Source organism: Miscanthus floridulus, chromosome 5 (genome assembly GCF_019320115.1).
Source record: "Miscanthus floridulus cultivar M001 chromosome 5, ASM1932011v1, whole genome shotgun sequence".
In the NCBI taxonomy this organism is placed as follows: domain Eukaryota; kingdom Viridiplantae; phylum Streptophyta; class Magnoliopsida; order Poales; family Poaceae; genus Miscanthus; species Miscanthus floridulus.
The window spans coordinates 37760420-37821367 of record NC_089584.1 but is presented as its reverse complement, the minus strand read 5'-3'; the positions used below and the strand labels follow the sequence as shown (position 1 = coordinate 37821367).

The 60948-nt window shown below is 45.7% G+C and overlaps 2 protein-coding genes across 2 annotated transcripts; both read left to right on the top strand.

The window, feature by feature from the left end:
* The first annotated feature begins 18015 nt into the window (after positions 1-18015).
* On the top strand, positions 18016-18878 carry LOC136451987 (protein DMP2-like). The gene has a single exon (XM_066452664.1). It carries the CDS (start codon positions 18016-18018, stop codon positions 18694-18696), a length of 681 nt encoding a protein of 226 aa, XP_066308761.1. The 3' UTR covers positions 18697-18878.
* Positions 18879-21641: 2763 nt separating this feature from the next.
* On the top strand, positions 21642-22816 carry LOC136451986 (calmodulin-binding protein 25-like). Its single transcript, XM_066452662.1, has one exon. The coding sequence runs from the start codon at positions 21725-21727 to the stop codon at positions 22475-22477; it is 753 nt and encodes a 250-aa protein (XP_066308759.1). The 5' UTR covers positions 21642-21724; the 3' UTR covers positions 22478-22816.
* The last annotated feature ends 38132 nt before the right edge of the window (positions 22817-60948 follow it).

The window sequence follows — 60948 nt, the reverse complement described above, 5'->3', positions numbered from 1 at the left end:
TAAGGTTCCAGAGAGGGAAGAATCCTGATCGGACACGTCTGGTTAGTGCTGACCAGACGCTGGCAGGTTCTGGTTACTGACCAGACACTGAACAGCAAAGTGACCGAACTCTGGGGTCCCAACGTCCGGTCACATCAAGTAAGGGTCTAGAGAGCAGTTTTTCATGATCGAACGTGTCCGGTCAGTGCTGACCGGATGCAGGTCAGAGTTCGGTCACAACTTAACGACTCTATGGTGGGGAGAACTGACCGAAGCGTCCGTCACCTTGACCGGAGCGTTCGGTCACCCCACAGAACGCTGACGCAACCTCCTAACGGTTCGTTTTGAATGAGGGGGTATAAATACTTCCTCTATTCATCCAAGGGAGGTCTCTTGCCCATTTGATTAGCTGAGAAACACCCTTGAGAGTGCTTTGGAGAGCAAGAGCCTAGTGAGGTGATTGAGATTTGAGAATCTAAGATTAAGGCCTCATTAGTGCAAGGAGAGTAGCAAGTGTGCATCCACCTTTCTCATTAGGATTGTTGTGGTCAAGTGAGAGTTTGTGCTTGTTACTCTTGGTGATTGCCATCACCTAGACAGCTTGGTGGTGATTGAGAGTTTGGTGATCATCCGGCGAAGCTTGTGGATGACCCAACTCGAGTTGTGAGCGGTCGTGGGTGATTCACGGCGATGGAGTGTCGAAGAATCAACCCATAGAGAGCACTTGATCCTTGCACGGATCAAGGGTGAGCTACACCCTTGCGTGGGTGCTCCAACGAGGACTAGTGGGGAGTGGCGACTCTCCGATACCTCAGCAAAACATCATCGCGTTCCTTCTCCTCTCTTTACTTTGAGCATTTACTTTTGAGCAATTCAATTCTTGTCTTTATATTCTTAGAATTGTCATGCTAGAGTAGGATTGGAACTTAGGGTGCTAAACTTTTGTGCAGGTAGATCATTAGAATCACATTCTAGGCACAAGGGGTGAAGTGGGCTAAGTGTAGGATTAATTATTGCAAAAAATTTTAGAATTAGCCCAATTCACCCCCCCCTCTTGGGCATCTTGATCCTTTCAATTGGTATCGGAGCCTCGTGCTCATGTATTTAGGCTTAACCGCCTAGAGAAAGATAGTCCCACGGGGATGGACCTCCTCCTATCTTTGAGGGAGATGCTTTTCCTTATTGGAAAATCTGCATAGAGGCGTATTTAGAAGCTCTAGATGTTGGAATTCTTAGAGCCGCCTCTCAAGGTTTCCCAAAACCTAGGGATCCCACAGCACCTTCAAGGCGATGAAGTGAATTACGAAAAATGGAATGCAAAGGCTAGAAACACCATCTTAGAGGCCTTTGCAAAGATGTGTTTAATCGTGTGCGGAACCACAAGGACGCCCATGCACTATGGTTGGACATTTGTGCGCTCCATGAGGGAACAAAGAGTGAGCGTGAGGAACGCTATCATCTCGTCATGAAAAAGCTTAATTCTTTTGAGATGCTTCCTAAAGAAAGTGCTAATGAGATGTACTCATGCTTAAATGTTCTTGTAGAGGAAGTCAATGGGCTTGGACTTACACAAATGCAACCATCCAATGTTGTAAGAAAGATCTTGAGTGTCCTCCCCATTGACAAATATGGACACTATTGTGACCGTGCTTCATCAAGGTGATCTTTCCACCGCTACACCAACTCAAATCTTGGGAAAGATCAACGCTCATGAGATAGTATATGCACATCACACCACAAGATAGCTCTTCCTCTACCAAGAAGAAAGACAAAGACTTGGCATTCAAGGCTAGCCAAGAGAAGGGCAAAGCAAGAGTTGAGTATGAGAGCTCAAGTGATGATGAAATTGATGATGCAAGTCTTGCTCTCATGGTGAGAAGAACCACCGAAGATGCTAAAGAAGCTCAACAAGAATGGTGTCAAGTTTGATGGCAAGAAAAAGAAGTTCTTCACTAGCAATAGAAGGAAGCCAATCTCGGAGATGGATTGCTACAATTGTAGGAGAACTTGGTCATCTAGCTCATCAATGCCCCAAGCCCAAGAAAGACAAGTACAAGAAGAAGTACAAGGGCAAGAAAGATGATTCAAGTGATGAAGATAATGATGAGAAGAAGAAAAACAAGCCATACAAGAAGAAAGATGGCAAGAAGAAGGATTCCCACAAGAAGAAGAAAATGGCAAGGCATACATCATCGGTGATTGGCTCACGGATATTGATTCATCAAGTTGCTCATCCGATGATGATAGTGAGAATGAGAAGGTGGCCGCTATTGTGATTGACTCTTCATCATCTTCACCGACACCACCGCCATCATCCTCTACACACCTATGCCTTATGGCCAAGGGTGAACGAAAGGTATCAAATGATGATGAAAGTAGTGGTGATGAACATGCTTGCAATGATGATAGTGATAGTGATGATGATGAATTTGAATCACCTTCATATGATGATCTTGTTAAATTGCTAAATCAATACACTAAGATCATTAGAAAGTCAAGAGCTAAGAATGAAAAGCTAGAACTTAAGAATGATTCTCTTTTAGCTAAATGTGACATAGCAGAAAAGGCTAGTGTTGAGCTTAGAGAAGCAAATGATGCTATGTCATCCAAACTCAAGGAGCTCAAATCTTCTAAGAAAGAGCTTAAAGATAAACATGATAAACTTGAGGGGATACATAATGAGCTCATCACTAGCTACAAAATGCTAAAAGAAGAATATACAAATCTCAAGATCAATCATGATAATCTTGTTATCTCTCATGAGTTTTTATCCAATGAGCCACATGATGCTACTAACCATGTTGTTAAGATTGATATAGCTACATCATGTGATGATTTGATTATTGAGAGCATTGAGCAAGGTTCTAGTAGCAAAGGCAAGCAAGTGGTTGAGTCCGATAACTATGATGAGTATGTCAAGATCAAGAATGAGAATGAGAAGCTAAAGAAAGATCTTGAGAAGCTTTCAACCACCAACACCATTGTGATAGAGAACCTTGACCATGATAGTGATCTAGCTCTTGAGAATGAGAAGCTTAAAGAAGAGAATAAGAGGCTCAAGAAGGAGAAAAATCATGATGAGCTAAAAGAAGAGAACAAGAAGCTCAAGTTAGAAAAAGAACATCTCAAGACCTGGGTTGAGCAAATTCACAAGAGGTCAACATCTTCAAAGTGAGCTACTCATGAACACCATCATGAAGATGGATAGAAGTGGCATTGGATACTTGGCACATCAAGAGAAGAAGGCTCAAGCTCAACACAACAACAACACAAGTCAAAGCCAAAGCCAAAGAGGTGTTTTGAGTGTGGACAAGAAGGTCACTTTGCCCATGAGTGTCAAACTCCACCACCACAACCCTTGCCCAAGCATGCTAGACCTTTGCTTTCAATGCTCATTACATGCTTAGAAAGGACTCTAGTGGTAAAAATGAAAGTCATGTTCTTAGGACCTCCCAACAAGAATAGGCCTAAGAAAATTTGGGTTGCAAAGTCACTTGTTGAGAAAGTCAAGGGCCCTCAACAAGTTTGGGTCCCTAAACAAGCTTGATCTCTTGTGTGTAGGTGAACTACAAGACCGATGGAAGTCATTGGGTAATTGATAGTGGTTGCACTCAACATATGACCGGTGATCCTCGTATGTTCACCTCACTAGATGAAGAAGTTGATGGCTCAAGAAAGGAATTACATTTGGTGATAACTCAAAGGGCTAAAGTCAAAGGATTGGGCAAAGTGGACAATATCAAATGATCATTCAATCTCAAATGTCATATATGTTGCTTCTTTGAGCTTCAACTTGCTATCCGTTGGACAATTGTGTGATCTTGGCTTCCAATGCTTGTTTACCGAGAAGGAAGTGGTTGTATCTAAGAAAGATGATGATCAAGTTATATTCAAGGGATTTAGATACAACAACCTATATCTAGTGGATTTCACCTCTGAAGATGCTAACTTGAAGACATTGCCTATTCACCAAAACATCACTTGGGTGGCTATGGCATAGAAGACTTGCTCATGTTGGAATGAGTTCACTCAAGAAGCTTATGAAGAATGAATTGGTGAGAGGGTTGAAGGATGTGAAATTTGAGAAGGACAAGCTTTGTAGTGCATGTCAAGCCGGCAAGCAAGTTGCAAACACTCATCCTACAAAAGCTTTCATGTCAACAACAAGAGTGCTAGAGCTCCTTCACATGGACTTATTTGGACCAACAACTTACAAGAGTTTGGGAGGAAATCTTTATTGTCTTGTGATTGTTGATGACTACTCAAGATATACATGGGTGTTCTTCCTTCATGACAAGACCGAAGGTTGCATCATGCTTCAAGAAGTTTGCCAAGAGAGCACAAAATGAGTTTGAAGTGAAGCTCAAGAAGATTAGAAGTGATAATGGTAAAGAGTTTGACAACACAAACATTGAAGCCTATTGTGATGAAGTTGGAATCAAGCATGAGGTCTCCGCAACATACACTCCTCAACAAAATGGTGTAGTTGAGAGAAAGAACCGGACACTCATTACACTTGCAAGAACAATGCTTGATGAGTACAACACACCCGAAGCTCTATGGGCGGAAGCTATCAACACCGCATGCTATGCATCCAACCGCCTATTCCTTCAAAAGTTTCTTGGCAAGACACCTTATGAGTTGCTCAATGGGAAGAAGCCGGACGTCTCATTCTTCTAGGGTGTTTGGTTGCAAATGCTACATCTACAAGAAGCGGCAACACCTAGGGAAGTTTCAAAGACGTTGTGATATTGGCTTTCTTGTTGGTTACTCATCAAAGTCCAAAGCATATAGAGTATTTAATCATGCCACAGGCTTGGTTGAAGAAACATATGATGTGGAATTTGATGAATCTAACGGCTCCTAAGGAGCACATGAGAATCTTGATGATGTAGGTGATGAACCATTGAGGGAGGCCATGAAGAACATTCTGGTTGGAGACATCAAGCCCAAAGATGATGTACAAGTGATTGATCCACCCTCTTTCATCAAATGTGCCACAAGATGGTGATAAAGATGGGAGAGTAGAAAATGAAAGATACTCATGTCTCCCATGATCAAATGGTGGCACAAGCTCAAGATGTTGATAGCTCACAACCTTCCCCCTCAAGTGGTTGATAGAAGAAATTCACCTCTACTACAAGCTCATCCACAAGATCTCATCATAGGGAGTCCTTCAAAGGGTGTAATGACTCGATCTTCAAAAACTTGCTTCATTCATTGAACATCACTCTTTTGTCTCTTGTGTTGAAACCTAAGAATGTAGAAGAAGCTCTTCAAGATTCAGATTGGATAAATGCCATGCATGAAGAGTTGAACAACTTCACTTATAATGAAGTTTGGACTCTTGAAAGAGCGACCACTAAGGTGCAAGAGTCATTAGAACAAAGTGGGTGTTCCATAACAAGCAAGATGATCAAGGCATTGTAGTGAGGAATAAGGCAAGACTAGTTGCAAAGGGGTTCTCTCAAGTTGAAGGGTTGGATTTTAGAGAGACCTTTGCACCGGTTGCAAGACTTGAAGCCATTCGTATCCTCCTTGCATATGCATCAGCATCATGAAATGAAATTATATCAAATGGATATTAAAAGTGCATTTTTAAATGGCTTTATAAATGAACTAGTCTATGTTGATCAACCTCCTAGGTTTGAAGACCCTAGATATCCTAATCATGTTTATAGGTTATCTAAGGCGCTATATGGGCTTAAGCAAGCCCCAAGAGCTTAGTATGAGCGCCTTCAGGATTTCCTTATTGAGAAGGGCTTCACCATTGGGAAGGTCGACACCACACTATTCACCAAGAAGCTTGATGGAGAAATCTTCATTTGTCAAGTATATGTTGATGATATCATCTTTGGATCATCAAATAAAGATTATTGCAAAGAGTTTGGTGAATTGATGTCGAAGGAGTTCGAGATGTCAATGATTGGAGAGCTTATATTCTTTCTTGGTTTTCAAGTCAAGCAAATGAGAGAAGGAATTTTTATCTCTCAAGAAAAGTATACCAAGGATCTTCTCAAGAGGTTCAATATGGATGAATGTAAGCCAATCAAGACACCAATGTCATCTAATGGACATCTCGACCTAGATGAGGGAGGTAAAATGGTTGATCAAACTCTCTACCGCTCTATGATTGGTAGCTTGTTATATTTAACCGCATCTAGGCCCGACATCATGTTTAGTGTGTGTATGTGTGCTAGATTTCAAGCTAATCCTAAGGAAGCTCATTTGATTGCTGTTAAAAGAATCCTTAGGTACCTTAAGCACACACCAAGCATTGGCCTTTGGTATCCCAAAGGAGCTAGATTTGAATTAGTTGGTTATTCTGATCGGATTATGCCGGTTGCAAAGTTGATAGGAAAAGCACATCCGGAGGGTGCCATTTGCTTGGTAGATCACTTGTGTCTTGGTCCTCCAAGAAGCAAAATAGTGTGGCTTTGTCTACCGCCGAAGCAGAATACATTACCGTAGGTGCTTGTTGTGCACAAATACTTTACATGAAGCAAACTTTGCTAGACTATGATGTAGTTCTAGAAAAGGTACCTCTTTTGTGTGACAATGAGAGTGCGGTAAAGCTTGCTAATAATCTGGTTCAACACTCTCACACCAAGCACATAGATATCCGCCATCACTTTCTTAGAGATCATGTTGCTAAGAATGATATATCATTAGAAGGTGTAAGGATCGAGGATCAATTGGCGGATATCTTCACTAAACCGCTAGATGAGACGACATTTTGTCAGTTGAGGAATGAGCTCAATGTGCTTGATTTTAGCAACTTCACTAGAAAATAAGCTTGTGTTGTCCCTTGCATTGCATTGCAATATACAACATGTTTACTTCTTGGTAATGCATTTAGGGCTTGTCTAACATGGTTAAGATAACCGCCGAAAAGTGTGTGAAGAAGCTTAACCTTGGATCAAACTTGAAAAGCAACTAGAATTACTTTCAAGTATTGCATTGCATATGCATGTATGTTGTTTTTTGTTTCTCTTCAATCACCCTTTTATTGCCTATTTTCTTAAAAAGAATTATAGCCTAAGGTAAAATACTTTAAAATTTTGAGGGTTTGAGAGAGGTCACTCACATCAGTCCTAGTTGGTGTTTATTTGGGTCTTACTGAAGTTGGAACTTGATTGGGAACAGGTAGAGCGAAGGAACATTGAAGATCTACAAAAAAAGAGTGACCGGACGCTGCACTGGACTCTGAAGTCCAGTGTCTGGTCAGTTCATAGGAGGTGAACCATTGCTGCACAAGAGTGATCGGATGCTAAAACAGTACCTTCCTATGTCTGGTCAATTGGTGATCCTGCGTTCGGTCATGCGAAGAAGATGAAGACTGGATCAACCGAACTCTAGCTGTGTCTGGTCAGTGGTGGTCGGACGCATCTGGTCGTGACTTGAGAGGTTTTGGACCTCTCTGGAGTCGATCAGACTCTGGGTGGCAGCGTCCGGTCATTGCCACCGGAGCGTCCGGTCAGTAGAAAACGATTGGATCTAGGACTCTATTTCGTTTCCTTTCTTAATCCATCATGGGGCCCACCATATAATCCAACTATCGTATGCACCGCTTGACCTAACCCCACATCCACACCGACATCGCCGCCACTCGTCCAAGTCACCACACTCCCGTGCCGTAGCCGCACCGCATTGATTCGCTGCTCCCGCACCGCAGCCGCTGCGCCCTCTCCGCGCCACCTCCTACGCTACCGTGCTGCACTGCCATGCCCACGCCATCCGTGCCATAGCTCCATGCGCCCATGCCGCCTAATCATGCACCGCCACACCGCACCACCCTCACCGCATCCACACTGTGCTAGTGCCCTAGCACTGCCCACAAGCACCTCTGCCTCGCCGTGACATCACATTGCCGTGCCTACATCTCCACGGCTCATCCAGCGCCGCTTTGCATTGCCGGAACCCTAACCCTAGGTGATTCCTAGTGGTTCCCCACGATTTGTTCCTCTGTTCATTGATTCGCTAGTTCGTCAGGTTGCAATCCCTTGATTCTAATTTCGTATCTCTTGCTTGCTTCTTAGGGTTTTGTATCTCTAGATGTATTTTATAATTATTCATATATCCGATCTATTCCATCGTGCAGTGAGTCGGTGTTGTTGAGGTCACTTTGGCAGCTGTCAGATAACTCAGGGCCAAGCTCACGAGTACGGATCAAGGCCAAGCCTCAGAAGTGTCAGTTGGCAGTTGTTTCTTGTCTGTGACAGCAGTTCGCTTCAACTTCAGTAATGGCTCGTGCAAGGAATGCCGAAGGTGGTCCAGGTGATGAGGATCCCAGGCCTCTGCCTCGCTTGCCTACTGAGGTGAAAGGCAAGGCAAAGAAGCTGACGACAAAGAAGCGCAAGTATGCAGATGTTGATATAGAGAGAGTAGCAATAGTTGTAGCCGCCACAGAGCGTGTAGAGAGAGGAGGAGCCCAGAGTGGTGTTCGCATTACAGACCAGCTTTCACTAGCTCAGAGGGCCACCGTCAAGCAGGTTGAGCATCATCATGGTAGTCCAGCTAGGATTGTCATGCTTGAAGGACGACGGGTCGCTATAGATGAGAGTCAGCCTTATGGGAGCCACAGAGTCAGACATAGCCAACAGATCAGCCAGAGGGCACCCAGTAGACAGAGCAGACTCAGGAGGCAAAGAAGGCCAAGGAGATAGAGCAGGCACCTCAGCCATAGTTATGACGCTCTAGTCGTACTCATGCTCAGGTGACACCGAGGCTAGAGACATAGCGGAGGGGTTCTTGTCCGCCTCCTAGACCACAAGGTTCGTCTCCAGTGACTCATCTTGATTTGAGGGCAGCTACAACAAAGCAGGTGCAGCAGCTCAGGTTTGTATAGTTTGAGGACTGGTTCCCACCGAGGAGGGATGAGCGTGCTTCAGAGGGTTTCTATACACCACTATAGGAGGACTTCTACAATGCTTATCTAAATAGTAGTGTGACATTCAGATCTCAGAGGGGTTGCTCTATTTAGTCAGTTATTGCAGCAGCAGGAGAGCACATCTGCCCTCACCTATCCTATCTACCAGGGCTGACAGACTTACTTGGATGGACTGGGAGATATGTTCCATCATGGGTCCATGAATTCTATGCTACACTTTGGATTGACCCGTGCCACAGGTTTATACACTTTGCATTCAGAGGCCGTGACTATAGGCTAATGAGCTTCAGGGTTAGAGAGATCCTTAGGATTCCATAGGCACCCATTCGCCTGCATGAGGTGTGCTATAGTCAGACAGAGCCTCCCAGACGCCCTCATGATGGTCTTGTGCCTCCTATAGACTTGGTCCGACCCTGCTTCATAGAGCCTTTTGGCGAGGGGTCGAGCAGGACACCGAGAGACCTTACTCCTACAACAAGGTTACTTGATGCTATCATGAGAAGGACCCTGCTCCCTAGGATGGGTTATCGTGAGGGATTGACTCGCATTTAGCTATGGTTAGTGAACTCCTTGATCTAGCAGACAGTGTTTGACATTTGGGATGTCATACTATCATAGATGGAGGATACTCTTGCAGAGGGGTTCAGAGGCCATCGTCAGCTGCCTTATGCTCACTAGATTACATTCTTGATTCGCAAGGTAGTTGTAGTGAATTCCCTAGAGACTTTGACTAAGTACACAGGAGCTACTACAGAGTTTCCACCATATAACATGATTGAGATGCTCCGGCATAGTGCAGCAAGGACACCCAATTAGCCATGTCATCGTCTAGAGGTGCCTGAGTCTACAGCCCAGCAGGATGAGATCATCAGGGGCATAGCAGCGATAGAGGTGGAGCAGTTAGATGCATAGCAGGAGGGTATGGTCGAGAGTGACCCCAGTGATAGTTTAGATGATGACTACCAGGATATCCCTTAGATGCCTCCTCGACGACATGATAGTAAGGTCGGTGGCTCCAACTTAGCTCCACCATAGCCACCATAGACAGACTCCGCTCTCCTTGCTATACTTGAATGGATGAGGTAGGATCAGACACGTCAGGCCCAGGAGACTATAGCAGCCCTAGCATAGGTTCAGGCCAGACAGGACGAGTTCCAGTAATATCAGCAGGCCATGTGATGTAGACTAGGCCCAATCTTTCGATAGCTATGATAACATCGATTGATGGAGACTCGACGCTCATGATCTAGGCTTCGAACCAAGACTAATTCAGACCCTTGCAACAGTTACACCACTGCTCCGCTGGTTATCAACCATGCGAACGCGATTGACCTCGCTGAGAAGGCTTTTTCTGCAAGCGAATCAAGAACACAAGCAAGAACAGGATGAACGCAATCTAAAATTGCAAATAAATATAAGGCTTATGATAACGAGAAGGAGTTCAAGACTTTATTCGAAAGGACTAATCGCCACAGACGAACAAGATCAAGAACTGGGGCCCTGATTCACAGCAAGCAGCCTTGGCGGCATAGTTGTAGTAAAATGATGTCTGTTTCACGAGGAAATCAAAAAGCTAAACAAAACACAAAACCATAAGGAGAGCGACGGCTGCTAATTAGAGTCTTGGGCGTCACCCCCCTGGTCGCGCCCCCTAATGGGCCCAAACACGATATACGGTAGAACGGACCAAAAGACGGTGTCGCAGCACCCTGGCAGATTCTGGATGCTGACTTGTTTCGATGATTACCGTTGATTCTGAAGGGCTTTTGATGTGAGACCACTTGCATTAGCTTCCTTATCTAATTATCTTTCCATCCATATGTGGATCATCGAAAACGGAGTCTGGATACGTCCTGGGTGACCAGTTTAAGGCAGACTGGTCCTAGACTCCGAGACGGGCTCGAACTTGAGTTGCTTTGGGCCTCCACCTCGGGGACTCAAACCGAATTAGCCTCGGGCCTCCTTCTTGACTTGGACACCCTTTCTGGTCTCCTACCCCTCCATACCATGCGCCAAACATGGTCGTATGCATGGGTGTCATGTCCTCGTCACCATGCAGCAACAGCTCCTTATCTAGCAGCAGTTACTTGGGTTCATGCAGCATGTCGTTACTGCTATTGGGTCTGCACCGCCATAGCTTACACCTCAGCTTGGCTAGCCTGTCACCACTTCAGTGACTCTAGCTTTACATCCAAGTGGGCTTCAGAGTTAGGGACAAGCAGCTACACAGTTCACTTCACCTCCAGAGCAGGTGTCCTAGTGGTTTACTTCACCAGTGACAACCCCACACTTCACACCTATCGTTATGGGCTTCACACCGGCTCAGAGCTCCTCAGTGCTTGTGACTGATACCCTAGTTTCTAGGAGCCTTGGTGCGATATTCAATTATTTGACTGGGCAGCCTACACCGCTAGAGCTACGTGTCCCTGGACCTTCCACAGTCGCTCCTGTTACTAGGACTACAGAGATGCTCCCTTCATCTATTGCATCTTTAGAGCCACCTGCTTTAGTGATACCTACAGAGTCATAGGCCACATCAGTCCCAGATCTGACCCAGGCTGTTTTAGCTTTAGTTCCAGCGATAGGGGGCCAGACAGCTCAGAGCTCTGGATCAGAGGATGATCCTACCTAGTTTCAGATCGTTCATCGCACCTCAGCGCCCAACTCGTCTGCTCCAGCCCACCGACCGACCCTTAGGTTTTGGTGCTTGACGCCAAAGGGGGAGAGGGATCGAGTATGATTAGATCTAGGGGGAGCGTTATATCTAGGGGGAGCATATTTATTACATTTGGTTTTTTATGTGTGATACATTACTATGCATTCATGTTTACTTTCATGCATTGAACTACATAAGTGTGATTATGATATTTATGTGATATGTGTGATATTTATGTGATATGTGACATGTGTGCTCTCTACTTTGATCTATTTATATGTCATGTCACTTGGTTGCTCATTTGCTTTGCTTCCGCATTTTTACTCCGATTCAAATGAGCTTTATTTCGTGTACTTATGCTTATTACATATCTATTGAGTACATCATGTTGGCTTGGATCATATAAGCATGCTTAACTCTTTTGTTCTTATTGTCAAATGCTTATATGAACCAAGCATGTTGAAAACCTCACCTCTTTTACATACTCGAGGTTGTATTGTCATCAATCACCAAAAAGGAGGAGATTGAAAGCATCTAGGCCCCTAGTTGGATTTTGGTGATTAATGACAATACGTCATTACTATGACTAACACATGTTTTGTAGAGGCAATTAAGTTAGGTCATGGTAATGGCAATTGATTGGGCAATCATGGTTGTCATGCCCCTACGATGGAAATCATTTCGGTTTTCAAAGGATGGACGACAAGGTTAAGGATGGGCTAGTTCTAAGTGTCATTTGGTGTTGAAGAGACACTTAGAGTAGTTTAGGACTTTGTTTTTCCTTTGGACATACTATTAAGGGGGGTATGGACTAGTAGCTTGACCTAGGTGAGTCTAGTGGGTTAGGTGTGGTTCACACTTGTCAAATCTAGCACTAGGTAGCTCCGAAGTAGCCCTAAGATCAATTGGAGCAAACTTAATTCACATATGCTTTTGAGTTGGAAGTGAATGGAGGATCAAATGTTGACCGGACGTTGGTCCCGGTGTGACCGGACGCTAGCAGTAGAGTCCGGTTAGTTTATTTGATCAAGGAGAAGTCATCTGGTTGCGACCGAACGCTAAGTGAAAAGTGACCGGACACTGGGTGCCAGAGTCTGGTCAACTCCAGTAAGGTTCTAGAGAGGGAGAATCCTGATTGGACGCATCCAGTCAGGGCTGACCGGACGCTGGCTAGGTTCCGATTACTGACCGGACGCTAAACAACAAAGTGACCGGACTCTGGGGTCCAGCATCGGGTCAACATCAGTAAGGGTCCAGAGAGCAGTTTTTGTGACTGGACGCAAGTCAGAGTCTGGTCATAACTTAACTGCTCTATGGTGGGGAGAATTGACCGGAGCGTCCGATCACCTTGACCGGAGCATCCGATCACCCCACAGAACGCTGACACAACCTCCTAACGGTTTGTTTTGAATGAGGGGGTATAAATACTTCCTCTATTCATCCAAGGGAGGTCTCTTGCCCATTTGATTAGCTGAGAAACACCCTTGAGAGTGCTTTGGAGAGCAAGGGCCTAGTGAGGTGATTGAGATTTGAGAATCCAAGATTAAGGTCTCAATAGTGCAAGGAGAGTAACAAGTGTGCATCCACCTTTCTCATTAGGTTTGTTGTGGTCAAGTGAGAGTTCGTGCTTGTTACTCTTGGTGATCGCCATCACCTAGACGGCTTGGTGGTGATTGGGAGTTTGATGGTCATCCGGCGAAGCTTGTGGATGACCCAACTCAAGTTGTGAGCGGTTGTGGGAGATTCACCGCGATGGAGTGTCGAAGAATCAACCCGTAGAGAGCACTTAATCCTTGCGCGGATCAATAGGGAGCTACACCCTTGCGCGGGTGCTCCAACGAGGACTAGTGGGGAGTGGCGACTCTCCGATACCTCGGCAAAACATCGCCGCGTTCCTTCTCTCTTTACTTTGAGCATTTACTTTTGAGCAATTCAATTATTGTCTTTACATTCTTATAATTGCCATGCTAGAGTAGGATTGGAACTTAGGTTGCTAAACTTTTGTGCAGTAGATCATTAGAATCACATTCTAGGCACAAGGGGTCAAGTGGGCTAAGTGTAGGGTTTAATTATTGCAAAGAATTTTAGAATTAGCCCAATTCACCCCCCGCTTGGGCATCTTGATCCTTTCAGTTACCTTCAATGAGCATACCTTTCCCTACCGATCTCCTCCCTGTGCTAGCAATTCCTCTTCTGCTGGTATTGTTCGTCATCTGACAATAGACACCATTGTCATTCAGGAACTCCCTCAGCCGCGCGTCCCTTTTCCGCTGCGCGTTCTAGCTCCTACAGCTACACCATCCCCAATCTCTACTACTAGGGTTGTGCCTTCTGCGCCGCACTCATCCGCCATTGTGGCGTCACCTGCAGTGCCATCTCGACCGCAGCGCCCTGCCAGTCGCCTGTTGCTGTCGCTGCCACTGCACCACAGCCTGCGCGTGGACACCCAATGCTCACCCGTGCCCAGGCTGGCATAGTCAAACCCAACCCCCGCTATGCACTAGCCATTACTGTATCTCCTCCTCCCAATGATAGCGCCGACATCTCCATTACCATCCTCGGCGCGCGACGCGCTCCAAGACCCTAACTGGCACGACGCCATGGAGCAGGAGTTTCGCGCTCTTCAGGCTAACCACACATGGGCTTGGTCGATCGCCCGCCCGGTGCCCATGTCATCTCCAACAAATGGGTTTTCTGCCATAAACTCAATCCGGATGGCACCCTCGAGCGCTATAAAGCACGATGGGTTGTCCGTGGCTTCACACAGCACGCTGGCATTGACTTCGGCAAAACCTTCACGCCGGTGGTTAAACCAGCTAGAATACACACCGTGCTCACCATTGCTGCTTCTCGCCGCTGGTCTACGCGTCAACTCGACGTCAGCAATGCGTTGCTCCATGGGAATCTTCAGGAACACGTCCTTTGCCAGCAGCCCATGGGTTTTGTTGATGCTGCGTGCCCAAACGCAGTGTGTCTTCTTGACAAATCCTTATACGGTCTTCGTCAAGCACCACGAGCGTGGTTCAACCGGTTTGCCGCCTTCGTCATCCGGCTCGGTTTCACCCCGACACGCTCTGATTCAACGCTCTTCGTCCTGCGCTGTGGCTCCGACACCGTCTGTCTTCTTCTCTACGTCGATGACATTGTCCTCATAGGGTCCAGTCCAGCGCTGCTTCAAGAGATCATCATTCGCCTGCAAACCGAGTTTGCCATCAAGGACCTTGGCGATCTGCGCTTCTTCCTCGGCATCGACGTCAAGCGCACTGCCAATGGCTTCTATTTGTCCTAGCAGCGCTACGCCGAGGATATCCTCGAGCGCGTTGGCATGACAAATTGCAAGCCGGCGGCAACTCCGATCGACGCCAAAGGCAAGCTCTCCGCCGACGGACCGGCAATCGACGACGCCAAGACATACCAGAGTTTGGCCGGGGCGTTGCAGTACCGGACTGTCACGTGGCCCGACCTCGCCTTTGCCGTGCAACAAGTTTGTCTGCACATGCATGATCCCCGGGCACCACATCTTGCTCTGTTGGAACGCATACTGCGCTACGTTCGCGACACGGTCGATACTGGGCCTCTCCTTGCGCGGCTCACCGGACCTCACTGTCACGGCGTACTCGGACATCGACTGGGCGGGCAGCCCGGACACTAGGCGCTCTACATCGGGCTTGTGTGTGTTCCTTGGCGACGCCTGGTGTCCTGGTCATCGAAACGGCAGCCCACGGTCTCCCGCTCAAGCGCTGAGGCTGAGTAACGTGTTGTCGCGAACGCCGCGGTTGAATGTATATGGCTCCGACAACTTCTCGGCGAGCTCCATTGTGGCGTGACCAAGGCGACCGTCACCTACTGCGACAATGTCTCTGCCGTGTACATGTCGGCGAACCCCATTCATCACAAGAGGACCAAGCACATCGAATTGGACATCCATTTCGTTCGCGAGCGTGTTCAACTAGGAGACCTCCGCGTTCTACATGTTCCAACTGGTGAGCAATATGCCGATGTGATGACAAAGGGCTTGCCTACGTCGACCTTCGAAGCCTTCCGCTCCAGTCTGTGCGTCGTCCCGATGAACGTGTGAAGAACGCACCGACTGCGGGGGGTGTTGAGAGACTCAGTTTTGAACTAGCAGTTAGCTTCTTGGCGTGGTGACCATGGTCACCCACGAGTATCGGGGGTCATAGATAAAGAGGATAAACAGGATATATCGGAAATATTGGACCAAATTCAAATAAAATTTAATTTGAATTTAAGTAAATTTAAATAAATTTAAACAAAATTTATACGAAAAAGATAGATATTTTCTTATCGATACCTACGAATAAAAATGATATATCGGAAATATCAGGAGATTTCAGCCGAAAAAGAAAACCATGCGCACACCGCTACACCCACGGCTGAAACCTATATATATATATACTCAATGAGATGCAATGGAACAGTTGTTGACCACATTGCTTCTCTCTGAGTCGTCTGGACTCTGGAAGCAGGCGGACAGGCACACCTCCACCTCCTCTCCCTCCTTCGATCCCCTACAGCAGCCTAGGACTCTCCACGCTGTTACCTGTTAGCCGTGTCCACCTCCTCCATGGTGCAGGGGCCGTCCTAGGCACACTTCCAACACAGGCAGCAGTCGGCAGGCGTCCGTCACGAAGAGGCGTTGACCTCCTCATGCCAAATGGAGGAATGGCGCCGCCGGAACTCGTCTCCAGGAATCCAAATTCCAAATCCGCCGCCCTAGGCCTCCACACGGGATAGGAGGAGGGAGATGGAGGTGCTACTTTCCAGTGCTCGTCCGCGAGGGAAATGGCGACGTGATCTCCGTCGATCACTGATCAAGGGACTCGGGACCTCAGACCTGCCTGCACACGTGACTTTCCCTCTCGATCAGGGCTGGGCACGGGCTTAGCTTGGACGGGCCAGGCCCATGAGGGATCTAGGTGCAAGATAATAATAAAATCAATTCATTGAATGGGCTGCATCGAGATGTGTGCAGTTTTTAAAAAGATGAGTAAACAGACGAAACAGATGTTCACTTGGATATATAGTTCACCATATGCTGTAAAAAACTAATTTTCTACATACTACTTCTCATGACAAGCCAGAGAAAGTTGCTTAAGAAACTAAAGTTGATCAAACTATGACATGTTTCTAATGTAGGCATGGTTTTTGAGGCGTTGAGGCGAGGCATGGCACCCTACCCCCCTCACAATGCCGTGGTGTTTATGGCAGACGCCTAAGGCGATGCCACACACATATTCTGGGCGGGCATGAGGGGCCGGGTAAGAATCAAATTGCCACTGACAATTTGAGCACAAAGATTATATTAACCAGAAGTTCACAACAATAGCGAACCAAGAGCATATACATTTAATACTTATCAGTCATCACCTTGTGTATTGTGTTATGTGAAAGTGTAAACAAAGAGCGAAGCAGACATTAGTCCATATGACAGGCCAAGCAGAGAGCACTGCACGTCGTCAGACTCTCAGAACATATAGCAGTAGAGTAAGCAGTAGCAGAGGCAAAATCAGGAGGCAGGGCACAGGCATAATCAACAGTCATCAAGCCTAATGGTGTCATCTGTCAAGCAATGTGTGGAAATGAACAAGAAACACATAGTACCATATTTTCGCAAAGGAGATTGCAAGCCAACCAATGACGTTCGGAAATCATCAACGACTGCAGAACAGTTTTAGCAAGCCAGCTAGTGAAAGAGTACAACTTGGGCGCAAAACATGTCTTCAATTGATCAAAACAGCTTCAGTGAAATTAACTGTATGTAAATATAGGACTTGGGTACAATATATATCAGACATGCCTTCTCTGCCCAACTGCATGATGGATGATGACGATATCATGACAAAGATATCTAACGAATTGATGAGCACAAAAACTAAAGTCGTCATAATTCGATTTAGTGAAGCGGTAAAACAAATTCGGCATAGGCATCAGCCGGGAGAAAATTACTGTGCTTTAAATTTCAATCAATCAGCAAAAAGCGCATACTGACTACTCTGAACTCTCCGCACAGGATGCAAACAAAAAAGAAAAGGAATATAGTGTCGCCCTAAAATCGGTAAATGCTAGCTTCACTACACTGGTCTTCCTTCACCGATCAACCTGACGACAATGTATATATATGGTAAGCAACACAATCCCGGCCTCATTCACGGCAGCAGCTGGCCGAAACGAGGAGTCCGTTAGGGTTCGGCCGTTGTCTGGCACAACGGTTTCGGCAGTTTCTTGTTGCCGTGGCCAAGCGACGTGGGCGTCGCCACGCCCGCGAGCGAGTGACCCAGAATATATTTTTCAGGTACGCCTGCCTGCCTGCGTCACTCTCGTGCAGCTTCCCACAACCATTTCTTGTTGCCTTGCATGCTGAATCTCATCGAGAGGCATAAAAGCCCGAGACTACCAAAGCCAGGAGCAGGCAGCCTCCACAGATATCGGCCATCATCAGCTATATATAGCTCGCTGATCGATCGATGCCATGGATCCCAACGCTGTGCACATCCAGATGCCTACAGCAGCAAGCCAAGAAGAAGAACCCTCCTCTATTCAGGATGCTACGAAGAAGCCGCCACAACAGACAGACGCCGCCGCCACGCGTGAAACGCCTGTGCGGCGGCCGGCCCTGTCATGCGCTTCTTCGGACCTCCTGAAGCTCCTGCCGACGGGCACCGTGCTGGCATTCCAGGCGCTGGCGCCATCCTTCAGCAACCACGGCGTGTGCCACGAGGCGAACCGGTACCTAGTGCTGTCCCTCCTCGGCGCCTGCACCGCCTCGTGCGTGCTCCTCTCCTTCACCGACAGCCTCGTCGGCCGCGACGGCAAGCTCTACCACGGCGCCGCCACCTTCTGGGGCTTCTACCCGTTCAACTACACGGGGACCAGCGAGGAGCGGGAGGCGACGTTCAAGGACCTCTCCCGGTTCCGGATCACGGCGCGGGACTTCGTGCACGCCTTCTTCTCGGCGCTCGTGTTCCTCGCCGTGGCGCTCGCCGACGCCAGCATCCAGGGGTGCCTGTTCCCGGACGCCGGCCCGGATGTGAGGGAGCTGCTGGCGAATCTGCCACTGGGGGCAGGCTTCCTGTCCAGCATGGTGTTCATGATCTTCCCCACCACCAGGAAGAGCATCGGGTACACGGACATGACGCCCCACGCGCAGTGAAACGTCGTCGTCTACTGGGCTGATCTTGAGATAGGCCATCACTCCAGCGGAGGGACCTTTTCCTTCTTCTTTTTTTTTTTTTTTGCCCTTTTCTGTATTGGAATTATATTGCTGGTTCTCGTGAAGCACATTGCCTGCTAGAACTAGAACCGTCAGAAATTCAGAACCCCTGAGCTTGGAGTGAACATGAGTAGTTTAGCGGTCTGAATTCGTCCCTACGGACACGGTCTAAAACTTGGCAGTGTTCACTGGGGATGTCTGGTCCTCGTCGCCGTGAACTTTTCCGGTTTTTATTTGCGCATCTCTTCCGCCGGCGAACGGTGATTTTTCCATTTTCCGACCATGCTGTGTGGTCAGTGTCTCAGTGATCGGTGCCTGATGCTTTGGTGGTGAGCTTATGAGGTTTATGCAGCGTTAACCATGTGTTTTTTTTTCTATTCCTATATTTTAGATCCTGCATTCCAAAGAGAATATAGGCCTCGTTTGGCACAGCTCAGCTTCACTAATGAAGTTGTTTTTTTTTCATTTTAGCTTCATGAACAACTTTCTCAGTGAAGCTGAGCTATTTTTTAATCTGTTTGGCAAAATAGCTCACATAATTGAAAAAAAAATAAATTACCAAAATGCCCTTACCCTTCTCTTTCCATCTCTGTTTTCTCCTATCATCTTCCACGCCAACGAGCCCCATGCAACTTTCCCAGGCGGCCGCGTCCCCGACGCCCGTGAGCCACGCCACCCAAGCAGGCCGTGCCATCGGCGGCTGCACCCCTGCGAGCCACGGCAGGCCGGCGCACGCACCCTCCCTCCGCCGAGCCCGAGCGTGTGCGCTCTCTTCCCCATCAGGGCAAAACCTGTCATTTCTGCATGCTGGGACCCGTAAGGATGAGATGAATCCGGAATAAGATGTTATTTTGAGTACTCTACGTGGCAGATTGGCGTGCACCCAACAGAAGCAACGACGTGGCAGGGTGCAGGGACTCTGCTGCCGTGCTGCGTGAGCCGCATACTGCGCGCCACTCCACCCATCCCGGCCGCTAGGCAGAGAGAGACATGACGGTCTGGGTTCGTTCAAGTCTTGCACACCCACCGGCGAGGAGTCTCATCGGTCGGCTACTAGACGCCTTCATGTGGTGTGGGGACCCTGCCTCCGATAACGCGGCTTGCATGGACCTCCCGACGACCATTTCAAAAGGGTTCCGATCGGAGAGGATAGTAGGGTAACAAAAGGACGGGCACGGGCCTTCGTGGCTCATTCATTTCTCTAAAACTGCGTTCACACCTCGCTTTTGCTAATTTGCTCGATCACCGCAAAATTAAAGCGCCTTTCTCTCTGTTGGGTTAGCAATTGACTGACTAGTGACTATGGTCTATGTATCCGTACAAGGAGACTCATGGCCTGTCCTGCTCTAAAATTTAGAGCTCTAAAAACTTTAGAGCACTTTAGCTCACTTTTAAGGTCCAAGGCTAGTCTCAGTGGTGAGTTTCGTAGCGTTGTTTCCAAAGCCGCCATATCAAATACAATGAAATGAAACAGCCTCTCTCAGTGCAAAGTTTCATTCTAGAGTTTCATAGTCATTTAATTCTATGACTCGTATAGAGTGGTAATCGTGCTAAGAGAGTTTCATCCTCATTTCTTCTCTCTCTTCTTAAATACACTATCATGTCATAAAAAATACATATACGGCAACATATTTAATGTAAATGAAACTCACATGAAACTCGCATTGAGATTGATCTTAAGCTTTAATGTGAGGTGGACTAAAGTTTAGAGCTAATTTTAGACCGATTATTTGGAGCTCCAGCTCTAGAGTCTAGAGCTCTAAAATTTAGAGAAGATGATCAACACGGAGACCCGTGCTTAGCTTGGGCAACAAGGACCAGGAGTCTGCCCCAAGTGTGCTCGCCGATTGAAGCAGCGGTGTGGACCGTGGACCGTGGTCGACGACGACGAGGCAGGCTTTCTTCGCAAGCGGCCGGCTGCAGTGACGCACGGGAAAAGGCGCATGCGGCGGGGAGCCTTTCCGGACAGGGGATGACGATGAAAGTGGACCCAGCCAGACCCCAGGGGGGTACATTCCCTGGGCCCCGCACCGCTACGGCCGCAGCCGCCCGGGCATGGCCGCATGGGATGGGATGGCCAGCCGGCAGCCACCGCAGGCGGGCCTCCACTGCAGCGACGCGGTTTCCGTGAGCCCCACTCCACCGGCCCTCTCCTTCGCTTTCCTCTTCCGCACCAATCGCTACGCGCACCCTGCCCGCTGCTTCTATTTATATGAACTACTACTAATAGTAATATAATATAGAGGTCTCAGTTGCTTCTGTTTTTTTTGGCCGTATTCTTTTGGCAAATCGTTAGTCCACTCATAGTACAGCATGTCAACATACTCCGTATTTGGTAGTACTTTTATGGATTATTAATATACAGCTATCTTTTTCTCCGAAATATAAAATCTTATGGACACTCCTGCCATGTTCAAAGATCTTGTACACCTACTCCTTTATTCTACTCTACTCGTCATCATAATATAATACGATTTTTTGTCTGAAATTATAAGAGATGGAGTAACCGTTAAACACAAATAAAAAAAAGATTGAATTCACATGTATAACCAAAGTATCAAGTATGGTAATTACAGTGCCTCCCCCACGACAAAGAGATAGTTAAATACATCGTTTCTCATTATCCTACAAAATATTCTAGAATTTGTACAACACCTTATATTCCATAAACAAGGAGGCAAGATACATTAGTGCCAATTTTAGCTCACCTGCATCTCATACTACCACCGTTCCGTGCTATGTTTCCAAAGACTAGTAAAAATGATGGTGTACACAGCCCGTGTGCTCCCACCATTTCGGCCTCACATCACCTCCTCCCAGTATAAATTCCTACCGCCGTCGCCTCCCGCGAGCCTCACCTGCCCCGCCTGCTCCCCCCCCCCCACCAGTCACCAGTCACCCCAATCCAATTCCACGCTGCGATCTGTCGAGCACCTCTCCTCGCTTCGCTTCCCTTCCCTTCCCTCCCATGGCAAACCGCTGCGCCGGGCTCGACCCCACCTGGGCCCACCTCCCCACCCCGGCGCCGACCCACACGGCCCACGCCGCCGCCGCCAGCCACTACTACTGCTCCTCGTCCTCCCCCGCCTCGCTCATCACCTCCGCGCTCCGCGCCTCCATGGCGCCGGCCCACGCCTACTCCGCCTCCGCCGCGGCCTCGTCCTTCTCCTCCCCCGCCACGCCGTCCTCCTCCGCCTCCGAGCTCCTGTCCTCCAGCGGCCACGTCGACGCTCCTGCGCCGGAGTCCAGCAGGCCCGGGGCCCGGGCCCTGGCGGGACCTAGAGTGGGCCGCGTCACCAAGCGCAAGCCGCGGCCGTCGCGGCGCCCGCCGACCACCTACATCACCGCCGACCCAGCCAACTTCCGCCGCGTGGTGCAGGAGATCACCGGCCTCCCCGTCCCCGCTGCCTCGGAGGCCGCCACCGTCGCGGCGCCCAACTGGACAGCCGCGCCCGCGTGCGTGCTCCCGACGCTAGACACGTCCGCCTTCCTGCTCGACCGCGCCGCCGCCGCCGCGGTGCCAGCAGCGCCGGAGGAGAAGAGCCCGGGCGGCGGCGGGCACGCGTCGTCGACCGCGACGGACGCCGCCGTCGCCGTGGCAGCAGCTGCGGCAGGGAACGACGCCGACTCGTCGGCGCTGCCTGAGCTGGAGGCACTGGTGTGCGCGGCGGCGGGCGAGTGCGGCTTCCCGACCCTGGAGAGCTGGGGGATGATCATCTGATGAGTGGGCTTCAGGGATTAGAGATGGAAAGGTGGTTAGCAGTGGTTTTGCTCTCTCTGTTTTTAGCTTGTTATTGTAATGGAGTTTTTGGTCCGTCCGATGCGATGATCCGACGGGTGAGCCGACGCCGATGCCCATGATGATGTAGCAAGAATTATTAGCTAGGCTGCTACTACCTGCCTTTTTTAGTTGTAGTGCATCTCTGCTGGATGAGGATGATAGATATGGTTGCCACCATGGTTCCTTCTAGTCTGTTATGGAGATGACAATGTTAATTGTTCTGTAATGAAATCTAGCTAATGGAACAAAGGAATCTGTTATGATGGCAAAAGGAAAAAAGAACCCCTACCCTAATGTGAACGAATGTACGTGTTCCTTTCACCTTTGAGCCTTTCAGTTTTTCAGGAATCAGCAGGAGAGTTGCACGTAGCATCCCCATGGTTTTGGTTGGTTTCGTGACACCTGCTGGCTGCAGCAGCCAAAAAAACACATACGTATTGCCAGCCATGAGACCTGCATGTATGCATGCACAGCAGACAGCACTAGTTCCTCGTAGCTGTACAGTAGACAAGTAGTGGCAATTGGCAGGAGCAAGAGGCTTTGGCCCTTTGTCATCGTCAACACAAGTAGTACAGTATCCTGTGTGTGAACGCAACGGCGGGGACCGCACCGCACCAGGCCACCAGAAGGTGTGTGAAGTGTGAACGCAGCGTCAGCAGCTCGCAACGAGAACCGTTGCTGCGACGCCGACGCGTAAGATCACCAAACTCATGGGCGCCGCGCTGCATTGCCAAGCATCAATTCATTAAAAAACCGCGCAAGTTCAATCTCTCGAACTCTCGCGTCCTGCTACAGTCCAGAGAGGCGAAAGCGAGCCATCCAGTCTCCGCCAGGGGAACCGGCGGTCTTCCTCGCCTCCGATGGCCTTTGGGCTTTTGTGAGGTAGTGGAGATCGCTGTCGGTCGGAGGTGTAGGTCCTAGTAGATCTAGGTTTAGGTTTCTGGCGGCGACGTCGAGATGGCGGCGGCGGCGTCAAGGAATAAGGTCCTCTCGCTCTTTTCTCCGTCTTGGTGGTGCTCCGCTCTGGTGCCGTCAACGAGGGCGTGGAGGGATTCCCTTTGTGGATCCCCTAGGAGTTCGGTGCTTGCGGCTCGTCGGGAGGTGAGTTCGCTGGCCTTGTGTTCTGAGGATGGAGAGGCACTGCAGGCTCCATTGTTCCATGGCGGCGTCAGTCGGCAATGGGAGTCTGCATCCAGGGTCATCGGGGCTTGGGGCGCGTCTCCGGCTGATGGATCCTCTGCGTTTGCTTCATCTCGTCCAAGATGGCGGGTGTCTACTGCGGCTCTTCTCAAAGCCTGCTAGCGATGGAGCTCTGGTCGACCTGTGGTTGGCGGCGTTTGGCTTCTGGCGATGGCCGCCGACGATGGAATCTGGAGGATTTGGGCTGCAGGGGTTCCAAGGACTGGTGTAACACCCTCGGTGTTACCCCGTTAATCATCTACTAAAATATGTCATGAGCATCATACTTGTGTGTTAATACATGTGGTGAAGTGTGTAGATCAATTTCTGTAACTCAAAATGATCAATAAAAATGCTAAACGAAAGTTGGTTCGATGATTCATGCATATCAAGTAGGGTTTAAAACCAATTTTTATTAAGTAAAAATACTATAGAACATGTGTGTGATACTTAAATAAAGTTTGAAGTACAAACTTTGTAGATGACAATGAAATATTTGCTTTTGAAAAATAATATTGCTTTGTAATATTTTCAAAAGCCTAGAAATCGTAAATTGAAATCAAGTTCAGTTCAAAACTTAGAAAATTTTCAAGTCTGTCAACCGCTAGACGCTGCTATGTTTAGCAATTTATTTGGAGAGATTGGGTTAAGCAGTGGTGTAGTGCGATGATTCGATTTAGTAGTTCCATATGCCAACTTGAGTGTAGTGAAACCGGTTTAGGTATAGGAGCAACGGTTTGATCGTGATCAGCGCTTTAAAATTCATGCGCGTACTTGTCTCGGGTTGGTTGGCGCCGGGTGCGCGGTCACCGTGCAGCCTCCCCACACCGCGCACATGGTCGCGTCTCACGCGGTCACCCTACGCCGCCACGCTGGGTCGGTCGGGCCGCCTGGGCTTGGCTGAGGCCGGCCGCAGCGAGCTATTGGCCCCGTGCCCTGCTGTCCTGCCTCACGCTACCACCATTGGAGCCGCTACGGTCGCGCTGCCACTGCCGTCGCGTCCGCCCACTACTGCCTCGCATCGCGCCGCTACCATCGTGTCACTCCCGTACTTGCGTCTGCTCACTGCATCGCGCTGCCCCCTCCCTGGCCAGGTTGGGTGCCGTCCGCACGTGGCCGTGCACGCCATCGTCACGCTATTAATGGCGTTGCGGCGCGTGGGCCATGGCCGGTCGTAGATGCTCATTCTCGTCCCCTCATGCTTGGACGTAGGTCCCTCGGCCACAACTGCTCGCGTCCCATCAAGGCGAGGACGAACCAAGCCCACCTGTCATGCCCTGTTTCTCTTTTTCTCTCTCGGCTTTCCGCCACCGTCGAGTCGTGGTCACAATGAGCTAGAGAGCGAGCACCTATCATCAATTCCTCGTGCCCATGTCTCCGCCTTTACGTCCTCTTACCAACCGCCCCACCCCGCCTTGATTACGGCCAGGCCGAGCTCCAATTTTGGAGCTTTGCTCCCGCCGCCGCGCCATTAAGGCCTAGCCTGCCTCATGGTGGCTAGCTTCAACCTCATCATCTCGTGTCGAATTGACTGCACCACTAGCCCCGCCTAGAACCCCTCTTTGTTGTGCGCACGCTAGTCGCAGCTCTAGTGCCTCCTCCTCGCTGCTGATGTGGCCGTGCCTTTGTAGTCCGCCATTCACCTCATAGCGCGTACGTGGCCAGCCTCGCTCGGGTCGTCTCCGACCGAGCCGACACCTCGGTTAGGTCACTGGTGAGTCGTCGTTGCTCACCCACTACCCCTACTGCCTTGTTGTTGTTGCGGCTCACCTGAATGCCGCCACCATTGCCGCAGGGTGCCCGCTGTTGTGGAGAGGACCTTCTACGATGTCCTAGCTCGTGCAACTGCCACCCATCACCTCGTGTCGACCCCTTGGTGAGATTCAGCCTCTTAGCTAGGTTAGCATGGGTCCTGGGTGGCCGGTGCTGTCGGTAGTGCCTCCTCTCGCCACGCTGGAGCACGCGGGGGAGGCCAGGGACCATACCGTTGTAAAGAGGAGAGAGTACAAGGGTCTTTTTGCATAGGTGGTCTCTAGGAATGGTAACGTGGACTGAGGGTTGTTTTGTTCATAGTCCAGAGGCGTTTTGGCTAATATGCCAGCACGTGTGGGATTTTTCCGCCGTGGGCCACGCCTGTGGGCCACCGCGTGCTCGTGCGCTACTTCATGTGGGCCGCACGTGTGGGCCGCATGGGAGAATTCATTTTTCTTTTTCATAAGGAATTAGAAATAGTTTCCTGATTTAATTTTAAGCTGATCTTTGGTAAATCATATAAAATCTTGTAGGTATCCAAAAATTATGCAACAAATTTTGTTAAGTTCTTGAAATTGTGCTCTATCTGTTAGTGCATTTAGTTCATATATATACATGTTGATACCAGGAGCTATTAAATCATTTGAGAGTGCTTAATATTATTAGGTTAAATATTATATGAATTTTTGTGGTAAATTGGTGATAGCTTTAATCCTAAAATTTTTATGGTAGTTTTCTGGTTTTATTATGTGTTCACTGTAATTTTGTAGCCATAGAATAGACTACTTAATATGGTAGCTAAATACCCATTAAGGCTAAAGGAATAATGCCATGATGTTGGTTTATAAAAGTTAAGCACTTGTAGGGTAAGCTTGAAATCTATTGGTAGAGATAATAATTAGCTTAGCATCTTAGTCATTAGAACTAGCTTAGTAGCTTATCTTGTGTATTCTTATTTTAAGAGTTTTTGTTGCCAAAATACTAAGTGTTGCATCATCATTGCATGCATGTAGAGAACGAGTTGGTGGAGTTCATGACCACCGGAGAGCAGGAGTACGAAGAGGTGATCGAGGAGTATGAGGAGGAGATCCTCGTGCAGGAGGAGGTCCTGGAGCCATCACTGACTAACTTAGCTAACACACCGCCTGCCCAAGGCAAGCCCCGGTGCATAACCCTTATTTTGAATGATCACTGGATATATATACATGATGTGCATTTATGTTACAGGATTTATATTGAAGCTACATGCATAGATAACCTACCTATGAGTCCTACTAGCATAGGTCGAGTAGCTGCTATGCTTAGGCCATCAGTAGCATGAGTAACCCGCCATTACTCATAATAGGTGATTATTATTATTACTCTCATGATAAAATGGTGAAAGGAAATGGAGACCGGGCAGGGATATGGTACGGATATTGGTGGGTGTAATAGGTTGTGTCCTGCGACCAATGGGGCTGTAACACCCCGGGTGTTTAAATATTAAAAATAGGACATGTCATCATATGCATTGCAAGGCATTGGTCATATTGCAAACTTTGATATGCATTCACTAAAACAAGTTTACATTTATGTTATGAGTGTTGAATTGAATTGTTTGAATCAAGTTCAAAATTTGGTTTGGATTTGGGATTTTCGAGAAAACCCTGATTTTCAGCATTTAAATTCTACCCTGAAAACTCATTTCAAAATCTAAGCATATTTTAGGGTTGAGCCCAAAAGTAAAAGTGTAGAGCTTGTCAAGTTATACAAAGTTTGTTTTTGGAGTTTTCAAAGTTGTTATGAAAAATTTGAAGTAATTCGAAAAGGCGTAATTCGTTAAATTTCCCCTATTCAAATTTAAAAGTTCATTTCAAAATGTAGACCGAATTAGGGGTTGGTTATAAAAGCAAAGTTGTAGAACTTTTGATTTTGAACAACTTTTATTTTTGGAGATTTTTGAGTTGTTATACAAATTTGGGAGTAATTTGGATTTTAAAATGAATGGCAATTCTGTAATATTGATGAACAGTGTTCACCGCCTTAGCTACATTGCCGGCGATCCTTCGGCTTGCTTCCAGTCGCGTGCATGGCCGTCTGGGCGTCACACTAGCGAGGGAAATGGAGTCATCGTGGCTTCCTTGAGCTTCCTGGCCATCCTTTATAACCTGAGCCGTCGTCGTCCTTGCCGTTTCCTTCTCCTCTGTTTTCCCGTCGCCTTGCTCATCTTCGGTGAGCTCCCACCGTCGAACCAGCGCCTGTGCCGTCGCAGCGTAGCACTCAATAGTTCCGCCTGCTCCTTGCGCACCCAACCGACCCACTTTTGTTGCTTGACTTCACCAGAAAACTGCTCTGCGCGCTCTTCTTCCTCGTGGCCGGTAACGTCCCCGTCGCATGCACTTCACCGTGGCCAGAGCTCCACGGTGCGCCTCTGCCCCTGCTGAGTCTTGCTTCAGCTTCGCCACGATGCCGTGGTACTCTATGACCCATTGATTTCTCATTTTGACCACCATAGCTACCGGAATATTGCCACCGACGACGGTCTGCTCTGCCGTGCCTGCTCGGAACGTCGACCAGCATCTTCGTTGCTCCTCCGACCCTACTCATTGCTCAGTTGTGTTCGGGGTGAGGTGCTGAACCCTTCTGTGCTAAGTGTTTAACCTCTACCGCACTTGTGTTGCCGGTGTAGCGTGGCCGTGCCGTCGTGCCCGCCATGGTCGTCGCTGTGCTCGATCCAGTCAGTGTTTGGTCTTGTTTTTGCCCTTAGTCGAAGCGTAGTAGTGTAGGGGATGTGGTGGTGCTTTCACCGTCGTCGTTGGTCTCACCGGCGGCGAGAATTCGCCGGTCAGCGCACGTGCCGCCGCGGTCAAGCCGGAGGTTGGGGATGACAGGTGGGGTCAAGTTGTCAGTAACTGTGTAGTTCAAAATGGATTTTTCTATTTTCAGCAATGAATGAATAGTATCTATTTTTGTTATTTTTGTGTAGATTTATTTAGAGCTCCAAAAATTTTGAAAATTTTTGTATGACCTCTCTGTGATGTATACTATTTAAGAAAAATATCAAATGTTAATTTTCAGTACTTTTTGAGTGTGATAAAAATTGCTCAATTTATTAATAAATGGATTTCTATGATTTTTCTAGGATTAATTATGTATCCAAAAATTATGAAAATTGTTTTGCCACTTAGTTATCATGTGATGAACAATTACAAAATTTTGAGCTCAATTGGAACAAGTTGATTTATTTCATAATTCTTAATTAAATAATTAATTCATAAAAGCAAATAGTAACCTTTAGTGATTTAGGTTTTGTTTGAATTTTTGATTGAGTGATGTCCTTGGGTCATTAGTTGGTAATGATCTTTGGCAATTGATGTTAGTATTCTGGAAAGGTTTAGTTAGTTTGACTTGTAACTGTACCACGAAGGAAAGTTGTATTCCAGTTGTTAACTTTTGAATCCATCATCAAGCATCATGTTTCGTATTCCGCATCATGTTAAACATGGCATTGTTACTACGTGTAGTGAACGAAGGTGAACACGTGATAGTTAATCAAGTTGCTGAGGAGGTTAGTCTGTCTGTTGAGGTCGGATCGAACACTTGTGGAACGTTGCAGGAATCGGACTTTTCCGTCAACGAAGGCAAGCCCCGGATGCATACAACCCTACCTTGTGTTTTACAAATTAATTTTGCTTTTGCTTTTCTTTACTGCATTAAGTGATTAAGAGTTAAGTAAAAGCCTAATTGGTGCATTACCAACATTATTTTTCTATATCTACCTTGATTACTTGTTTTATTCGTAAATGTATAGACATGCTTAGTCATGCTTAGTCGAGTGATTACCTATCACCTAAGAATTTTAAATGGATCTTTGGTTACTTATGTGATCATAAAATATGAGCATGTGGAGTAATAAATCTAGACCGGGCGAACTAGGTGTGTGTGAGGCACAAGACATGGAGGTCTTGTGAGCGGGTCCTTTCCGCCTATGTCGGTTAAGGCCTGTCCGTTGTTGAACTGTGTGCGGTGAGACTTTGTAGTACTAACCACATACTCCGGTAAGCCTTAACTTGGCTATTCTATTACGAGAATGGCTACTCATGCACTGGGAGTGGAGAGATGGCGGGAATAGCGTGTACCCACGTGGCAATGGGCTGGATTGGTGGGGTACTGTATTCTTGGGTGGCGCAGACCTGTTCTTGTTTTAGAGGATCCGAGGGTAGGTTGATATATGTAAGTCAGGGACCTGCATATGTTGTGTGGTCTGGAATCCCCAGCTGGGTTTATAATCGGTTCGAATCGTCGTTGCTCCTCGGTTATGGAGACTCACTTCTCTATTCATCATCGTAGTTTAATAACTGGAACTTAAGGATGGTTTGAGAAGATGTTGGATATGAAGTTCATGATCTCATTACGGATTATGGTAGATTCATATGTGGTTCTTATAAAGTTTTATATGTTGAAATAAAGAATTTTGTTAAAGAGCTTTTACATAAAAATAACTTTGATCATTGCTAAAGCTATACCTTAAATCCCTAAGCCTGCATTCCTGAGTTTATCAGTTCTTATTTCGGTTAAGTCTTGTTGAGTACTTTTGTACTCAGGGTTCGTTGACCCTTGTTGCAGGTGAGCCTCATGAGCAGATCTGTTTTGGATCATGCTGCATGACTATTGTTCGATCTGACGATGAGAAGTAAATGTGTGGCCCTTGGGCAGGGCAGTTTCATTGTGTGTTTTGTATTATATTATAATGCCACTCCACTATTTCGTTTTATAATAATCATCGAACTTAGTTGTGAGGTTTGAAACTACTGTTTTGTAAATTATGTTATTGTAAGACTTCCACTGTTTTTACTCTGATGTAGATATTTGAATAAATATTGTAATGCTGCAATGACTCTGTAATGGGATCCTGCTCGGAAATCGTGGATGATTCGGGGTTCCCCGAGGATACCCGACAGTCTTCTTAAGTTACCAGGAACATATGCATGGTCGTCAGAGGTCATTGGACAGTGATAGGTGCATGTGGGTCCTATAATTTAGGAGGTTCTGCCACAGAATGGTATCGGAGCGATCGTTACAAAGTCTTTGTCGTATTGGTTTACAAAAACTTCAAAACAATTTGGGATGACTAAACTTAACTTGTTAATTTGGTCCAAATTGCTTCTGACTTATCTTATTTCTTTCTCACCATTCCTTATTTGATTAAAAAGGTTTTGTATGGTGGAGTAGTAATCTTATTATGCCCTATATAAAAACAAATGTTGTTTATGTGTATTATAAGCTTTGATGATTTTGTTTGTAAGAACGATTCATGCATCATGATTAATTCACTAGTTACTTCCTTCACCTCTGAGTCTAGAGTTGAGTAGTGAGTCTGGTTTGAGTAATGTAATCCATCCTAGCTGCTCTTTAGACTTTGATCAAATGATCTTACTTGGATTAAATTGGCTTCCTACAGTATGGCTCGTACCAAGATGACGCCCCGTAAGTCCACTGGACCCAAAGGAGTTCCTCGTCACCAACTTGCCCCTAGGAATGACGGTGCTAGCAGTAGCAGCTCTAGGCCTGATCCCCAGGTAGAGATATAGAGGATTTCTGTAGAGTTAGCACAAGCTACTAGAGATAGGGCTTTGGATGCTATACAGGTAGGAGAATTACAGGATCAATTGAGGCGTCTCACCACCACGCATAGGAATTGCGAACGTATGTTAGTTCGTACGGTGGAAGGAAGGAATGAAGCTTGGCATAGGGAAAATGTAGCTAGAGCTAGAATTCATGAGCTAGAATTCTATGTAGAAGATTTAGAAGAATATAATACTTATCTGCATGAGGAAGTTCATAGGCTTAGCAATCTCCTGGACCCTAATCATGAACCCCAAGCTGATGCCATGGATCCTAGTGTTATCCTTGCCGATGGTAGTGAATCGGAAGAAGAAGAAGAAGATCCCGAAGAATTAGTGATGATCGATGAAAGTGATAATGAAGGCGGTAATATTTCTGGAATGGATACCGAGCCTGAAGTTTGAAGTAATTAAGGAAAGGAGTAGAGTTGTATAATAGTTAGTTGTAGTTAAAGTTAAGTAGCTTTGTTTAGGTTCATGCAGGTTTGTGTTTATATTAGTAAACTCTATGTAATGTGGCTTTAGTAAGCTTTTGCGCAATGCAATAAAGACTTGTGAATAAAGTTTAGTTTGTTATGAGCAGATGCGTTGTACGCGGGGTTCGTATATTCCGGGAAGCAACAAGATGTACCATGACTTGAAGCAAAGTTTTTGGTGGACTAAAATGAAAATAGAGATTGCTAGATATATAACAAAGTGTGATACTTGTCAAAAGGTGAAAGCTATACATTTGAGGTCTACTGGTGAATTACAACCATTACCTATTCCATCTTGGAAGTGGGAGGACATAAGTATGGACTTTATTGTTGGTCTACCCAAGACATCAAAGGGATTTGACTCAATATGGGTTATTGTAGATCGACTAACCAAGTCAGCACATTTTCTTCCAGTTCAGAATACATATCCCACTATATGGTATGCCAAGATGTATTTAGAGCGAATTGTGAGTCTCCATGGAGTACCCAAGACTATTGTGTCAGATAGGGGTACACAGGTTGAAGAAGTGGAACTTGAACCAGATTTGACTTATTCCGAATATCCTATCATAGTTTTGGTTCAGAAAGATCGTGTTACTCGAAGAAGGACAATCAAGTTCTACAAGATACAATGGAATCAACATTCAGAAGAAGAAGCTACTTGGGAATCAGAAGATTACTTATTAGAAAATTTTCTAGAGTTTCTTGCGTCAATAGAGAGTAATGTTAGTTGAGCTCGGTTGTTACCAGTTGTGTTTTGTAAAGGGACCTCAACTATTTTATGGATAGATTTTGTATGTGTTCTTGTGACACATTTCCTTTTCCATTACTTACCCTATGGCTTTGAATCTCGGGGCGAGATTTCTTTTAGGGGGAAGGATTGTAACACCCCGGGTGTTTAAATATTAAAAATAGGACATGTCATCATATGCATTGCAAGGCATTGGTCATATTGCAAACTTTGATATGCATTCACTAAAACAAGTTTACATTTATGTTATGTGTGTTGAATTGAATTGTTTGAATCAAGTTCAAAATTTGGTTTGGATTTGGAATTTTCAAGAAAACCCTGATTTTCTGCATTTAAATTCTACCCTGAAAACTCATTTCAAAATCTAAGCATATTTTGGGGTTGAGCCCAAAAGTAAAAGTGTAGAGCTTGTCAAGTTATACAAAGTTTGTTTTTGGAGTTTTCAAAGTTGTTATGAAAAATTTGAAGTAATTCGAAAAGGCGTAATTCATTAAATTTCCCCTATTCGAATTCGAAAGTTCATTTCAAAATGTAGACCGAATTAGGGGTTGGTTATAAAAGCAAAGTTGTAGAACTTTTGATTTTGAACAACTTTTATTTTTGGAGATTTTTGAGTTGTTATACAAATTTGGGAGTAATTTGGATTTTAAAATGAATGGTAATTCTGTAATATTGATGAACAGTGTTCACCGCCTTAGTACATTGCCGACGATCCTTTGGCTTGCTTCCAGTCACGCGCGTGGCCATCTAGGCGTCGCGCTGGCAAGGGAAATGGAGTCGTCGTGGCTTCCTTGAGCTCCCTGGCCATCCTTTATAACCTGAGCCGTCGTCATCCTTGCCGTTTCCTTCTCCTCTATTTTCCCGTCGCCTTGCTCATCTCCGATGAGCTCCCACCGTCGAACCAGCGCCTGTGCCGTCGTAGCGTAGCACTCAATAGTTCCGCCTACTCCTTGCGCACCCAACCGACCCGCTTTTATTGCTTGACTTCACCAGAAAACTACTCTGTGCGCTCTTCTTCCTCGTGGCCGGCAACGTCCCCGTTGCATGCACTTCGCCGTGGCCAGAGCTCCACGGTGCGCCTCTGCCCCTGCTGAGTCTTGCTTCAGCTTCGCCACGATGCCGTGGTACTCTATGACCCATTGATTTCTCATTTTGACCACCACAGCTACCGGAGCATCACCACCGACGACGGTCTGCTCCACCGTGCCTGCTCAGAACATCGACCAGCATCTTCGTTGCTCCTCTGACCCTACTCGTTGCTCAGTCGTGTTCAGGGTGAGGTGCTGAACCCTTATGTGCTAAGTGTTTAACCTCTACCGCACTTGTGTCGCCGGTGTAGCGCGGCCGTGCCGTCATGCCCGCCATGGTCATCGCTGTGCTCGGTCCAGTCAGTGTTTGGTCTTGTTTTTGCCATCAGTCGAAGCGTAGTAGTGTAGGGGACGTGGTGGTGCTTTCACCATGGTCATTGGTCTCACTGGCGGTGAGAATTCGTCGGTCAGCGCATGTGCCGCCGCGTGTGAATGAAGGTGAACACGTGATAGTTAATCAAGTTGCTGTGGAGGTTAGTCCGTCTATTGAGGTCGGATCGAATACTTGTGGAACGTCGCAAGAATCGGACTTTTCCGTCAACGAAGGCAAGCCCCGGATGCATACAACCCTACCTTGTGTTTTACAAATTAATTTCGCTTTTGCTTTTCTTTACTGCATTAAGTGATTAAGAGTTAAGTAAAAGCCTAATTGGTGCATTACAAACATTGTTTTTCCATATCTACCTTGATTACCTGTTTTATTCATAAATATATAGACATGCTTAGTCATGCTTAGTCGGGTGATTACCTGTCACCTGAGAATTTTAAATGGATCTTTGGTTACTTATGTGATCATATAATATGAGCATGTGGAGTAATAAATCTAGACCGGGCGGACTAGGTGTGTGTGAGCCACAAGACATGGAGGTCTTGTCAGCGGGTCCTTTCTGCCTATGTCTATTAAGGCCCGTCCGTTGTTGAACTGTGTGCGGTGAGACTTTGTAGTACTAACCACATACTTCGGTAAGCCTTAACTTGGCTATTCTATTACGAGAATGGCTACTCGCGCACTAGGAGTGGAGAGATGGCGGGAATAGCGTGTACCCACGTGGCAATGGGCTGGATTGGTAGGGTACTGTATTCTCGGGTGGCGTGAACCCATTCTTGTTTTAGAGGATCCGAGGGTAGGTTGATATATGTAAGTCGGGGACCTACATATGTCATGTGGTCTCGAATCCCCAGCTGGGTTTATAATCGGTTCGAATCGTCGTTGCTCCTCGGTTACGGAGACTCACTTCTCTGTTCATCATCGTAGTTTAATAACTAGAACTTAAGGATGGTTTGAGAAGATGTTGGTTATGAAGTTCATGATCTCATTATGGATTATGGCAGATTCATATGTGGTTCTTATTGTAACACCTTGGGTGTTAGCCTTGCATAACTTGACTTGCATAACATGAGCATGATCATCAAGCATTCATAAACAAGCATTTACAATTGAAACATTGGATTGAAACATCTGCAACGTTTGCTTGTTATCGCATGTTTCTTAAACATATGCAACTTTTCTCGTTATTTCATGTCTCCATGTGTCTATGCATATGATCATGAGTGGACACATGTACTTGGTGGATGTGAGTCACACAAACATATAGCAACACCTAGGTTAGCAAATAGGACTTTGTCATGGTCACATTTCATGAACCAACACTTAAGCTTCATGTGATTACACTAACTAGCCCTATGAGTGACTACTACATGAAATGATTGAATGACCTTGCAAATTGCTTAAACATGTTTAGAGTATCATTATGAACAACTTTGATATTCATGGTTAGGGGTAAATAGGTCATTAAGCCATGCTTTGATGTGTATCATCATTTAAATGTGACATGTTTGACCAAGTTTGAACTATGTGTTAGAGACTTTGAAATGTAGGTGGCCACTAAAGAAAAGTTGTAGTATTTGTCAAGACGAACAACTTTTATTTTTGGGTCATATGATAATAAGGTGCATAGCTTAGTCTTTTGGAGCTCACAAAATTCAACAATGCACTGTTTTCAACGCTTACCTAATTTTTGCTAAGTCAAGTACTCTGATAGTTTGAGAAGCCTGACTTTGGAATGAAATAACTCGAGTTTGGTTGAGTGTTGGAGCATAATCCTTTAAGAACAATTGAAGCTGGTATGTAGGGCTACGACTTTGGTGTAGATTGTGCGCTAATTCGTCACAGATACGAAGATAGAGCTTCACGAAAACGCGCTGTCAGGCTGCTCCTAGCGCGACTGAACCGACTGAATCGATTGATTCAGTGGCCGACCGTCCATAGGCGCTGCCCGCCGCGTGGTGGTGGTGATGGCCGCGCGCACCATCTGGAGGCCGCACGCCGGCGTAGGGCTCGCTCATCAGGCATTGATGGCCAGCAAGCCACCAGCCACTCCGCTCCTTTGCTCACTACGCTCGCCATCGCCGTCGCAGCCACTCCGCCGAGCTCGCCCGCGCTCACCGCCACCCCAGCCTCCAATCGGCCGCACTCAAGCATCACCTCACCCTGCTCCACCCTTCTCGCCTTGCAGCGCCCACAGCCATGCTTGGTAAGGCCATCGCACCGCACACGACCTCACCGGAGCATCATCGCCGAGCCCCGTCATAGTGGCTAGGACGCCTCCATCCACCATTGGCTGTGATGCTTGTGATATAGGTTCGCCATGGTCTAGAGATGCTCGTCCAAGCCTTAGTTGGAGCCGCCGTGGTCACCGCCGGCGTACCGCCGTCGTCCCACGCCACCGCTCCGCCATGAGCACCGCCGCCGTGCATAGCCCCGATGAGAGGTCCCACCGAGTAGCTCAACTGGTGCGCTAGGTCACGTAGGTCACGCGGTGAAGATGTCACCGCCGGCGAACTCGCCGCCGTTGAGCTTTGGCCGTGCCACCGCCGCGCAGCGTAGCTGCCCTGTTTCGGGTCAATGACGCGTGGGGTCCTCTGACCAGCGGGTCCCACCGGTCAGCGACAGCAGTGTTGAGGGCTAGTTCAAATATTCCAGATTTGAGTGTGTTTTGTACTTTTTAGATCTCTAGTTTGGTAGCTTCAAAAATTGTGAAATAAATTTGGTAGTGTTCCTTAGGAAGTGTTGTATTTAGGAAAAATATGTTCTTGACATTTACAGTAGAAATTTTGGGAGAGTTAAATAGAGATTTGAAATTGTTTTTGAATGCATGCAAACTTGTTTATTTTATATCTAGAGTTCCTGTGCTCCAAAAATTATGAAATTTTTGTGGTAAGCTAGTCTTAACATATATGAGCTCTGGTAAAAATTTAAGGATCAGTGCATGTGTGGATTTGTAGTTATAGATTTTTCTTTTATAAATAGTGAATCCTTGTATGAATTTTTATAAATCGTTTATGAATCCAAAATTTATGAAATTTGTTGGGGGTAATCCTAGTACCATAAGGATGCTAAGAAAAATAGGAAATCTGTTGCTTGACACTTTTCACTAGGGTTTTCTATTTTTGCTATTGTAAGCCTTTCTGTCTTGTCATTTTTGTATAGAGTGTTTTATTGAATAAAATGGCATAAAACTTTTACAGTAGTCCTTTGATAGCATTAGTAAGGCACTATAAATATTTGAGAATTTATGAAGAACATCTGGTATATGTTTATTATTTAACCTAAATATCTAAATAAAATAATCAAGGCATTTAAATAAATAGTTTGGGCTTCACCATTATATTGTCTTGAATGTATTTGGTATGCTTAAACTGTTGGTAGGCTTTATGTTGTCAAACTTTGAGTGATTACATGAAGTAGAAGTATCGTTGCTTCAAAATGCAAATTTAAAAGGATTCCGGACAGATTCTGTAGTTTGATAAGTTGCATGATAGGGATGATGTTTGCTGTAAAAATGGTTAATAACAAAGTTGTAGATAATTTGATAAGCTTTCCAGAAAGTCTAGGATCACTGCATTTGGATTAGTAGAACTCCAGTTATGAGTGAAACAAGTAGCTACTGTTTTGTAACATAGTAGATGCATTGTGGAAGTAGTTAATTAAATAATCGAGAAGAGATATGCACCTACTCAATAAACATGATGCACTTGTTAACATATATGCATTCACGATATCTTATGCCATATTCATGCATCTAGGATCGAAGGAAGAAATAACGTTGCTAGAATTCGACGAGATAGAGGAAGGGGACCAGCAGGAGAATCCTCAAGTCGCAGCTCCCGAAGGCGTGGAGCAGAATCCTGAAGAGCTCCCAGAGTATCCTGACCACTGCCCCACTTCCTTTCTACGAGGCAAGCCCCAGAGCATTCTAAGTCTCCCAGTATTTTACAAATGTTTACTTAAGTACTTATGATTGATGCATTACGTTATAAGAGTTGAATGGAACCACTTGGTGCATGTACATTCCTTGTCCAGATATTACACCTTTAACTAGTATAGGTCCAGAATCAAATATATGCTTAGCCATGCTTAGACCGGTAGAAGTCGGGTGATGTCCTATCACCTGTGAGATATAGGTGGATACCGGAGCATGGTTGGCTATATTTGCTATCGTGGAACAGAACCATGGGGTAAAAGAAAATCGAGACCGGGCGGGATGTCGATAGAGAAGCAACAAGACATGGAGGTCTTGGGTGTGGATCTATCCCCGTCTGTGTTGATTAAGGACCGTACCGTTGTTGGCGCTTCTGACAAGATTGAATGCATGCCTCTCACTTAGTTGGCCGGATAACTCGTTCCAACCGCGAAGCTGAGTAATTCAACTCAGGCCGGGACCTGTTCTATTGTGCGCTCCTTCCGGGGAACGATCAGACTGAGCCCAAGGGTAGGCTAGGCCTAAACGTCCTGGCATTTGGTGTTCCAGATTATGCGGCGCGGTATGGATCCACGAAATGTAGACCTAAGTTGTACCAAAGGTGACCTAAGGCTATCGTGGCTGGTAGACCTGGGTTTGTGTTAGGAATAAATTCCCAGCTGGTTGAAATCTATTCGAATCGCCGTCTCTCCCGGATAGTGAGAAACTTGGCTAGTCCCAACATCGTAGTAACTGTGTTATGAAACATGATGTTTCGGATGAATATGGAATTACAATACCTGCTATGGTCACTATTGTATGCTTTTAAATGGATATACCACATGTTTGGCATAGGATAGTTGCTAATCTAGAAATGGATAGTTATAATTAACTTGATAAAGGCATCGTAATGGTCCAACTACGTCAATTGCTTTTATGCAAAATGTTGTCAAGCTACGTCCACTTATACAGCCTTGCATAATCCTTAGAGTCATTTTATTTCTGGTTCATGACGGATAAGTCTAGCTAAGTACCTTCTCGTACTCAGGGTTTTATTTTCCCATTGTTGCAGATGGCACTGTGTATCATGGTTATTGCAAGAGTTGCTTCTATCCCGCCGTGGATGAGGAGTAAGCCTTGGGCAGGCTTCTTTATTAATCCATATCCTTGCTTTTGTGGACCGTGATCCTACTTGGCACTGTATTAAACTATGTTGGAAACTTTATTTTCGAACTTAATTGCTTTCGCTTTATCTATCAAACTCGATTTGTAATAACTTTTATTCGTACTCTGATTATGAAATGTATTTGTGAACTTTCTGTAATATGTGGCATGTATGTTGAATCATGTATGATCTTGGTTGTTGTAAATTGTTTATCGAGACCCGTCGTGGTACTCAACGGACTACCGGGTTTATATGGGTTCAAGTATGACAGTGCGACCGCTTGCAGGCTGCCATTGTACTTGTACTCTTATAAATTGGTCGGTTCTGCGACAGCTGGTATCAGAGCAAGATTCAACATTAATTGTCACATGTGTATTTAAAACAAAAGTTTTTGTTTCCAAAAACCCTTCACTAGCAACTAATAGTTATATAATAGGTATTTGAAATCTAAAGTGTGCCAATGATCACTTTCCTTATGCCCAAATTAAGGACTATTAGGTGGCTATTTAAGTATTAACATGGGGGTTTTTACTTCGTCGTCCATACGGCGTGCTATTGTATGGATGCCATTCACTTGAGTGGTAATGTATGGATCAAATGCCTCTACGCCAAGGTAAGATGATGAGTGTATGACCGCAAGATGTGAGCGTGCGGTTGGGGAGAGTTAGCTTTGGTATGGCTATGTATGCATGCTTGCATGTGTATATGGTACGTATTTAATTGCGGGTTTAAATTATTGTCGGGTAGATTGATATGAAAGTATATGTATGGGTATACATATATGGAAGTATTTACAATTACATTCTGCATATTTCATTATGGGTTTAGGGCTAAAATGAAATTCTTATGCAGGTGCACTAACAACGAAACGTGTAGCTCGACTAGTTACGCTAATTATGAGAGAACATATGTATGCCACCGTGTCTACCGTTAGAAACAATTTTTTCCTAAGTTTGTGAGGACGTACGAAACGAGCATGCATCATGATAATTTCCATTCACATAATTACATTGTTCCTCCCCTTATAAAATTCTTACTCGGTTATGTAACTCTTATCCCTTATGGCATTGGCTCACCAAGTGGTACATGTTAATGGTGCAGATGGCACGCACAAAGTAGACCGCTCGCAAGTCCACCAGAGGCAGAGCTCCTAGCCGTCAGCTTGCTCCACGTACCCATCAACGCCACATGTTTCTTGGAGAGTTTGGGATGCCTACACTCTTGTGGAGAGTGCTCAGCTATGTAGGCTATCCTAATTTAATGGAACCCCACTACTTCTGGGCGAATGAATAGTTGGGAGAAGGTCTCTTGGTTACTGTGGAGGCCGTTGTTCATCCCCGAGGTGACAGTTCTAAGTGGACAGGTTGGTGTTACGAGTCAACTGGCAGGACTGCTGAAGAAGCAGCTGGCAGGGCAGCCTTTGGGATACTAAGGGATATCATGGATCGTTTTCCTCAGGAGCTGGCAGCTGCTTTGGTTGGAGTCTTTCCGAGGGGCAACCCCTCCATTGACTCATGGCAGCAGGCAAGAGGAAGATCTTTGGAGATTGGTGCAGCAGAAGGGCAGAACAGTGATAACTCTACCATGAGCGCCATGTTCGCAGTGATGAAGGTGTTAGATGGAGTAGAAGGTAGCCTCAGACGTGTGTCTGGTGCTCTTGGTCATGCCTGTGAGGACCGACGTCAGCTTCAGAGGGAGCATGACGCTGAGATTGAGAGGCTCAATGTAGAGATGGCTCAGTTAACTCACCAGAGGAATGCAGCCTGGTCCAGGGAAGATGTTCTGAGAGCTCGACAGTTTGAGCTAGAGTAGCAGCTGGCCAATGCGGAAGAATACAACGATAACCTACATGAAGAGGTTCATCAGCTGAATAACCAGCTCCACCCTTATGTTCTGCCTAGAGCCGCAGAGATGGATCCAGAGGAGGATGAGGAAGAGGAAGAAGTGGAGCCTGAGGAAGGAGATGATCCTACGTCTGACCTCGATAGTGATCATGATGAGGATTAGATTGCTTAGTACTTGGTGGAAGGGCCAATGTATCACCTTTATTCATGTAATGGACCTATAGCTCGAATTTGGTAGTAATAATCTGACTATCATGTAATGTTGTTAATCGCACGACTATCGCACGTTTGGTTGAACATCAATGCAATTCCAGTCCTTTGTTGGTAATCACGATTTAAATTTGCATGCGTTATGAGCGCGATAAGTGGTCAAATTGGGGATGTCATGTTGCGAGAATGAATTGTTATGCCTCTGTTTTTATTATGATTTTGAGAATTTTCTCCAGTAATTTTAGTTTGGCATGAGTACATAATTCATCTGCAATCTCTTGACATCAACCAATAATCACTTATTGTTGTAACTTCACAGATGACGCGCACCCGTACTGGAGCTGGTGGCAGCCAGGATGGCAACCATGATGACTTGCCACCCCCACCGCCACCGTCCGCTTAGGAGTTCTTTACCCAGTTCTTGGGGAGCCAAAGGACAATGGAAGAAGCTTTGCGCCTCATCGCACAAAACACCGCTCGGGGCCACCCACATCAACCAGGGGCCGAGCCAAATCAGCACAGCACTTTCAAGGAGTTTCTAGATACGAAGCCTCCAATCTTCAAGGTGGCTGAGGAACCACTGCAGGCTGACGAGTGGCTAAATACCATTGAGCAGAAATTTCGTCTGCTGAGGGTCATAGAGCATATGAAAGCTGAGTATGCTTCTCATCAACTGCAAGGACCAGCAGGGATCTGGTGGACACATTTCCTGTCGTCTTTGCCTGCTAACACGCGAGTGACCTAGGAATAGTTCAAGCTAGCTTTTAGGGGACATCATATTCCCCCGGGCCTGATGCGCATGAAAGCGGCCGAATTTATGAGGCTCACTCAAGGAACAAAGACGCTCACAGAATATATGCATGCATTCAACAACCTATCCAGATATGCTCTAGGTTTTGTGGATACTGAAGAGAAAAAGATAGAGAGTTTCAAGCGAGGTCTGGGTACCAAACTGATGAAGACCATGGCCAATTCTAGGTGTGCCACGTACAATGAGTTTATTAGTGATGCCTTGACCCAAGAAAACCACAACAACATGCATGCCGTTGCTAAGGGTCGCAAGAGGGCATATGAGGCCGGTGCCTCCGGATCTTTCCAGTCAAAAGCGCCTATCACAGCTAGGCCACAATTCCGTCCACCTGCACCCAAGTTTAGGCCTCCACCACCTAAAGCTCAGAATAATAGGCCACAAAAACCATTTCATAAGGCGTTCACTATTGCCTTACCAAAAGGGACTGGCAGTCCGGGAAGCTCCACAGGACCCTAGAATAATCAACTATGTTTCAACTACAACCAAATGGGTCATTGGGCCAAGGAATGCCCCCACCCTAAGAAGAATGGCAACCCAAATCAGAACACTCAGAGGCAGGCAAACACAAGGGCACGTTCAGGATACGTGCATTATACCGCTGTTGAGGAAGTGCCCGCTGGAGAAGTTGTCATGGCTGGTATGTTTCTCGTCAACAAGCATCCCGCTGTTGTTTTATTTGATTCAGGAGCTTCTCATTCATTTATGAGTCAAGCATTTGCATCTAGACATGATCAAGAAATAATTGAAGTAAGCAAAGGGGGTTATAACATACGTTCAGCAGGGGGTACTGTTACTACCAAAAAGATAGTTAAAAATGTACTCATCTCTATACAAGGGAGGGAGTACACCACGGATTTGATAATATTGCCCGGGTTATCGATAAGTGTAATCTTAGGCATGAATTGGATGAAGGATCATGGTGTTCTTATTGACACTAGCACCCGCACTATTATGTTGAGGGAACCCACAGGAGGGAATGCTTTTCTAGTATCACTCTCCCGCAATTTTGAACTCCAACATTTAGCTTGCGCTATCCAAACCACCACACTATGTGATATCCCAGTGGTTTGTGAGTTTCCGGATGTATTTCCAGAGGAATTACCAGGCTTACCACCGGATAGGGACATGGAATTTAAGATCGAGTTAGTGCCAGGTACGGCACCCATATCCAGAAGGCCCTATAGAATGCCACCCAACGAGTTAGCGGAACTTAAGGTTCAATTGCAAGATCTATTGGACAAGGGTCTTATCCAACCTAGCTCATCTCCGTGGGGATGTCCAGCCTTGTTTGTGAAAAAGAAGGACAAGTCACTGAGAATGTGTGTAGATTACAGACCACTCAATGCTGTGACCATCAAGAACAAATATCCATTGCCTCGCATCGACATCTTGTTCGATCAGCTAGAGAAGGCAAAGGTATTCTCCAAAATTGACTTGAGATCGGGCTACCATCAGATAAAGATCAGACCGGAGGATATACCTAAAACTGCTTTCTCTACTAGGTATAGCTTATACGAGTATTTGGTTATGTCTTTCGGACTAACAAATGCTCTAGCCTACTTCATGTACCTGATGAACTCGGTATTCATGCCCGAACTCGACAAGTTCGTGGTCATGTTTATCGATGATATATTGATTTATTCAGAAAATGAGTCAGATCATGAAGAGCATCTAAGGATTGTTTTATCTAGATTGAGGGAGCATAAGCTATATGCAAAGTTTAGCAAATGTGAATTTTGGTTGAGCAAAGTACCTTTCTTAGGTCACATCTTATCAAGAGATGGAATCTCTATAGACCCATCAAAAGTACAAGAGGTCATGGATTGGAAAGGCCCAACTTCAGTTCATGAAGTTTAGAGTTTTCTAGGGTTAGCAGGATATTATCGTCGTTTCATTCTAGATTTCTCAAAGATAGCTAAGCCTATGACCAGACTACTTCAGAAAGATGAAAAGTACAATTAGACACCAGAATGTGAAGCAACTTTTCACACCCTCAGAACTTTGTTGACTACAGCACCTGTGCTAGCACAACCAGACATTGAAAAGCCTTTTGATGTATTTTGTGATGCATCAGGAATAGGTTTGGGATGTGTGCTTATGCAAGAAGGAAGAGTTATTGCATATGCTTCTCGGCAATTGAGAAAACATGAAGTCAACTACCCTACACATGATTTAGAACTTGCAGCAGTTGTTCATGCATTAAAGATATGGAGACATTATTTGTTGGGTAATGTATGTCATATATATACTGACCACAAAAGTCTCAAGTATATCTTTACCCAACCAGAGCTGAACATGAGACAACGAAGATGGTTGGAATTGATTAAGGACTACAATTTAGAAGTGCATTACTATCCGGGTAAAGCTAATGTAGTAGCCGATGAACTTAGTCGAAAGTCCCATTGCAACCCTATGGAAGCATTGTTGGAAGATGGATTCAACTTGTTACATCCTGCTGTAGTACACAATATCATGATCAGTTGTTCACTTGAGAGCAAAATCATAGAGCTACAGCAGATAGATGTAGGAATAAGTCACATCAAGAGAAAAATGCAAGAGCAAGAAACCAAACATTTTAGATTGGATGAAAGAGGTGTATTATGGTTTGAGGACCGACTTGTGGTACCAAAAGACCGTGAGCTATGGAATCAAATTTTAGATGAAGCTCACTCGTCCAAATTGTCCATCCATCTGGGTAGTAGTAAGATGTATCAAGATTTGAAAACCCATTTTTGGTGGACTAAGATGAAGAAAGAGATCGCAGCCTATGTTGCTAGGTGTGATAACTGCAGTAGAGTAAAAGCTGTCCATATGAAATCTACCGGACTACTTCAGCCATTGCCTATTCTAGGATGGAAATGGGAGGAAATCAGCATGGACTTTATGACAGGCCTTCCAATGATGCCACAAGGTCATGATTCAATATGGGTTATTGTTGATCGTCTCACCAAGTTAGCACACTTTATACCCGTGAACACATGGTATATAGTTAGAAAATACACTGAGATATATGTTTCCCAGATCGTGAGACTGCATGGAGTACCCAGGATTATAATCTCAGATCGAGGACCACAGTTCATAGCTCATTTCTGGGAGCACTTACACCAGGCTTTGGGAACCAAGCTAATCAGAAGTTCAGCATACCATCCGCAAACTTCAGGACAGACAGAGCGAGTGAACCAAATCCTAGAAGATTTACTTAGAGCTTGTGTTATATCTTCAAAGGGTTCATGGGAGAAATGGTTACCTTTAGCTGAATTCTCCTATAACAACAGTTATCAAGCGAGTATCAAGATGGCTCCATTTGAAGCCTTGTATGGCAGAAAATGTAGAACTCCATTGAATTGGATTGAGCCTGGTGAAAGGAGATACTTTGGTATTGACTTTGTCAATGAAGCCGAAGAGCAAGTACATATCATCCAACAAAATATGAAGGCAGCTCAATCAAGACAAAAGAGTAATGCCGACAGAAGAAGAAGACCACTGACTTTTGAAGTGGGTGACTATGTATACTTGAGAGTATCACCCATGAAAGGTGTGAAAAGATTTGGGATGAAAAAGAAGCTTTCACCAAGATATGTAGGGCCATACAAAATTTTGGAACAAAAAGGAAATGTTGCGTATAAGTTACAACTTCCACTAGAGATGAGTGCAATATTTGATGTGTTCCATGTTTCTCAGTTGAAGAAATGTCTTCGAGTACCTGAAGAAGCTATTGCACCCACTAACGTGTAGCTTCAATCGAATTTGACCTATGAAGAAAAGCCAATTCGAGTATTAGAGGAGATGGAGAGAGTAACACGGAGTAAGATTATTAAGTTCTATAAGGTGGTGTGGAACAATCATAGTGAACAAGATGCTATGTGGGAAAGAGAAGATTATTTACGAGAAGTTTATCCCGCCTTTTTCCAGGAATGGTAGGTCTTGCAAATCTCGGGACGAGATTTTTATAAGGGGGAGGGGCTGTAACACCTTGGGTGTTAGCCTTGCATAACTTGACTTGCATAACATGAGCATGATCATCAAGCATTCATAAACAAGCATTTACAATTGAAACATTGGATTGAAACATCTGCAACGTTTGCTTGTTATCGCATGTTTCTTAAACATATGCAACTTTTCTCGTTATTTCATGTCTCCATGTGTCTATGCATATGATCATGAGTGGACACATGTACTTGGTGGATGTGAGTCACACAAACATATAGCAACACCTAGGTTAGCAAATAGGACTTTGTCATGGTCACATTTCATGAACCAACACTTAAGCTTCATGTGATTACACTAACTAGCCCTATGAGTGACTACTACATGAAATGATTGAATGACCTTGCAAATTGGTTAAACATGTTTAGAGTATCATTATGAACAACTTTGATATTCATGGTTAGGGGTAAATAGGTCATTAAGCCATGCTTTGATGTGTATCATCATTTAAATGTGACATGTTTGACCAAGTTTGAACTATGTGTTAGAGACTTTGAAATGTAGGTGGTCACTAAAGAAAAGTTATAGTATTCGTCAAGATGAACAACTTTTATTTTTGGGTCATGTGATAATAAGGTGCATAGCTTAGTCTTTTGGAGCTCACAAAATTCAACAATGCACTGTTTTCAACACTTGCCCAATTTTTGCTAAGTCAAGTACTCTGATAGTTTGAGAAGCCTGACTTTGGAATGAAATAACTCGAGTTTGGTTGAGTGTTGGAGCATAATCCTTTAAGAACAATTGAAGCTGGAATGTAGGGCTACGACTTTGGTGTAGATTGTGTGCGCTAATTCATCACGGATACGAAGATAGAGCTTCACAAAGATGCGCTGTCAGGCTGCTCCTAGCGCGACTGAACTGACTGAATCGGTTGATTCAGTGGCCGACCGTCCACAGGCGCTGCCCGCCGTGTGGTGGCCGGTGATGGCCATGCGCACCATCTGGAGGCCGCACACCGGCGCAGGGCTCGCTCATCAGGCATTGACGGCCAGCAAGCCACCTGCGACGCGCTTAAGTCACCACCGAGCTGGCTGTTCACTCTCACTCGCCTCCTCGCGCTCCTTTGCTCACTGCGCTCGCCATCGCCGTCGCAGCCACTCCGCCGAGCTCGCCCGCGCTCACCGCCACCCCAGCCTCCAATCGGCCGCACTCAAGCGTCGCCTCACCCTGCTCCACCCTTCCTACCTTGCAGCGCCCACAGCCACGCTTGGTAAGGCCACCGCACCGCACACGACCTCACCGGAGCATCATCGCCGAGCCCTGTCACAGTGGCTGGGACGCCTCCGTCCACCATTGGCTATGATAGCTTGTGATATAGGTTCGCCATGGTCTAGAGATGCTCGTCCAAGCCTTAGTTGGAGCCGCCGTGGTCACCGCCGGCGTACCGCCATCGTCCCGCGCCACCGCTCCACCATGAGCACCTCCGCCGTGCATAGCCCCGATGAGAGGTCCCACCGAGTAGCTCAACCGGTGCGCTAGGTCACGTAGGTCACGCGGTGAAGATGTCATCGCCGGCGAACTCGCCGCCATTGAGCTTTGGCCGCACCACCACCGTGCAGCGTAGCTGCCCTGTTTCGGGTCAATGACGCGTGGGGTCCTCTGACCAGCGGGTCCCACCGGTCAGCGACAGCAGTGTTGAGGGCTAGTTCAAATATTCCATATTTGAGTGTGTTTTGTAATTTTTAGATCTCTAGTTTGGTAGCTTCAAAAATTGTGAAATAAATTTGGTAGTGTTCCTTAGGAAGTGTAGTATTTAGGAAAAATTTGTTCTTGACATTTACAGTAGAAATTTTGGGAGAGTTAAATAGAGATTTGTAATGTGTTTTTGAATGCATGCAAACTTGTTTATTTTATATCTAGAGTTCCTGTGCTCCAAAAATTATGAAATTTTTGTGGTAAGCTAGTCTTAACATATATGAGCTCTGGTAAAAATGTAAGGATCAGTGCATGTGTGGATTTGTAGTTATAGATTTTTCTTTTATAAATAGTGAATCCTTGTATGAATTTTTATAAATCATTTATGAATCCAAAATTTATGAAATTTGTTGGGGGTAATCCTAGTACCATAAGGATGCTAAGAAAAATAGGAAATCTATTGCTTGACACTTTTCACTAGGGTTTTCTATTTTTGCTATTGTAAGCCTTTCTGTCTTGTCATTTTTGTATAGAGTGTTTTATTGAATAAAATGGCATGAAACTTTTACAGTAGCCCTTTGATAGCATTAGTAAGACACTGTAAATGTTTGACAATTTATGAAGAACATCTGGTATATGTTTATTATTTAACCTAAATATCTAAATAAAATAATAAAGGCATTTAAATAAATAGTTTGGGCTTCACCATTATATTGTCTTGAATGTATTTGGTATGCTTAAACTGTTGGTAGGCTTTATGTTGTCAAACTTTGAGTGATTACATGAAGTAGAAGTATCGTTGCTTCAAAATGCAAATTTAAAAGGATTCCGGACAGATTCTGTAGTTTGATAAGTTGCATGATAGGGATGATGGTTGCTGTAAAAATGGTTAATAACAAAGTTGTAGATAATTTGATAAGCTTTCCAGAAAGTCCAGGATCACTGCATTTGGATTAGTAGAACTCCAGTTATGAGTGAAACAAGTAGCTGCTGTTTTGTGACATAGTAGATGCATTGTGGAAGTAGTTAATTAAATAATCGAGAAGAGATATGCACCTACTCAATAAACATGATGCACTTGTTAACATATATGCATTCACAATATCTTATGCCATATTCATACATCTAGGATCGGAGGAAGAAATAACGTTGCTGGAATTCGACGAGATAGAGGAAGGGGACCAGCAGGAGAATCCTCAAGTCACAGCTCCTGAAGGCATGGAGCAGAATCCTGAAGAGCTCCCGGAGTGTCCTGACCACCACCCCACTTCCTTTCTGTGAGGCAAGCCCCAGAGCATTCTAAGTCTCCCAGTATTTTACAAATGTTTACTTAAGTACTTATGATTGATGTATTAGGTTATAAGAGTTGAATGGAACCACTTGGTGCATGTACATTCCTTGTCCAGATATTACACCTTTAACCGGTATAGGTCTAGGATTGAATATATGCTTAGCCATGCTTAGACCGGTAGAAGTCGGGTGATGTCCTGTCACCTGCGAGATATAGGTGGATACTGGAGCACGGTTGGCTATATTTGCTATCGTAGAACAGAACCATGGGGTAAAAGAAAATCGAGACCGGGCGGGATGTCGATAGAGAAGCAACAAGACATGGAGGTCTTGGGTGTGGATCTATCCCTGTCTGTGTCGATTAAGGACCGTACCATTGTTGGCGCTTCTGACAAGATTGAACGCATGCCTCTCACTTAGCTGGCCGGATAACTCATTCCGACCGCGAAGCCGAGTAATTCAACTCAGGTCGGGACCCGTTCTGTTGTGCGCTCCTTCCGGGGAACGATCAGACTGAGCCCAAGGGTAGGCTAGGCCTAAATGTCCTGGCATCTAGTGTTCCAGATTGTGCGGTGCGGTATAGACCCTCGAAATGTAGACCTGAGTTGTACCAAAGGTGACCTAAGGCTATCGTGGCTGGTAGACCTGGGTTTGTGTTAGGAATAAATTCCCAGCTAGTTGAAATCTATTCGAATCGCCGTCTCTCCCGGATAGTGAGAAACTTGGCTAGTCCCAACATCGTAGTAACTGTGTTATGAAACATGATGGTTCAGATGAATATGGAATTACAATACCTGCTATGGTTACTATTGTATGCTTTTAAATAGATATACCACATGTTTGGCATAGGATAGTTGCTAATCTAGAAATGGATAGTTATAATTAACTTGATAAAGGCATCATAATGGTCCAACTATGTCAATTGCTTTTATGCAAAATGTTGTCAAGCTACGTCCACTTATACAGCCTTGCATAATCCTTGGAGTCATTTTATTTCTAGTTCATGATGGATAAGTCTAGCTGAGTACCTTCTCGTACTCAGGGTTTTATTTTCCCATTGTTGCAGATGGCACTGTGTATCATGGTTATTGCAAGAGTTGCTTCTATCCCGCCATGGATGAGGAGTAAGCCTTGGGCAGGCTTCTTTATTAATCCCTATCCTTGCTTTTTGTGGACTGTGATCCTACTTGGCACTGTATCAAACTATGTTGGAAACTTTATTTTCGAACTTAATTGCTTCCGCTTTATCTATCAAACTCGGTTTGTAATAACTTTTATTCGTACTCTGATGATGAAATATATTTGTGAACTTTCTGTAATATGTGGCATGTATGTTGAATCATGTACGATCTTGGTTGTTGTAAATCGTTTATCGAGACCCGTCGTGGTACTCGATGGACTACCAGGTTTATATGGGTTCAAGTATGACAGTGCGACCGCTTGCGGGCTACCATTGTACTTGTACTCTTATAAATTGGTCGGTTCTGTGACACTTATAAAGTTTTATATTTTGAAATAAAGAATTTTGTTAAAGAGCTTTTATGCAAAAATAACTTTGATCATTGCTAAAGCTATACCTTGAATCCCTGAGCCTGCATTCCTGAGTTTATCAGTTCTTATTTCGGTTAAGTCTTGTTGAGTACTTTTGTACTCAGGGTTCGTTGACCCTTGTTGCAGGTGAGCCTCATGAGAAGATCTGTTTTGGATCGTGCTACATGACTATTGTTCGATCTGACGATGAGAAGTAAATATGTGGCCCTTGGGCAAGGCAGTTTCATTGTGTGTTTTGTATTATATTATAATGACACTCCACTATTTTGTTTTGTAATAATCATCGAACTTAGTTGTGAGGTTCGAAACTACTGTTTTGTAAATTATGTTATTGTAAGACTTCCGCTGTTTTTACTCTGATGTAGATATTTGAATAAATGTTGTAATGCTGCAATGACTCTATAATGGGATCCTGCTTAGAAATCGTGGATGATTCGGGGTTCCCCGAGGACACCCGACAGTCTTCTTAAGTTACTAGGAACCTATGCATGGTCGTCAGAGGTCGTTGGACAGTGACAGGTGCATGTGGGTCCTATAATTTAGGAGGTTCTGCCACAGGGGCATAGCTTGGTTACACTATTTTCCCTGTCCATGTCGGTTAAGGACTGCCCGTTACTGTAGATTCTAGTCACGTCATAGACTTATTATCCTGAGCACATACTTATTTATGGGAGCGGAAAGGCTCGTTGCTCTCTTGTCGTGGGTTTCGACTCTTTTCGTGGCTAGAGCGAGCTTGCGCAACAGCCAATGCCATGGTAGCACCATGATGAACACCATGAAGGCCAGCCTCTCTGACATGGTTTGGGACGTTGTACAGGTGAACCACCGGCACGACACCCTTGGCATTGATGAATCCCGCTGCATACTCTACAGCTGATCAAAGGCTTTCCAACTGGGCTGATAGGTCTAGAAATATTCGAGGGAAGGATAATCAAGATCTTGAAGACAAAACTAAGAAAAATAGAAAATTGTGCTAGACATCTCACCCATGATTCTGGCCTCAGCCTTGGCCAACCTCGATTGAGTGGAGTCAGCCCTATGTTCCAAGATGGTGAGAGCGTCCTGCAGCATGTTCAGATGAAGGGCCATTCGCCCAAGATCACGGGTTGCATCCTCCAGATGACGAAGATGCTAGTGTGGTGGCATAGACTCATCAAGGGCCTCTTCAATAGACCTCTTGACGTTCTCCATGGCTTTGAGCCTATTGAAAACCAAATCCCACCAAAGACACAGAAGGTTTGGAACGAAGTAGGCTATTTTTTGATCCACAACCATGGCCCGTATATATAGCCCAGGAGGTGAGAGGATAGGCTTCGTTGAGGTTATAGAATTGAAGTCGGTTATGGAAATGAATCAACACTCTAGAAAATTCATGGAACGGATCATAAAAAACAATGGATCTAGACTTATTACTTCTCGTAGTTACAAGATACCATGGGATTGATACAAATGGTTTACATTAACTGATGATCAACCCATTAAGACTTCTTTGGATTGAAGGGAGTTCGGATCCCCACGAGGCCGAAGGTCATCATGGACCAAGTCATATCAGCCCGCTGGGAGAGAGAAGGTCAGCTGCTAAAAAGATGCCCATATATCTAGTCGATTTCTCGGTGGCTAGGAAACTATGGGAAAGAAGTCTGTGGTTTCCCCAACATTTGAGAGAGTGAACAAGGGAAAGGTGTCCACACATTTTTACCCTTGCAAACACTAGAACAACTCTGCGATCATGGTGAGAAAACTCAGGTGATGTCACAAGAATTCTTCTAACCGCAACAGTTGATCCTCTTGCTTGACAAGGCGCTGAAAATGAGCGACACAATCACCTATGCACAAGAATTCTTGTAACCACTCAAGACCTTCATAGCAAGGAATTAGACCATGGAGGGTCTGGCAGAGCCAAGGGCAGTCGAGGAGGCAAGCAGAAGAGAAACATAACTGAGTTGTTTGGTTGCTCTCACCAGAGTCAGATAGACATTTATAGTCGGTTTGAAAGGGTGGATCCAAGCGCCCATGAAGCAAAAATGCTCTCGTGAAGCTTTGAGGTATGGGCTCATAAGTAGGCAAGGATGTTGGTGAAGGTGACGGACAATAGGCCCTAGATCAAGATTCTCTACCCATGACTACGGACCCATCGAGGGTATAGACGTGGTAAATTTAGAATAAAATTACCTTTATCCCAAAATTGGAGGGGAATGTGTTTACATCAAAATTTGGGAAGAAGAACGTGGGAACTCAAATCTTCCAAGATTGTGTGATCAAGGAATCAATTGCATAAAGATTGATATCAGCTGGTCTAGATGCGGTACTGGGATCGGCTCTCTTCGGATGACATCAGCAGATAACATCAATAAGCTATAGTTGGCGTTGAGAGAAACATGTCGGACTCTACAAAAAGGGAAAGATTAGGGTCCAAGTTATCTTAAGTTATGAATGTTTTCTCTCATACTAAAAATTGTAATGATTCATACTTGAATAGGATTAATGCTCAAGTTCTAGGTATCAATATTGGACCCCGGCTATTGTAAAAGGACATCTAATTAATCAATACTAATTACTTTTTTTGGCTTCACGCCAACCCTTAGGAGTAGGAGTAGTGTAGATCTCGACGAGTTCTTCAACAAGCAGGGCTGCATCGGTCCGCCCGACCTCTGGCTTGTCTATAAGTACCATCATGGCTTATAGTTCTGTTTGTAAGGCTGCATCGGTTCGACCGACCTCTTACGAGCTATAGTATAAGCTAGTTATCGATCCTTATCTAGTTCAAGTATGGTTGCATCGGCTAAGTTCGACCTCCACTGCTCGAATCAGATTAAGGTCAAGTTATCGGCTCTACATAAGGGTGGCATCCTTTGGGTAGATTCATTAAGTTATCGATTTTGCTGATGTAACGATCTGGTCGATCCCGACTGTTAGCACTTTAGATCAGAATATGCTAGTTTTTAGATTTACTTTCGACCAGGCGTGATCTTGGCTGTTTGCTATGCCTGCATCGGCTAAATAGCCGATTGTCCGCACTCTAATGCTCATAGCATGTTTTCATGATCCTATTAAATGTGAATAGATCTGTTTACTTTAAAGGTTTGATATGTTATCTTTATTATGGCTGCCATCGATCTAGTCGAACCCCACTGTTAAAGATAATAGGATAGATTTGATGAGTTTATAAATTTGTTCGTATTAAAAAGTCGATTGTTCTCATGCTATGATCCTTTTTCTACCTGAATCGGCTATTTTAGCCGATTTGCCTATGCTTTCACACATGTAGCATGTCTTTCAGAAACCTATCAATGTATAGATGATTTTATGGTTTCTTTGGTTTTAGTTTGTTGTTATCATAATAGCTGTATCGATCTGGTCGAACCTCACTGTTGATAGTAGCAGATTAGACTTAGAGCGTTTCTAGATCCATTTGTACTAGACAGTCATTTTGTTCGCATGTTATATCCTTTCTCATTAAACTCATTGGCTGAATGCTTTACACCTGTTATACTTATCTAGCGGATGATGTTATTTATATCTAGGTGCAATCACGCTCGTTACTGTAAAATCAATCACGACATGCGAGGTTTACACCCCCTATAGTCGATTTCTTCTCGTTTCGGCTTTTTAGTCGATTTTCCCATCTAGCTGCTCCCAAAGCAGCACACTTAGAACTGTCTGGGCAAAATCAGCATGTTCCACCTTAAATTACTGATGAACTTTCTCTCCTTATCCATTACACGTCAAATTGACTAGCATGCCCTTGAGAAATTTGTAGGGTCGACTGGTCCTGCGTTGAAGCCAAGCGGATCTCTAGCCTTGCTCCATCAAGCAGATCCTTTCGACTTGCTGCGTGTTGACACATTTTTATGCCAACACGTGTTCTAGCATGCCCGATGGGACCCCACGGTCATCATGGCAACTCACAACAGTAGTAACATCCTTATGGTGCCTTATGAAGACCTACCGGATGAGGATAAAGATGTTATTAGTAAAGCTATAGAAGAATTTTAGAACAAGTGTTTATTGTCCTACACCAAGACATGAGACAATAAAGTTGTTCAGAAGTATCCACTACCAAGAGTTTTGTTGCATGGGCAGTCATATACGGACGACGCTAATGACAAACATTTCTTCATAGATGCTGTGGACAAATATGTTCTTGATGCCATGTTGAACCATAATACAACTTTTTTAACACATTCCACAATACCATGAAAGAGGTGTTTTGTGGATTTCCAATTGATTAGGTTGGGCCGACTTATTACAACATTCCACATCTATCGACTCAAGAGACTAATCAAGCTGGTGCTAGCCATCAAGAAGCAGCACTAACTGGTAATGATGATGTCCATGCAGTTCAGAGCTGATCTGAGCAAGTTCAAGGTACCACTACCAATCAAGTAAAAAATAATCCTAGATCAGCAGTGCAGTATGTGCGATAGTCGATGGGGCAAGTTCAGAACCAAATGGTTAATTTTGGCACATCAGGCCAAATACTGTTGTCGGCTCAAAAAATAGCGCCATTAGTTCAAAGGATTCGTAGAGATATAGATCCTAACATTTATAACCAGAGACTACAAGCAACAAACCTACAAAGGACCCAACAGATAGAGATTCCATAAGGATATCATTATGGAATAGATTACAACACCCTTCATATAATTCCAAATCCAGGGTATCAAGGTACCCAAAATTTTAATCCGCAAATAGGTCAGCAATTGCAAAAAAATCTAGATTCAAGTGCTGATGAGTTGTTGCTCAGAGTGACCGAGATGATGAAGAATCAGTTTGGTTTAAAACCGAAAGGGTAGACCTTTTTATACAAACATCCATATCAAGAGTGGTATGATTTGGTCGCCCTTCCTATAAATTACATTCTCCCAAAGTTTGCTAAGTTCACTGGCCAAGATAGCACAAGCACAATAGAACATGTCAGTCGGTATCTTACACAGTTGGGTGAAGCATCCATTGAAGAAGCCCATCGAGTTCGTTTCTTCTCCTTGTCCCTGTCAGGACCAGCCTTCACATGGTTTTCGTCATTACCAGTCAATTCCATTGCCAATTGGGCTAACCTAGAGAAGAAGTTTCATACATATTTTTATACTGGGACAGGAGAAAAGAAAATTACCGATTTGATGACCATAAGGTAGAGAACTAATGAATCAGGTGCCGAGTTTCTTCAGAGGTTCCGAGAGATCAGAAATCTGTGCTTCTCATTGAATCTAACTGATAATCAACTAGTTGCTTTGGTTGTTCAAGGAATGTTGCTAACATAGAGAGAGAAGCTGCTTGGGCAAGAGTTTGATAATTTAGGTCAGTTGGCTTAATGAGTGGCAGCGCTCAATAGCCAATTCTAGAATATGCGCAGAGATACCCGATTCTAGAAGAGTGTCGCAATTGCCGAAACCTATAATCCATATTTAGTTGATAACGGCGATGAGGACAATGAAGAAGAAGAGATTGTTGCGCCTGAATGAAATTGGGGCAAGAAGACAGTAATGGTGTCAAATCCTTGGGGAAGAGGAGTCGAAGAGAGCTATGATTTTGATGTCACAAACTTGGACAAGCTCTTTGATTTCTTGCTTGAGAGAGGGCAGATCAAGTTGCCCACCAACCATGTTATGTTACCTCCTGATTAGTTGAAGAATAAGAAGTTCTACAAGTTTCATAACACTACTTCTCATTCTACTAACAAGTGCAGAATTTTTTAGCAACATATACAGAGGGCTATTCAGCAAGGGAAGCTCAAATTTGATACACCTCGGAAGATGAAAGTTGATGATAATCCATTCCCAAGAGATTAGAATATGGTTGATGCGAAGTTGCTCAAAGAGAAGACTAAGGTTCTGACATCAACCAGAGCAAAAGAAACTAGAATAGTCGATCCCGAGATGCAAGTATCGGCTAATAAATATAGAGAGATTAGAAGGCGCCGCGGCCAACAGAAGAGCCAATATGAGCAGGGAGAGACGTCAAGGAACGGGGCGATAAGGTCACGTGTCACATCTTGAATTTTGTTGAATAAATAACAATAGTAGAAGGCAAAGGATTATCAGTGTTGGTTAGAAGAGAAAGAATACCAGTGTCAACAGGAGAAAGAGAGGTATGAAAGAAAACAAGCCAAGTCACATTGGAATTGTATTTTCTTCAGACATTGCTAGAATGAAGGTTTGAAATTGCCTACTAGAAATAATTGGCCAGAGTGCAGTGAGAAATATTGGGAGTTTAGGCAATCTCAAGCCAACCGCCGGTCTATCCATGCTCGAGATGAGTATCATCATAATAATATGGATCGGTGCTTAAACAATAGAAGTGTTCATGATCGGCTTCGGAAGCAAGTTGTTGATCAAAATTGGGCTGATTATGAGGAAGAAGATAATGAGGAAGGGCATATTTGGCAGGAAGGGCAATGGTGTCTAGGAGGTTTGACAAGAAGCTAGAAAAGAAGACTATAATGCCTAAGGAACAGAGAGCTAGAATAGGCTCAGGCATCTGGTACACCTCAAGTGTGGCGTGCTAAACAAACAACCGATAGGGATCAACCATCGGCTAATATTTAAATGGTTTTTCTATTGCCGTGAGAGTTTAGAGCTCCAGCAGACCAAGAAATCTATTTAGATTTTGATGAATCAGAGTATGAGGAGATAGTTGCCAAGTTGATAGTTGTACATCAAGCTATATTCGATAAGCCAGTCAAGCATCGGCACTTAAAAGCTTTATGTGTAAAAGGTTTCGTTGATGGGAAGCCGATGAGCAAAATATTGGTGGATGGAGGTGCTTCTATCAATCTTATGCCTTATACTACTTTTCGTAAACTTGGCAAGGGACCATGAGATCTGATTGAGACCGACATGATGCTTAAGGATTTTGGGGGTAATGCATCTAAGACTAGGGGGGCAATGAACGTCAAATTGACAATCAGAAGTAAAACTTTGCTCACCACATTCTTTGTCATTGATTGAAAAGGTTCATATAGTTTATGCCTTGGTCATGATTGAATTCATGTAAATTGTTGTGTACCATCGACTATGCATCAATGCTTGATTCAGTGGCATGGAGATGATGTTGAGTTGTTCATGCTGATGATTCTATGAGTATCGCAACAGCTGATCCAATGTATTGGGAGCTAGAAGACTTTGAATATTTTTCTGGCAAGCTATGGGAAGGAGGCTTCATTAAGACCAATGATGAAAGCCAACAGCTGATCCAGGAAGTCGGCTTTGAGAGTTTATTTTAATGGATAATCCAATAGCTGGTACAGATGGTAAACTAGGACACGGCTTTACGTCGGTCGATGAATTAGAAGAGATAGATATTGGTTCTAGAGATAGGCCTAGGCCGACGTATGTAAGTGCTAAGTGAGATCCTGAGTACAAGCAAGAGTTGGTGGATTTATTGAAGGAATTTAGAGATTGTTTTGCTTGGGAATACTATGAGATGCCTGGTCTAGATCGATCAATTGTTGAACATCAGTTGCCAATCAAACCTGGATATTAGCCGTTTAAACAAGCTCCGAGAAGATTTAACCCAAATGTTCTTGATGACATCAAAAAAGGAGACTGAGAGATTACTAGAAGCAAAATTTATCCGACCATGCCTGTCGGTGTTTTGGGTCTGGCTGGTCCTCAACCGACTAGTGAAAGTGTACTGCGTGTCCCTAATCCCGGATGGTGATGCAAAGAGACACAAGGTTTATACTGGTTTGGGCAATGGGTGCCCTACGTTGTTTGCCTATGTGTTGTGCGTTGCTTGCCCGTGTGTGTTTTCTTTTGTCTGTCCCTAGAAACGGCCCCGATCACTCCCTTTTATAGTCGAAGGGAGGCACGGGGGTGGTACATGGATTTGCTACGTGGCGTTTTGTGAGCAGAGGCGGCGTGTTCAAGCCCTGTAGCTCGTCACTGTGGCGGTATGGTCGGTGGAGCGGCCTTGTCCTCGGTGCACTGGAGTGACGCGCCGGTCACGCCTAATCTTGTGCGACATGGGAGCTCCTGTGGCTTGGCATAGGGTATGGTGCGTACTACAGATGACGTGCCGGTCGCTGTATGTTGACAACATAGAGAGCTGAGGCCTAGTCAGTGCAGAGGCTGAACCATTGTGGGAGGCTCGGCGGGCGCGAGTCCTGAGGCTATAGAGACGCCAAAGTGGATAGCCGAGGCTCATAGGGAGCAGCTGGTCTTTGTATGTCAATTCCGAGGCTACAGGGACCCAGACATGACTCTCCACACCGTGCTGTCCTTGGAGCAGGGGTTAGGTAGTATAGTGCAGCACGAGCGTCAGTTGTGGGCATAGTGCCGAGCACAGCGGCCGGTAACCCCTGCCCCGTCCTATCCCGGATGGCATGGCGTCGATGTGACTCACGTCTCATCGGCCACTCCACTGTATCGAGCCGTCATTCGGCTGATGTCGCGGGAGTGGTTGAATGCGTTAGTTGGACGTGACATCCTGTCAGAGAAGTTGGTCAAGGCGGAGGTGACGGGGTTGTTGCCGAGCCAGCCTCAAGTGAGTCAGAGAATCGGTACCTCATCCGAGGCCTTATGGGCGGGGGCCTCGAGGGAGTTAGAGAATTGGTACCTCATCCGAGGCCTTACGTGCGGGGCCTCGAGCGAGTCGGAGAATTGGTACCTTGTCCGAGGCCTTACGTGCGGGGCCTCGAGCGAGTCGAAGAATCGGTACCTCGTCCAAGGCCTTACGTGTGGGGCCTCGAGCGAGTCAAAGAATCGGTACCTCGTCTGAGGCCTCGTGGTTTCATTTTGGGCCGAGCCCGCTTTGGGTGAGTCCGGATATTGTTCAAGGTGGGTAGGGCAGTCTAGCCAAGCCTTGGATGAGGTGGGGGTTTGCTGGTGGTTGTCTCTTAGCTTTGATTTTTACAAGTTCTAAGCAATTTTTTTGGTTCTTGCTTAGGGGACCCCTTTTTATGGTACCGACAGTAGCCCCCGAGCTTTGGGGAGAGTGTGAGCACTCTCCCTGAGGTTTTGATGAGACTTGGCTCACGGCATGGTGTTTCGTACTCGAGGCCTCGGTGGGTGCGTGCGAGCGCACCCGCCGGGTGTAGCCCCTGAGGCCCTAGAAGAGTGGATTTATTCCTCTAGGGGCTTTTCTCATGTTGAGTGAGGGGTTTTATCGCCTTTGTTGAGCCCCTAAGTGCGATTTCGGGTCGCTAGGTCTTGGCTCAGTTGCAGGAAGAGCCCCCGAGCCTCTACTCAGAGCAAGAGGGCGATTAGGAGTTTTCCTGTCTTTTTCATGCGGCCCTCGCGCATCCTTTTCGTTCGGAAGGAGGGGTGGAGTATGCCAGGCTACCCTCGGTGGGCGCGAGCAGTGACACCTCCGGTGAGCTATTACTGGTAAGTCCAAGTGGAGGCCCATGCCCCATTCGATAGGGGTTGGCTAGCAGTCTAGAGACGCACTCCAAAAGTACCAGAGGGCTTCTCTAGTGGGTCCTAGGGCTGTTCGATTGGCCCCGAGGGCTCAGTGCCTCCCTACGGTGGGATCCCATTCAGAGACCTCCCTGCCATTCTCGGACATGACTTAGGGCATCCCAAGCAATTGCTTGCTTGGGCCTCGGCGATGTACGGGCTTGCCCATAGTCATCCCTAACTCTGTTTGCCCTGGGGCGGCTGTCGAGACCTTCGGGGGCCCAGCCTTCGAACCCCTAGACCATAACAGGCTCGGTGCCTTTTATCGTTTTTGCCGAGCCCCCGAGTGTGAGTTTGGGTTGCTAGGCCTTGGCTTGTTTGTAGGAAGAGCCCTCGAGCCTCTACACGGAGCAAGAGGGCGATCAGGAGTTTCCCTGTCTTTTTTGTGTGGCCCTCGCACATCCTTTTCATTCGGAAGGAGGGGTGGAGTATGCCAGGCTACCCTCGGTGGGCGCGAGCAGTGACACCTCCGGTGAGCTATTATCGGGTAAGTCCGAGTGGTGGCCCATGCCCCATTCGATAGGGGTTGGCTAGCGGTCTAGAGACGCACTCCAGAAGTACCAGATGGCTTCTCTAGTGGGTCCTAGGGCCGTTCGATTGGCCCCAGGGGCTCGGCGCCTCCCTGTGGTGGGATCCCATTCAGAGACCTCCCTGTCGGTCTCGGACACGACTTAGGGCATCCCAAGCAATTGCTTGCTTAGGCCTCGGCCATGTACAGGCTTGCCCATAGTCATCCCTGACTTTGTTTGCCCTAGGGAGGCTATTGAGACCTTTGGGGGCCTAGGCTTCGAACCCCTAGACCGTAACGGGCTCGGTGCCTTTTATCGCGTTTGTCGAGCCCCCGAGTGCGAGTTCAGGTTGCTGGGCCTTGGCTTGTTTGCAGGAAGAGCCCTCGAGCCTCTGCGCAGAGCAAGAGGGCGATTAGGAGTTTCCCTGTCTTTTTTGTGCGGCCCTCACGCATCCTTTTCATTCGGAAGGAGGGGTGGAGTATGCCAGGCTACCCTCGGTGGGCGCGAGCAGTGACACCTTCGGTGAGCTATTACTGGGTAAGTCCAAGTGGAGGCCCATGCCCCATTCAATAGGGGTTGGCTAGCAGTCCAGAGACGCACTCCAGAAGTACCAGATGGCTTCTCTAGTGGGTCCTAGGGCCATTCGATTGGCCCTAGGGGCTTGGTGCCTACCTGTGGTGGGATCCCATTCAGAGACCTCCCTGCCGGTCTTGGACACGACTTAGGGCATCCCAAGCAATTGCTTGCTTGGGCCTCGGCCATGTATGGGCTTGCCCATAGTCATCCCTAACTCTATTTGTCCTGGGGCGGCTGTCAAGACACTTGGGGGCCCAGCCTTTGAACCCCTGGACCGTAACGGGCTCGGTGCCTAGTTCCTTAGTCTGAAAGGAATTGGGTGGGGGATATTCCCCTCCCATCGGC

Excerpts from the sequence above, each read along its gene's own strand:
- LOC136451987 (XM_066452664.1), top strand. The coding sequence starts at position 18,016 with ATGGATCCCAACGCTGTGCACATCCAGATGCCTACAGCAGCAAGCCAA.
- LOC136451986 (XM_066452662.1), top strand. The coding sequence starts at position 21,725 with ATGGCAAACCGCTGCGCCGGGCTCGACCCCACCTGGGCCCACCTCCCC.